Here is a 72089-nt window from a genome sequence, read left to right as displayed (position 1 = left end):
CCTCGTAGATCGATTTTGGTAAAAAACTTGGCACCATTAACTTGCTCTAAAAGACTTGATATAAGAGGAAGTGCATACCTATTCCAGATGGTGACCTTATTCAATCCGCGGTAATCAACGACGAGACGAAGACTTGAGCCATCTTTCTTCTTGACAAAGAAGATGGGTGCACTGGCGGGAGATTTCGAATGACGGATGAACCCGCTTGCCAAGTTCTCCTCGATGTAGGCTCGAAGGACTTCTAACTCGGTGGGTGACAAGTTGTAAATTGGTCCCCATGGTGGCTCGGTTCCTGGTTGTAAATCGGTGGGACAATCATAGGGACGGTGATGAGGAAGGGTACCGGCTTTTACCTTGTCAAATACATCGGCATAAGGATGATATTTTTCCGGAAGTTGTACTGAGGAGTCCTTCTTAATAGTAATGGAAGGATGTACTGATATTGCAAATAGGAACATTGCCTCCTTGTGTCCTTCTTCGCGTAATTGATGGAGTGAAATGGTCGAAACTCGGTGAGTAGATTCTTGGGGTGGTCGATATCGGACTTCTCTTGTTCTCCAATCTATGGTTGGATTATGTAATTCAAACCAAGGTAATCCTAGGACAATGGGATGCTCTGGACTACTAATTATATTAAATGATATTACACACACAAAACTACCTAGGACAACTTGAATGGGTTCTGATTCTTCTACAATATTCCCGGAAGCAATGGGACGACCATCAATGACTACTATAGATGCGGGACAAGGAAGTTTTCTTAGGGATATCTGAGAAGCTTGGGCAAAATTTCGATCCATGAAACAGGAATTAGCTCCGGAATCTAAGAGTGCTAGGACGGGTACTGGGGGAGTACTTTTAGTACTAACAATGACTTGGGCTAGGAACACATTGCTAACTTGCTTGGAAGGAATGGAACCACTAATGGGCTGTACAGATCTAGGGCTGTTGTCCAACCAAACGGCTCCTATTTTGGTTGGACTCAATCGTTTAACTCTTCATCTAATTGACTAAGGATTTCAAATTTGTTTGAGATACTTGGGCTATTAGTACTATGAATACTATCTGTCACTCTATTAGTACTATTAATACTATTCGACACTCCGAAGGGAAGAATTGACTCGGGTTTAGTACAAGCGACGATTTGATTTACCTGTCTTCTTGGCCTATGGGGAAAATTGATGGCGATATGCCCTGGTCCACCGCAATAAGGACATAATCGATTGGCACGTCGTCGTTGCTTTTCTTCTTCCGATAATGGGCCGCGTCAACGCATGGTGTCGATCTCCATCGGTGTCGGAATATTGGCTTGAGGTACATCGCGTGCAAACGGTTTAGCCATGACTGAGGCGTATGTGGGTTCCGGCCGAGAGCGTGGTATTTGTAACTGACGCTCCGAACGCCGTTCGAAAAGGCGGTTGTCGCATCGAACCACTCGACTGATTGCCTCCGTAAGAGACTTTGGTTCTTCGGGGAAGGTTAAAAGCAGATCTTTGACATCATTGCGCAAGCCATAGCGAAACTGACCCATGAGGGCCTGATCATCCCAGGGAATATCTGAGGCGAGTAGACGGAAATCCGCCGCGTAGGCATAGGCTGGACGATCGCCTTGACGCAATCTTTGGATCTTGTTGATAGTCGTCCTGATGCTGTCGGTATCTCCAAAGCAGGCTTAAAATCACCAATAAAATCTTCAAAGTTATTAAGCAAGGGTGATTGTTTTTCTAGAAGCGGAGCGAACCGTGCCAAGGCTGAGCCGCTAAGTAACGTGCCTATTAGGCCGACTCGAGATGCATCAGTGGGATATCGGGAAGGATGCATCTGGATGACTAAGCGTACCTGATTAAGGAATCCCCGGAATTGCGATCGCGTTCCATCAAATTTCACAGGAAGTCCAATCTTGGGCTCTTTATGAAATCCTTGGGGACTTGAACCTTGTTGTTGCAATGCTGCTTCGAGTTGTTGTACCCGTAATGCTAACTCCCCATGTTGTTGTTGCGTTTGTTGTTTTTCGAGAGAGATTTGTTGCAGATCCCCTATCAACCGTTGGTTTTCTTGTTCCAGAGCAACAAACTTTTCTTTTAGGCACTGTAACTCGGAGAAATATTCTTGGGCGCTAACAGTAGCCATAGTATAGGGAAAAGGGTAGGAGGAAAGGAAAAATTGGTTCAAACTGTCAGGAATAGTACTAAAGCAGAGATGGAATTAGTACTAAGAAGAGAAGTACTATTAGTACTAAGAGGACGGGACTGCGTAAGATTCCCGAGAGAGGAAGTGAGAAGAGGAGAGAGAGAAAAATGATGACAGCAACTAATATATTATGTGAAAAGATAAGTGCAAGCGGCTGAGAGGCTTAAGAGTGGTGTTGAACCTATTTGGTTCAACATAATGCCTAGTGCCTTCTTTTATAGTGTTGTCAGGAGTAATCTTGAAACTTCTAGAATGTTCCAGAGAAATCTGGAATATACATTATTTTCTTATAATAAAACATAAATGAAAATAATATCTTATGAATTACAATAGATGGTGTGATGGTTAAGAGCTCGACCCATATACCATAAGGTCATGGGTTCGAGTTTTGCCATATCATGTCAGCCGCCACCGTTAGTCTCTTGGTCTTACGTCGGACCCGATGCCGACCGCCGAAGTCTCTAGATCCACTGTGAAGGATTCTTCTTGGGCCTCTGATTTGTTGGGTCATCGACTCGGAGTCCATATCCGGTTCGTGGCCGAGTCGCCGACTTGATACCTCTTTCCACTCTTTCGGCCCTTGCTTTGTCTGATCTCGTTCACTTGCCACCACCATCCATCTCTCTAGGTCTCACGTCGGCTCTCAGGCCGACCACTGGAGTCTCCAGATCGGTGTCAGGATCTCCGTAGTATCGCCTATCCGCACTTCTACGCTGTATCTCGGGATCCCGTTCACCTGCCGCCACCGTCCATCTCTCTAGATCTTACGCCGACTCTCGGGCCAACCGTCGGAGTCTCCGAATCGGTGTGAGGATCGCCATAGGATCGCCTATCTGTTGCCTTTGCCCCCGTCCCCTCGCCGCCACCGTTAGTCTCTTGGTCTTATGTCGGCTCCACTACCGACTGCCAAAGTCTCTAGATCCGGTGTGAAGGATCCTCCTTTGCCCCCGTGATTTGTCTTCCCAACCCTGTCCCGAGTTTTCCTGCTCTTCGTGCCGAGAGGGTGGCTCACTCCACACCCCCTCCTGTGGTACCGATGTACTATGTTCTCAGCCTCCCCGTAGGCCTGCTTCTTTCTCCCTTCCGGGTCATTTATCCGGAAGTACGCTCCGCCCCGTTCTCGTCCGGGTCTGTCTGTCACTCCGCATTGTCAGGTCCCATTCTCCTGCCGCTACCGTCAGTATCTTGGTCGTACGTCGGATCAGATGCCGACCGCCGAAGTCTCTAGCCCGGTGTGATGTGACCCATAGGACCGGTCTTCCTTCTCTCTTCTTCCACAGCCCTCATTGCCTTCCGGCCAGGTCAGTTCCCGACTCTCCCCTTTTGTCCCAAGCCGCCGACCCTATTAGCATTGTCGGTGGAAAGCGTCCGCTCTATGATCGATCAAGCCCACCTGGGCTTGATTCTCCAATGTCCGGAGTTTCGGGTCTGATGCCGATCCCACCAGACTCGTTCTGAACCCTCGATCATCTTCTTCCCAATTCCCGACCTTCTTGTTGGGGACAAGGTCGTCAATGCGGAAGTGCAAGCAACATTTGTGATGAAGAAGAACCTGTGTATGCACATAAGCAAGATAGACACGCACACACACACACACACACAGAGATAGGCACAAAATATAGATGTTATTCCAATCGCAATTGTTACAAAGAATGACAACCAACCTTTACTAAAGGTTACAAAGTCACTTTATATAGTGACTGTCCTAGGGTAACTTCCTTTTATGCTATTTACAGAAATAGCCCGAACTTGGATTGTCCAAAGGGAGAGTGTGAATACGGCCATTATACACTCGTATTCGACACTCCCCCGTAATGGGCGTATAAATGGATTATCTAAAAAATTACAGGTATATACAAGGTTTATCTGATAGATCAGTTTTGTTAGAGTCGGCAAGATCCGAAGACAAAAGACTCAATTGGTCGGGTCGGAAGAGCTGAAGTCGATCATCAAAGAACCGATGTCGGTGGTCCGAAACCATCATGTGCTGTGTGTCCGACTTTAACCGGACCAATTTTTCGTTACGCCCATCTGATGCCGATGGGACCGGAAACGATCCGCCGAAAGACACTTGGTCATTCCATCTGCGACATTATCGGTTGTGGATATCTTCTCTAGATCGATTTTCCCTAAAATGACACAGCCCCGAACGAAGTGATATCAAACGTCGATATGCTTGGAGGTGTTGTGGTGAACCGGATTCTTTGACAAAGCAACAACACCCTGATTGTCACTATAGACAACTGGAGCCAAGTCGGAGTCGACCTGTCGAAACGTGTGCGTCAGCCGACCGAGCCATAAAGCTTCTTTTGCTGCATCGGACGCAACTATATATTCCGCTTCGGTCGTTGAGGTAGTTGTGCACTCCTGAAGTTTGGACTTCCACGAGATTGCTCCATTGCCAAATTTGAAACAGTAACTAGTTGTTGATTTCCAACTGTCCACGCAGTCGGCGAAGTCCGAGTCGGTGTAAACGACTACGCTTGAGGTTGAGTTTGGGCCAAAAAGAATGTCGTGGTCTTTTGTGCCAGATAGATATCTGAACACATGCTTGATTGCATCCTAGTGTGATCGGCCTGGGTTGTGCATGAATCTGTTGATGACTCCTACGGCGTGAGAAATATCAGGCTATGTCGCGACCATCGCGTTCATAAGGGAGCCGACTGCCGGTGCATACGGTACGGACTTCATATCTGCCCCCTCCAGACCGGATGTCGGGTAGTCTCGTTGAGACAACCGAAGGTTAATGGGGAGCGGGGTCGAAGAAAACTTGGCCAAGTGCATGTTGATGCGTTCCAAGACACGTCCGATGTAGTCGGTTTGAGACAAGAAAAGTTGTCGTTTATCGCGATGCCAACTAATCTTCATACCAAGTATGTGTCTTGCCGGACCGAGGTCCTTCATGGCAAACTTCAACCGCAATTTCGAACGAGTTCGGTGAGCTCTCCGGCATGCCGACCGAAGAGTAGCATGTCATCGATGTAGATGATGAGGAAGACGGGAGACCCGTCTTGAGCTATTTTGGTGAAGAGACAGTGGTCCTCATTGCTCTTTGAGAAGCCGACCAATTGGATGAAGTCGTCGAACTTCTTGTACAACTGTCGGGGTGCCTGTTTCAGACCGTAGAGACTCTTCCTGAGTCAGCAGACTAGAGGTTCTTGGCCAGATGCCACAAAGCCTTTCGGCTGCTCCATATAGATTTCCTCCTATAGGTCACCGTGGAGGAATGCCGTTTTTACATCTAGCTGAATTAGCTCCAAGTTGTCGATGGCCACGAAGCCGAGCATGAGACGAAGGGTCGTCAATTTCACCACTGGTGAAAAGATTTCGTCGAAGTCGATGCCATATTCTTATCGAAATCCCATGTCAACTTCGACGAAATGTTTTCACCAGTGGTGCAAATGACGACCCTTTGTTTCATGCTCAGCGTTGTGGCCGCCGACAACTTGGAGCTGATTCAGCTAGATGTAAAAACGACATTCCTCCACGGTGACCTACAGGAGGAAATCTATATGGAGCAGCCGAAAGGCTTTGTGGCATCCTGCCAGGAACATCTAGTCTACTCACTCAGGAAGAGTCTCTACGGCCTGAAACAGGCACCCCGACAGTGGTACAAGAACTTCGACGACTTCATCCAATTGGTCGGCTTCTCAAAGAGCAATGAGGAACACTCTCTCTTCACCAAAACAGCTCAAGACGGGTCTCCCGTCTTCCTCATCATCTACGTGGACGACATGCTACTCTCCGGTCTGCATGCCGGAGAGCTCACCGAACTCGTTCGGAAACTGCTGTTGAAGTTTGCCATGAAGGACCTCGGTCCGGCAAGACACATGCTTGGTATGAAGATTAGTCGGCATCGTGATAAATGACAACTTTTCTTGTCTCAAACTGACTACATTGGACGTGTCTTCGAACGCTTCAACATACACTCGGCCAAGTCTTCTTCGACCCCGCTCCCCATTAACCTTCGGCTGTCTCAACGAGACTACCCGACATCCGATCCGGAGGGGGCAGATATGAAGTCGGTACCGTATGCATCGGCAGTCGGCTCCCTTATGTACGTGATGGTCGCGACACAACCTGATATTTCTCACGCCGTAGGAATCGTCAGCAGATTCATGCACAACCCAGGCCAATCACATTGGAACGCAGTCAAGCATGTGTTCAGATATCTAGTTGGCACAAAAGACCACGACATTCTTTTCGGCTCGAACTCAACCTCAAGCGTAGTCGGTTACACCGACTCGGACTTCGCCGGCTGCACGGACAATCGGAAATCAACAACCGGTTACTGTTTCAAATTTGGCAATGGAGCAATCTCGTGGAAATCGAAACTTCAAGAGTGCACAGCCACCTCAACGACCAAAGCGGAATATGTAGTTGCGTCCGACGCGGCAAAAGAAGCTTTATGGCTCGATCGGCTGGCGCACACGTTTCGACAGGTCGACTCCGACTCAGCTCCAGTTGTCTACAACGACAGTCAGGGTGTTGTTGCTTTGTCAAAGAATCCGGTTCACCACAGCGCCTCCAAGCATATCGACGTTTGATATCACTTCGTTCGGGACTGTGTCATTTCAAGGAAAATCGGACTAGAGAAGATATCCACAACCGATAATGTCGCAGATGGAATGACCAAGTGTCTTTCGGCGGATCGTTTCTGGTCCCTTCGGCATCAGATGGGCGTAACGAAAAATCGGTCCGGTTAAAGTCGAACACACCGCACATGATGGTTTCGAACCACCGACATCGGTTCTTTGATGATCGACTTCAGCTCTTCCAACCTGACCGGTTCGGTCTTCTGTCTTCGGATCTTGCCGACTCTAACAAAACCAATATGTCCGATAAACCTTGTATATACCTGTAATTTTTTAGATAATCCATGTATACGCCCATTACGAGGGAGTGTCAAATACGAGTGTATAATGGCCGTATTCACACTGTCCCTTTGGACAACCCAAGTTCGGGCTATTTCTGTAAATAGCATAAAGGGTAGTTACCCTAGGATAGTCACTATATAAAGTGACTTTGTAACCTTTAGAAAAGGTTGGTGGTCATTCTTTGTAACGGTTGCTATTGGAATAACATCTATATTTTGTGCCTATCTCTGTGTGTGTGTGTGTGTGTGTGTGTGTGTCTATCTTGCTTATGCGCATACACATGTTCTTCTTCATCACGAATGTTGGTTGCACTTCTGCATTAACGGCCTTGTCCCCAACATCGGGGGTGGTTGTGTGGAATGGGTACTTCTATCCAAACTATTTTCCTTCTTTTACTTTACTTTGGTCTATTGATTAGTAATTGACTCTTAACACTTTTGTTTTGAATACATGTTTTTTCTTCATTGAAGTCATAAGTGCTAATGATTGTTTATGCTTTTTTGTTCACAAGGTTTATATGACAATTCAAGAGGTGATTATGAAGCACCTCAGTTGGTTAACATGGGAACAAGTGATTGAAGACTATCCGATTACGTCTTCATACACGCCGTTATTGGAATATTTTTTTGCTTTTAACGATTGACTTAGTATTACGTATTTGATATTTGTCGTTCTAGTTTATTAAATATTTGAAGAATAAGTATGAGTTACTTCTTTTGTTGTTTCACATAGAAACCATGTTGCCTAGAGAAGTAAAAGATATACATGATTTTCCAACTTCCTTTCTTGCCCATCTTGAAAGAGCATGGAAAGAAAAAGACTGATGCTTAGTGAAGGAGTTCGATGTGGATGATGACGAAACTTTAAAGAAGTTCAGCCACAAAAAGGATATCACCTGACAATTTTATTATAATGTGTATTACGGTAATGTGGCAGAGATGATCCAAAAGCTACAATAGGAGTACACGTTACTCATTGTAGATATTCCATACACATTTCGTATGACTACATCTTCTTATAATGGTGAACCATTTAGGTTCAAACAATTGGTGAAAATGGTGAAGGATTTCACCAAATTGACCACAACGAGCTTGTGGAGAATAGTGGTTTTTCATAGTATGGACCAAGGATATTCTACGGCTCAAGCATTGAGATCTCGTTGTCATGGTGTAGAGAACCTTGCTTGATAAGGCTTATACAACAACTAATTCAATTTTGGTTGCATTTCAATTATTGTCCCTTTATGTAACTAATAGTTGAGTCTGTGTCTTTTGGTTTCCTTTTGTCATTTATAGGCTCAAAACCAACATTAATAGAGGACCAACCTTTTGGTTTGTCAATGCTATTGAATACATAACTATTGGGTATTATGATGAAATAAAGAATCAAAGGATTATGGAACATTCAAATGAGGTTGGAAGTTCAAATCTGTTGGTGTACCCAACAGTTACGCAGAAATTGAGACATGTCACGGCGACTAAACATGGCCTAGTCAATCCTTACCAGAAGCCCCAATGACTCATGATGTGCCTTATCGAAATGTTCTCTAACGAAGGAGATTGGATTTTAGATTTGTTTTCTGGCACGGATATGTTCTAAGATTTTGCTCTACAAAAGTATATACTTATTGGTTGTCTAATTGAAGCTATGATCTTATTATTTTGGTGATAGGTACGACATCTGCATGCGCCTCGAAACTATTTCGGAATAAAATTGCATTGGAGAAGGACGAGGAGCGAGTATGTTCCATTAATATGTGGATTAAAAACTTATGGGAGTCCCTAGATCAAGCTACCTCTCGCAAGCCTATTCCTCCCTTGCCTAGTGAACCTTGGGAGCTTATAGAACTGGATGATGAGCTTTTGGAGGACCCCACGATAGCCAACCTAACTTGAGTGGATGCCGATGCGCAAAATTCTGAGGACAGTTCTCAAAAGGAAGACAAAGAGAATGATGAACTTATAGTAATGTAATGAATTTTGTATTTTATCAAAAACATAGTAATCAAAGTTTTATTCTCTGTAAAGTTAGTTTGAGTCCATGTTTATAATATTGTTTCTTTAAATATGTCTACCGATGTTTATATTGTTACATTTGTGTTTTTGCTATTGACGTTATAACATTACTAAGCTTTACTAAGCTACATGTTTTAATCTACATACTTGTTTTAATCGTTTTAATCTAAGCTTCACTTTTTATCATTGAATATGTTCTACAATTCAGACCCACCTTACTTTGGGTGTGTGACCATAATGCGTGTCTAAGTGTATCCATTATATGACGCGTGTGTATGGGTGTCTTCTTTCATGGGTGTGTATTAGGGGAACTCTAGATGATATTTAACATGGAATTTATGTCCATAGTGTCCATATGTTAGATTTGCTTCTTTCTTACTAAAATTAGGGTAATGTATTATATTGGGCAGCATTCACTAAGTATTAGACATCATTCCACATAATCACTAACTATAGCTATCACTTTCATTTCTTCTCCCTACACCATTGCATGATGATTAAACTTGGAGATCAATTGTTGTATAGACCATGTTCATAGTTTGTAATTTAACTACATTTTATGTCTGGAGATCATGATTTTCTCAGCATTTCAACCAACTTTGCAAATTGCATAATACAATTAGAAAGTCTAACTTTTGTCAATTGAATAAACAATTGTTATATGTGTTAAGATCTAGATTTGAGATATCTTCAAAAAATAAGTCTCATTGAACAGTGGGGGTAAGCCCCCTTTATATAAAATGAAGCATGTGAGCATGTTCGCCACATAGCTTCATGTATGCATGACATTCTATGCATTACATGCTAGTATGTTTATCGTATAATAATAAATGATACATATCATTATTATAAGTTCTATAATATATCAAGTAAAGGTACAAGGTTCAAATCCCAATGTGCCTAATATTATATTGTGCTTGATCCTCAACACTCCCTCTCAAGCACATTAAGATCATAAAGACCAAGTTTTCTTCTAAACTTGAAAAACTTCTCTTTTGGTAATGGCTTGGTGAAGATATCACCAACTTGATCCTCTGTTTTGATATGTCTCAAATCAATGAGGCCTTCGACAATCTTTTCACGAACGAAATGATAATGAACCTCAATATGTTTTGTACGAGCATGAAAAATAGGATTCTTTGCTAACAAGATTGCACTTATGTTATCACAATAGATAACTAATGGTCTTTGTATTTTGACTCCAAGATCCTTTAATAACATCTCTAACCATGTAACTTCACATGTAGCTTGGGTTGCAACCCTATACTCTGCTTCTGTGGTGCTCAATGCAACAGTTGGTTGTTTCTTTGACAACCATGACACAACTCCACTACTAGTGAACAACAATATCCACTTGTACTTCTTCTTGTTTCTTTATCTCCAGCCCAATCTGCATCACAAAAGAAACTATTAGACACCTTATCATTAGAATACAAAAGACCATATTCTAATGTTCCTTTTATGTATCTTAGAATTCTTTTTACTATCACCATGTGCACTTTCATAGGCTCTTGCATATATCTACTAACAATACCAACTGAAAATGCAATATTTGGTCTTGTTATTGTCAAGTAGATAAGCTTTCCAACTATTTGTTGATACATCTTGACATTTGTAAGAGCATCATTTTTAGTAGCATCTAACGTCATTCTTTCTTGCATTGGTGTTTGCATTGGCTTACAATCATACATACTAAATTCTTTTAGCATATCAACCATATACTTTTTCTGAGAAAGCATCCAACCATTAATTCATTTAATCACTTCAATGCCCAAGAAGTACTTAAGCTCTCCTAAATCCTTCATCTCAAACTCATTTGACATATTATGTTTTATTTTTTGTACAACTTCATCATTATCACCTGTTATAATTAGATCATCTACGTATAAAAAACTGATGCATCTACACAACTTTGCTTGAAGTTCATACTTTTCAAGTAGTTTCCCAACCTTTCAAACCATATTCTTGGTGATTGTTTTAGTCCGTATAAGAACCTCTTCAATTTGCACACATAATCAAGGTTAACATTATCCTTAAAACCATGTGGTTGTTCCATGAACACTTCTTGCTTCAAAATACCATTCAAAACAGCATTTTTTACATCCATCTGATATAAATTCCATTTTAGAGATGTTGCTAAAGAGATAACAACCCTAATAGAGGCCATTTTAGCTACTGGTGAAAATGTTTCCTCATAATCTAGACCATATGTTTGAGAATAACCTTTAGCCACTAATCTTGCTTTACATCTATTCAAAGTACCATCAGAATTGAACTGACTTATATACCCACTTACAACCAATTACCTTTTTATCATTTGATCTAGGCACTAGCACCCATGTATCATTCTTGTATAATGCATCAATTTCTTCCTGCATAGCACACTTCCATTCTCTATTCTTATATGCATCTTCAAAACAATTAGGCTCAATAAAATCATTAACTTTTGCCATAAATAGATAATGTTGTGCAATGCAACTATCATATATTAACCTCTGAACAGGTTTTCTTATTCTATTAGATCTTCTTAATTGTGAAGTTGTCCCACAATTTATGTCAGCTTCTTCAACATAACCATCTATTTTCTCATTCTCGGTATCAACATCATTTTTGTGATCCACGCTACCTAGCTTACTTGACAAAGGCATTTGCACATCACATTCTAATGTTTTCCTATTTTGCATTTCATCAAATTTTACACTCTTTGAGATGTAAAACTTCTCATCATCTATATCAAAACATCTATATCCATTTTTTATGACATCAATACCTAGGAAAATACACTTTATAGCCTTTTCATCAAGCTTCTTCCTTACTTGACTAGGAACATATACATAGCAAATACATCCAAAAACTTTTAATGTATCAACTCGAGGCTTTTTATTATAAAACAATTCATAAGGAGAATTGTTACCAATTATGGTTGTTGGCATTCTATTTATCAAAGTCACTGCATAGTGACAAGCATCAACCCAAAACCTTTTTGACAAATTTACTTCAAATAGCATAGCTTTAGCTGTCTCTAGTATGTCTATTATTCCTTTCTGCAACTCCATTCATTTGAGGAGTGTATCTAGGTGTGACTTGCCTTATAATACCATTTCTATTAAGAACTTATCAAATTCATTTGACATATACTCAGTTCCTCCATCACTTCGAAGCATTTTTATTTTTCTATTACATTGATTTTCAACCATTTGCTTGAATTCAATGAACTTTGTAAAAATGCCACTTTTCTTTTTTACAAAGTATATCCACACCATTCTAGAATAATAATCAATGAATGTTACAAAATACCTTGATCCTCCAATGCTTGCTACTTATGAAGGACCCCAAACACCCGTATGAACCAACTCCAATGGGTGCTTGAAAGTTGGATTCCTCATCGGCATTACCGTCCTTGTGAACTTTGCTTTACAACACGGCTCACAAAAAGGTAGAACACAATCTTTATTAAACTTTGGCAATCCATGAACCAAATCATTATTACTCATATTTAGCAATCTTTTTGCACTCACATGTCCCAATCTTTTATGCCATAACTCAAACTCACTTTTTTCATTTGTTATCATGCATTTCTTTTCTGTGTCATTCAATATGAACATTCTTCCTACGTTTCTTCCGGTTACAAGCACTTCTCCCGTGTTTGAACTTGTTATTGTACATCCATACTTATTAAACAATGCATCCATATCTTTCTCAACTAGTTGACCAATAGAAATTAAATTCTTTTTAACACCAGGTACTTACCACACATCTTTTAGCTTTTTGGACATGTCATTCGACAAATGCAATTGAACATCTCCACAACTTTTTACATCATAACATGTATCATCACCTATACAAATTTCAATTAGAGTGGACAAACCGTTTGTTGCGTCAAACAAACCACAATTTTCAGTCATGTTATTTGAACAACTAGAATCAAGATACCAAGCATTATTTGCATTCTTACCAATTGTAACTGCAAGTGCATTTTTATCACATGTATTCTCATCATGTTCATCTACTTGAGTAATACTACTGGATGCATAATTACTTTCACTATATTTTCCATTCTTTATATCACTTTGTCGAATCCAACAATCTTCCACATGATGCCCAATCTTATTACAATAAAAACACTTAATAGTTGGGGCTGAATAACCATGAAAATTACCTTGATTATTCTAAATTTTTCATCCTCTTTACCTTGATTGTAGTTCTCACCTTCTTGTTTATTTTCATTGTAAATTTGTTCATTTTGCCATCTTCCACGAGCTTGATTTCTTCCTCGTTGTTGCCACCTTCCGCCTCTTCCTCTTAGAGATTTTCCTCTATTAGCATAGAAAGATGGTTCTTCACTCCAATCCTTACCCCTCTTTGATAAACTTGTAATTTGTTCTTCTTGTAGCAGCTTAGGAATCAACTCATCAAATGATGGTATTCCAGCAACATAAATGGATGTTTTAAATACATTAAAGTTTGATGGCAATCCTTTCAAACATACATGCACAATATCATTTCTATCCATTTTAACATTTTGTAATTGCTCTTTTAGTTGCATTTTTCTAGCCGAAGATACATTCGGAAAAAAAAATTCTAATGTATTCCATATTTCCTTAGTAGTATTACAATGCTTTATATATGGAATCAAAGATGATGAAAGAGTGTTTGAAAGTATTACCATGGCTTGTGCATCCTTTTTATTCCAATCCTTTGCATCCTCAATAACACCAGATTCTTTTTCCTTTCCCTTTCTATCTTCTTCTTTTATTGTAGGACTAGGTTTATCATTAACAACTATATGCCACAATTCTTTTGCTTTTAAAAACAACATGACTTTATACTTCCATGATGCATAATTATCTTTAGTCAATTTTTCAAGTTTCGCTACTTGAACAGACATATTGAATGCAAGTACGTAAGGATCTTAATTAAAAGTGTTTACCAAAAAGTCGGTGTTGTTGAAGAGCTTGCGTGTTCGTGATAGCTTGATGCTTGACGGCCTTGCGATAATCGTAGAAGAAATCGCTTATTGTTGAGATGTTGATATTGATAGTTGAGATGAGGAAGAAAAGGTTGTACAAAAGTTGGCTATCGTGTTGAGATGTTGATATTGATGGTTGAGTTTGTGGAGAAGTAATAGAGAAATGATGGGAGAATCTTTGGCAAAGATAAACGGTTGATTATGGCTTTGATACCATGTTAAGATCTAGATATGAGATATCTTCAAAATATAAGTCTCATTGAATGGTGGGGGTAAGCCCCCTTTATATAAGATGAATTACATGCTAGTATGCATGGCTTCATGTATGCATGGCATTCTATGCATTACATGCTAGTATGTTTATCGTATAATAATAAATGATACATATCATTATTATAAGTTCTATAATATATACAGTAAAGGTACAAGGTTCAAATCCCAATGTGCCTATTATTATATTGTGCTTGATCCTCAACAATATGATATAATTTTTAATTAGTTTCGTATTTGGAGATCATCAAGTTTAACAATGTTCAAAAAAATACATGTATTTTACTTTGAAACTTGTTACATATTAATAATTTAGAAAATTCTATATGGGTTGACGAAAATTTGACACTGGTGTAACAAGTTTCTATATAGTGCATAAAATTGCACAATTATGAAAGGAATCTAAAAGTGGAATGCGCGATCCTTCCACTTCTAAACATGAACGTGTTAGTATCCTAACAAAACCTGAAGAGGGTATTTGCCGTCATCACCACAACACGTAAGTTGCAACTTAGACAGGAGCTCAATAATGTCTAACAAGGAGGTACGTCAGTAACTAACTACACCACAAAGATCAAGGAGATCTATGATGCACTTGGGTGGGTCCATTAGTGTTAGTATGGACGAAGACGAGATGGTGGAGATCTGCTTTGGTGGGTTGGCTCAGAAATATGGGTTGATTCGGATGGCTATCAGCACAAGAGAGAAGCATCCGTCATTTTTCAATGCTCCTTGTAGAGGAGAACCACACGGGTGTGTCGACGAGTACACACCCCAACAGCAAGGTGCTATACACAGAGACGGATCGGCCCTTTGGTCATGGTGGACGAGGCGGTCGGCACACAATGACTTACTATTAGCTTAACCCTTTTGGAGGAGAGCCACACGGGTGTGTCGACAAGTACGCACGGCCAACAGCATGGTGCTATACACAGAGACGGATCAGCCCTCTGGTCGTGGTGGACGAGGCGGGTCGGCACGCAATGACTTACTGTTAGCTTAACCCTTTTGGATATTTACATATGTAGCCATTAACACGCGTTCCAATTTTAATACTTCCAATTGTAAATTAGTAACACACCCTCATCTCCAACAAGACTCAAAGCTCCACCATAAAATATTGTGCTGCCAATCAAACCCCAAGCTCATCAAATAACAAAGTGTTCAAAACATAATAGTGCCCTGACCAAGAAGTTCATGTTTAGAAACCAAGCACATGCTCTAAAAGCACTTATATATGCGCCCATGCATGAAGAAAGAACTTCAAGAGTGAAATCATGCCATCATTAGACACTCATTCTAACAAACTAGTAGGCGTACATTCTAACAAAGAACTCATCAACATTATTAATGTGTAGCTACACAACATTCATCTACAATATTCATGAGAACAAAGTTTAAAATGGTCTAGAAGTCTCAATAATATAAGATTGATGGCATCATGTAACATAATTGCACCTCTTAGTCATGGATACATACGTAATGTCACGAGTATCCAAACATCAATTATTCTACGAGAAACCATAACATAATCAAAGATCAAGCATGCAAGATATAAAAATTCTAGAAGTTTCTTTGGCATATATACTTATGAGGGATCCTTTGACATGATTATTGTACAATTTACTACACCCCTTCAAAAACCTCTCAATTTTCAGGAACTTCCATGTTCATGACAAGAATCCTCAAATATTATTATTGACATTACCTTCCCCTCTAGCAATGAAGTACACGAATAGCTATATTACCATGCTTGGACATTTGTGAACTGCATTTTGAACCTTTTATGGGTTTTCTATGTACTCATTCATGTCACACCCTCTTTAATGAGTTTACCACTTAAAAATGGGAATCCATAATCTTGTTTCCAATTGGCAAGATCCTCAACTTTGCCACATCTGTTTCTTTCAATCCTTGATAGACAAATCAAATTTTAAATTAGAAGTTTTCATTGACCTTTCCTTTCTGACTTTCCTTACCCTCTATAACCCCATATACCACACTCGATTAATTTGTATGAGACTTTAAAATTTTGGGGTACTAAATTCTTCATACAGAAAAACTTATCATACACAATGGAAACTTGAAGAAACAAACATACAGTAATGTTAAGTGTATTATAATTGTTTCGTTGTTTTCCATTCAATTGTTTAATATTAGCATTGCACTTGCAACTAAATTAAGCTTTTAGAGTTCGCAACCACCTATTGCATCATTTATTTAAATAACACTGCGAGACTTCACATTAAAGGACATGGAACATAAGAAATGACACCCACACGTTCAAAAACAGCCAAATCTCTATACATTGCATTGAAGATTGATTGTGAATTATGTGTATCTTCACAAAGATGCAATGGCATCTTAAAAGGTTTGGATTTCTTCTCAGATTTGTATACAACAAAAATGTGTTTTACAAAAACTTAATTTACCTATACACTATTTTGTTTGTTATCTATAATCCTTGTATTCCCCAGTGGCTCTGCAATTTCATCAAATTAAGATAAACATAAGGATCACAGTCCTACAAAAAACTCCTGTATATATACCATAACTAAATACAAAACACAATATGACTATCAAAGATTTGTTACATTTAAATCTCTTAAATTAGTAAGATCCTGTTATAGAATCAATGAAGTTCTCTTCAATTAGTGCAGTATTAATATTTAAACATTAATCTCTAGTAAGGTCCGATAATCAAATCAATCAAGTTCCCTTAAATTAGTAAGGCTTTGAACACAGTTGGTTCTCTCTAAAATTCATCTCAAAATTTTGAACTACAGTCTTTATTTGACAGGCTATAATCGAAGGATGCAAGGAGATAATAGATTATTCATATACTATTTGACAGCCTCTAATCGAAGGATGCAAGTAGTATACCTGTCATAGTCCAGGATGGCATCACCAACTGTGCCTGCAGCCTTATTTCGTACTTTCCGAACAATGATCTGTAAAATATGCATGCATCTCCATATAAAGGTTATGTTTTCGTTAGGTCAGAAAAAATTGTTCATCTTAGATCTCAAGTACCACACAAACACCTGAACTTGATCAACTGGGCCTTTATCAGGATCTCTATTGCGATGCACCACAAGGCCGACATCACATTTGTTTACAAAATGTGCACTCCCGCTGATATCATAGAGGCTTGGAGCATCTCCCCTCCATGCTTGTAACTGGCCAACCATCATAGTTCAAGTAATGCCTGAAATAACTCTACAAAAACAAAAAGTCCACAAAATAGCAATCACTAATGTATATACCTGTTTTGGGTGTGCAACAAACCAAACATGACATTCATGATGCTGAGCAAAACGTTTGATCTTCGTAAGAATTTGGCTGACATATTCCGTCTCTGTCCTGAAAATTAGCTGTGCGAGTTGATAAAAAAGTCTATGCATGCCAAACAATGATAAAAACTGAATGCATGCTCAAAAACTCAACAATGTTCTCAGTAATACAAGAATCTGCTACATGTTTGCAGGCCGCTGATGATCGAGTTCATTGTATGGGTCAATTACAAGACCTCGTATTCCATATCTCATGACTGCAGATTTTGCAACATCCAATACCCACTGAATTGAAGGAAGTTCATCATCTTCACATCTGCATAAAACTATAACAAATCATATCCTTATGGTAGAGGTATAATGGATTTAATTTCAGCATAACATTCAAACCATGTTTGGGTTCCGTATCGAGCAAAGGGCTAAGAGAAAAAACTTTATTATATATAATTGAAGATGTAAATATTATGCATGATTCAAACGGATATAAAGAAAAGCCACACATAGTGCATTCTATGTAATGCATCATGACTTCTTAAGAAACAAATAACTAACACATTGCGACTAAGAAAACCTAGACGTTGAAATTGCCTCTTAGTGCTTGCACATTATTGCTCCAAATTCACTACTGATTATCGATCATCTACATGGCTTACAAGTACCCCCAAAGAATAAGGTTGTATTAGTCAAGCACACAACTATGATTCCTCCACTCCAAGGAATATCACATAAATGATGTGCTTACCCAATGGGAAGAGCTATATGACAAACTATATTTGAACTGAAATAGGTGGAGGGTATCTCTCTTGTCAACCTCACTTTTTTAAGGAAGTATACATACATTCTTTTCTCAGCCTTACAATGCTTTCACCTTTCACCTTGACCTGTTTCTACACCGGGATTGCAATTAACCATGTGCTGATTTAATTGCTACAAGGAGAAAATTCCTCGACTCCACACTATCAACATTATGCTGAATCTTGGTTGCATGAAACAGTAAAATGACAAAAACAGAAAGCATTTGTAAAACGCTAAAACGAGTAGCGATAGAAAAAATTGTAATATTATACTTTTCATTAATGTGGTTCTCAATATTAATATTTCTTTCTTTTGTTCTTTATGATTAGATACATTTTAGCATCCATAGAGAGGCCAATATTGACCTATGACACCTAAGTACACAAGTTTTCTTGATGTGTGTTTCCTCTATTCGGACATCAAAGCACAAAGTCTTGGTTTGTGAATAAGGCATAAATATATGAGCTCAACCTTGTAAGTGTTCTCTTTAGTGTGACAATCAAGTCATCACCCCTCTTAATATGTCATCATAGCTTTCATGAATTGCACCATATGGGGAGCATGTAAAAAGCAATTGATACTCATCCTCTACTAGCCATTCCTTGCATACCATACATGCATTTATATTTGACAATTTTGATGCCATAATGTAACTTCAATACCAAGTTGTGTCATTGAGTGCAAAGGAATGTCAGGAGTCTATGAGAGTTAATACCCATGTTAGTAATGAGATAAGGTTGAATACATCAATGGGCCTTCTTGCCTTATATTGAAATCAAAGTGATGTTTGCAATCTTCTAATTTGGTCTGTTTGCCATATTCACACTTCTCCCTTAGTGGTTTCATTAACCTTTCTTCCATAACTACATATTTCATAGCATCACTTAAAGATGTAATAGATATTCAACATCCAATCTTATGAACCATTTTTTATTGTTAACTACCTAACTGGATGACAGAATTTTTCTCTTGTAGTTTACATCAAACAATCCAAGAAACATGTGGTAATCTATGATTTGGCATATTCTTGACTTTTGTAATGCATCCATAGACTCTTTTCCCGCCAATGTCTCGATAAGTCAAACATTTCTTTCCAATAGCATAACCTAATACGAGGTAGTGGATTTAGCTCCCAATTGTCTCCTTAAAAACATCTTTTAAATCTTCAGAATCTCATTCCATGCATTAAGAGGATAGTGCCTCCCCACACTTCTACTCCATAAAGCAAAACTTGTGTTACTATGGCATTGAAAAAGATTAGTTTCACGTGCCATCCATGAGCATCACTCTAGTTACATTGAATTTCCAACATATACTAACTTTTCCATCTAGCTTGAAGTCCTGAGGCAACGCTTATAATTTCTATTATGGTTCAGAGAATGTCAAGGCTACTGTCCCTGTTTGGAGGAGAGAGGCATAGCTAGTGGTCAAGGAAGGGATTTTGAAGTGGCACAAAGCTTCCCACATCAATAAGAGGCAGGCCTGTCGAAGAATACGAAGTTTTGATCCTCATCGATTAGTCGCCAGTTCATTTTAATGGTAACATTTTGTACACATTTCTTGCCACCAATATAGCCACTTTGAGAACCGTTGCAAACCCAATTATGTAAAGGGGATTTTCTGTTACAAATAAAGATTCTTTTGGACTTAATCGCAAATATCGTCTTAATTTTATGTGCTTATCCCTCGTAAAGCCATTGTGTGAGCTGGAAAGGGAGGAGGGAAATCCCTCCTAAGGAAGAACATCTATAATATATGCAAAACTTTACGTATCTTGGTATCAATGTACCACCAGAATGGTCCAACTCCACTCTCCACCCACCAAAGCCTGAATCACTCTACAAGAAGAAGAAGAAGAACTTACCATCTCAAGTGAAATGAAGAATGCGAGGAAGAAGAAGACCTCAAATTTTTGAAGAAAGAAAGAAAGATATATTAACGTCTTTTAAGAGGCCAAAATGGCCTATAAGACCAAACAAGAGATTACATCTCAAGTGTTCTCATCTTTAAGAACAACAAATCAAAATAAAATCAATATTACTCAGCAAATATAATAGTAAATAAGATAACAAGAGCCAAGGGAATCTGATTTTGGCTACAAGTGAGATTCTCAAGTAAGATATATTGTAACTTTTGTATTCGAAAGATCTCTAGCATAGGTCGATTCAAAATGGAGAGGTCTCCGAAGCAAGGGAAGCACCTACGATGGCGGGAGATAATGGCCTTTATCTGTACATGATAAGGGTGCTGAGATCATGTCCTTGGGGCCGGGGCCTACGTGCACAACAAATTGTATTGCCCATTCTATTGTAACCTCTTTGTTATGTCCTGGTCAGGAGCCCATTTGTGTATCTTTTGATAGACTTGTAGCATTAGTAGGAGTGATGGGGCTAACGAAAGTTGTGACTTTTATTTGTGGATGAGCTTGTGTGTTGTATTATTGTCCTTCAACAACTTTTCCCTACGTCTCTTGAGTTCTCGCAAGAAAAGTCCTACGCATTGTTGGTCCTCATATTCCATTACCTTCCCTAGTGGGCCAAAGCCTTGTTTAAAGAGGCAATGGTATCTCCCTTTGATTTCATAAAAGAATGACAAACATAGCGTTCTTCAGATTCCACTCCTTGATGACACAATTGGCAAATTCTTTCTTCTAGAGCTATTCATGTATATCTGCCTACCTCAATCTGTAACTGAAGTAAAGAAGTTCGCAGCTGCCCTATCACATTGTGCAGCGCATAGGATAGATGTATGTTCATATAAGGTGGCCTAATGATGAATACATCCTCCAATGGGTATAAGACGGTGTGTCTTATAGTGGGCCATCTTCAAACCAAGTGATATTTTGGGGCTGACCTATGTTATCTTGTTTTCCAAGTTAATAATATCAATTCGGATCACTCTATTCTTTTCCACTTTGGTCATATTCAGATGGGAACAATTCAAGCTATATTGGAACGGGGGTAGTGCATTTATACTCATGCCATGTAACTTGAACCATTGCCGGATTTCAGCATACCAGCAATGAATGTCTCCATTTTCAGCAAGTGTCTTGATGATGTAAGTGCCAACCTTGGGTACATTCTTTTAGGGAGCTCCCATAGACATTGGAAACGTGTCATTGATCAGAACAATGCCTTGGTGATTATAGGTGTTGCTCCCATCTCTGCCCGGATTATATCATGAGGCACCAATGCTTTGCTCCTTATCATGCGGGCAATCATTGACACTAAAGGTCTCTAAATCTTTCCAATGATTTGTCTTGTTAAGACTCAGTCCTCATGTTTTACTCCATAGAGAAGAGTTGGTGTGACAAGTGTACCAAATAACAACAGCTTAGTTTGTGGCTCTTGGAACTGCAAATGTGCACATTATCTCTTGAGAGCACCAAGGGCTGCATATCCAGGCTGCCTATCCACGAGAAAGTTGGGTGCAAGCAACCTCCCATAAGGAGAACCTAGGCCTTGTAAATGTTACTCCTAGGTATGTATAGGAGCGTATGTATTCCACCATTTCCTTTCCCAAGAAGAATTCTGGTTCTGATCTTGTTACCCATGCTTGAGTGGTGTGAAACACTATCAATTTAGTTTTATCTATGTTTATTGATAAACCTTTGTCCGTACAAAATAGCTTTAAGGCATTTAGATATCTTTGTAGTCCCTCTGGAGAGTCAGAAATCAGCCCAATATCAACATATAGTAATATTTGTATAGCTATACTTGCTAGGCGTGCTCCCGAACCCCCGAAAACGCCAAAAAATGAAGAGCCCAAAAATGAGCCCTGTTACCCTCTTTTACAAAGAAAGGGGCACCTATTTTCAGCATTAAATGCTTACCTACCCTATAACACACCAACAGATATTCATTTTTTGCACCTTATATTTTACAAGCTCAATCGTTACGATTTGGCTTTAGTCAATTTGTTGTGATATTTATATTTCTATATGTTCATATTCAGGTTTCTGTAGCAATGCCTGGCCCCCTCTTTTACAATAAAAGGGAGAAATGGTAATTTACAATTTGCACTATATAGGAATGAGGAAAGTGGTAAAATGATTGTAGGAATTCAATTTTACAAAAGTTGAGTGTAGGGGACAAGGGGCAGCTCATGCTACAAGTAGATTGGCTCTTAAACCTATATAAGGAGAAGGAGAGTTCATTGCCAGGGATTGGCATTTTGAGTAAGGCGCACGGGCTTTGTTAGTCAAAGAATTGTGGCTGGATAGGAAAACATGAGGTGCTGTAGAAAACCTACAACACCTTGACACAATGTGGTCGTCATTTGTAGGATGCCTACATTGAAACACAAGGATCTCCTCCTCACACTCTACTGTCATCTTCAATCTCTTTTTATGTTATCCACTGAATCTCTATTAGAACCACCACGTAACGGATTTAAAGATTTTATCCTCCATCAGGATATTTTTGTGGAGTCATTTCTAAAACAAGGCCCTCATGGAGACTTACATGAAACGAGAAGGCCGCAATGTTGGTACAAGGGCTCCGATATTCACTGACCAGTAGTAGATTAAATTAGATTAGATATTTTTTAGCGTGCATAGAGAGGCCAATATTGACCCTTGGGACCTAAGTGCACAAATTTCCTTGATGTCTGTCTCCTTCCTAAAAAGGGATATTTATGCTTCAAAGCACAAGTCTCAATGTGTGAAGAAGGCAAACACATATGATATCAACCTTCCAAATGTTCTATTTAATGTGACACTCAAGTCATCTCCCCTCTTAATATGTCATCATAGTTTTCACGAATTGCACTATATGCAAAGCATGTAAAAAAGCAATTGATACTCATTCTCTACTAGCCCTTCCTTCTGTACCTTACATGCCTTAATACTTGGATGATTTAGATGCCATACTGCAACTTCATACCGAGGTTGTGCGATAGATTGTGGAGTGTTAGGTCTCTACGAGAGAAAAGGTTCAATAAGATCAATAGGCCTTGCCTTGTAAAACCTAACATTCAGGATTGATGTTTGCAATGTAATATTCTAATTTTGTTAGTCCCAGGTATGTATAGGATCATGGGTATGAAATGTTGTCCTATCTTGATAACAATTTGGGTTCTGATCTTGAAATCCATTCTTGAGAAAGAAAGAAAGATATATTAACGTCTTTTAAGAGGCCAAAATGGCCTATAAGACCAAACAAGAGATTACATCTTAAGTGTTGTCTCGTCTTTAAGAACAAATCAAAATAAAATAAATATTACACAGTAAATATAAACGTAAATAAGATGAAAAGAAAAGAAACGAGGGAATCTGGTTTTTGGCACACGTGAGATTCTCAAGCTAGGTATATTGTAGCTTTTGTCTTCGAAAGATCTCTCACATAGGTCGATCCTGAATGGAAATGCTTCCAAAGCGAGGGAACACCTACGATGGCAGGAGATAATGGCTTTTACTTGTCGATGACAAGGGTGTCAAGGTCGTGGTCCATGGGGCCGGGGCCTATGTGCACGGGAAATTGCCATTGCCCAATATATTGTAACCTCTTTGTTATGTCTTGATCAGGAGCCCATTTGTGTATCCTTTGATAGCCTTGTAGAATTAGTAGGAGTGATGGGGCTAAAGAAAGTTGTGATTGTTCTTTGTGGATGAGCTTGTGTGGTTGTATACTTCAACAACTTTTCCTGATGTCTCTTGAGCTCTAGTAAGAAAAGTCCTAGGCATCGTTGGTCCTCATATTCCATTACCTTGCGTAGTGGGCCAAAGCCTTGTTTAAAGAGGCAATGGTATCTCCCTCGGATTTCATAAAAGACACTACAATGATAAACATAGTGTTCTTCAGATTCCACTCCTTGATAACACAATTGGCAAATTCTCTCTTCTAGAGGTAGTCGTGTATATCTGCCTACCTCAATCTGTAGTTGATGTGATGAAGTTCGCAGCTGCCCTATCACACTACGCATCGCATTGGATAGTGATCCATGTTATCTTATTTTCCAAGTTAATAATATCAGTTCGGATCACTCTATTCTTTTCCACTTTGGTCATATTTAGATGGGGACAATCCAGTCTATATTGGAACGGGGGTAGTGCATTTATACTCGTGCCATGTGACTCAAACCATTGCTGCATTTCAGCATACCTACAATGAGTGTCTCCATTTTCAGCCAGTTGTCTTGATGACATAAGTGCCAACCTTGGGTACCTTCATTTAGGGAGCTCCCAAAGACGTTGGATAAATGTCACTGATCGGAACAATGAGAAAGAAAGAAAGAAAGATATATTAACATTGTTTTAGAGGCAAAAATGGCCTCTAAGACCAAACAAGAGATTATATCTTAAAATGTTGTCTCATCTTTCAGAACAGCATAAGATTAGTTTTATCAAGAAAGAAAATTTATATACATTAACATCTTTGAAGAGGTCAGAACGGCTTATAAGATTGAGTAAAAGATTACATATTAAAATGTTGTGTAGATTTTGTGAACAGAAAACCAAGAAAGAATGATTAAACATAGGTTACTAAAAAATATAAGTAACTAAGATTCTAAAGTTAGATAGCCTTCAGAATATCCAACGTGATTTGAGTCCAGTATAGAGAAACCTCCAAGGGAAGCACCTTTGATGCCGGGTGATAATGGCCATATTTGACAATGACAAGGGTAACATGATTGTGGTCTAGATGTTTGTGGCCTTCATACATGAGACATTTCTACTACCCAATCTACTGCAATCCCTTTCGAATATCTTGGTTGAGACCCCACCTATGCAGCCCTTCTTTGACTTGTAGCATGGGGAGTGATGGAGCTACAAAAAGTCATGATAGTTCTTTATTGATGATTTGTTGTGGTTGTAAGAACAATCCCAATCACCATTGGTCTTCATATAATATCACCTTGTATAATGGAGCAAAAAAGAGTTGTTTAATGAGGTAGTTGTATTTCCCTCTTATCTCATAAATAGCACAATGGTAGAAAAATGTTCCTTCCATCCCCGTTGCCCAATAGCACAATTTGCGTAATCATTCTTCAATAGATTATCTGCCTATCTCAAGGTCTACCCGATGAAGAGGTCTTGAGCAGCCATAGATGTGTATCCATACAAGACCTAATTATAAATCCATCTTGCAACATGTGTAAATTGAGTCCTTATAGTAGAACATCTTCATACCAAGATATAGTATGGGGTTAATCCATGTTCTTTCACGATCTTATTTAACGACATCAGTTCAAATCACTCTATTCTTTTCCACTTTGATCATCTTTAGGTATGGACAATCCAATCTATAGTGGAATGGAAGCAGTGGGTTTATACTTATGCCATGTGACTGAAACCAAATGATTAATCTCATGTTCAGCAAGCAAATTTTATGGCATAAGTACCAACTCCATTACCTTGGCTTAGGGAGCTCCCAGATACATTGGATACTAGTCACTGATTGGAATAATGCCTTGCTCAATATTGGGGTTTGGAGTAACTCTGGGTGGATATATGATGAAGCACTGATGCTTTGGTCCTTAATGACAAGACTAAAGGTCTCCCCAGATCTGCCAGTTACATGCCCTATAAAAGCCCAGTCCCCAAATCTCTGTTGCTTAGAGAAGAGTGCACATTATTTAGATTCAAGCATATTTATATGATTTCTTTCATGAATGACAGGTTCATATTACAGGAATGATATGTATACATGCACTTACAATTTTCGGTAGTTCCATATACAAGAGCTGGAACAGAAGGCCTCGTTACATTCATCTCTAAATATCAAGACCACTTCTTAAATAAGATAATAAGCTAGATATCCCTAGTGCATCAGGTTATGACCATTGACGATTGTTTACATGTATCTATTTACTTTCATCTATCAACATTGAAGATAATTTCTCTATTGAGAAGTTTAGGAATTAGGGAAGATAGAAGATAGATAGCAAAATAGAAGAGAAGATTTTCAAATTAAATTAATATAAGATGTGACCTTTGTTCAAAACACAAACAAAAAAATTACAGAATATAGAAGAGAGGTAAAGCAAAACGTTCAACAATATCACGCTGAGACATGCAAGTCAAACATGATTACCAAATGATAGTGTTTCATACCTTATCAAATAGAAAGTTTTATCCAACCAAGCTTTTCCAAGCTCATAATCTTTTGCGCTCATCCTTTTAATGCCATTTGAGTACCTGAGAGGCATTCCTTCAAGATGAAACACGTTATGACTATGAACATGATTCTAAGATATGGGGAAATAAATTCAGCCTTTTAGGCTGCAGTACCCACATAGCATTAAAGAATGGCTTCCTCAAATATTTCTCAAGAAGCTTCCTTCCATGCTCTTTCACCTTAGATTAGAAATATTGAAACAATATAACAATGAGTTTGATCAAATAAGCGTGGATTCACAGAACTTCAGCGAGAGAATTTACGAAGAACATAAATAAAATGAACTTCATGTGTTGTAAAAAGAATATACAGTGTTTGAAATACTGACTCTAGAATAAGCAATATGCCATATAAGTAATATTGTGCACTTGCTCTCTGCTGTCAGCTTGTAACTGACCAATTTCTTCTACTAAGTTTTGCATATTAAAATACCTGATTCTCCATTGAGCATAAAGCAAATGACCAATTCTTCTGCCTATTCAAATTGCATAAAAGTGCATCGATCCATTCGCTCTTCCCTGAACTAGGTACTCCCGTAATCAGTGTAAGTTCCCCTGGAACAACCTACAGCAATTGACATTTTATTCTCCCCCAATCTTAATATATGCTTAAATAAATGCAATTCTTGGTTGCAATAATCTGAATAAAGAGGATTGCACTGTGAGTAAAATTCTTGTGATTGAACTTGCTTTCAGATTTAAATATTGATTTACTTCTTTTGGAAATTCAAAAGCAATACTTATACATTACATAACACCTAACTGGAAATCCCTTGCTCAAGCAATTAAATGTGCTGTTTGACTAATTATACGGGAAACTAACTCCTTTTCTCTAAAGATGTAATCTTTTGTTTGGTCTTATAGGCCATTTTGGCCTCTTAAGAGACATTAATATATCTTTCCTTCTTTCTTTGTAAATAATATATGCTATTTAACCCAATTACATGGTAAATTTATTCCCTTTTTCTCTTTCTCAATTGAACAGACATATTCGGGGAAATGATGACAACTTAGAAGAATTGAGGGTATTCAGAGAAAATAATGCTGTGACAGAGTAAATATAGTTGGAACATTTTGAGATCTGATGAACCATTGAGTACTCGGAAATGCTTCGGCTCTTTAAAGAAATACTGAAACCCAAAGGCATTTTCAGACTAATCATCATCCATTATGTTAGTTAACCTGTGCTTCCAGAGAATAAGAGGACGGCTATTCGGGCTATAATATAATTACCTTATACAAAGAGTCCAATGACTTCCAACCAGTTGAGACACCTTGCTCATTCCCTGATCGTTCATGATAGTAATCATCTATTTCTTTATCAAAGTCGCAAAACTGGAAGAGGCCCCGGATTGGATATAGCTCAGAAGTCTCGATCATATCAGATAATGCTTTACGTCCCTTGAATTGTAGCACCTAGTATATCAGCCCAAAAACATGCACATGTAAGAATGTGGCACTATTCACCCTTTGGAATAAAATTTTTGATTATCTACAGAATGAAACCTCAAGAGGATCTTTGCATGGCACCCCAGCTTTATATAGTGGCCAATTTACACGCCAGCATCTAATTTTGAAACATTAACTAAAAAGTTTACTGACCACAAGAATAATAACTCAAGATCCTAGAAATTCAAAACAGAAATGTGTCTGCATATCCAATAGCAGAAAGTGATTCATTTGCACTACTAACCTCTCCCGGCCAATGCGTCGTGCAAGCTCCTCTGCAAGGCTTTTGAGATAATCGTCTGAACCAGTTGCCAGAATAATTCTACTAGCCTGTACCAAAAGATAGCACAATAGCATATGCACATAAATACATTTTTCATATACATGGTAATTATTAAAGGTAATAAACATACCTTCACCAAATATTCTTGACAGTTCCAGAGGTACTCAAAATCCTTATCCTATGATACAATACGGAAATAAGCCAATAAAAATCAGAACTGTGATATCATAGACACATATGTCATATGCTATAACTACTTAAGGAATTTCAAAAGGAAATATAAATGATAGATTACACACCTCAGATTTAGATTTCTTATCAATAGCTTTTGTTTGTGCACCATGTGGTACATGAGGTACACTCACACAGTTCAGAAATCCAGCTTCCTCTAGTGCTAGCTTATCAACTTCTCGTGCAACCTGGAACAAGATCTTCAAAAGACATAATCTGGTTTCTTAAAATGATTGGGATAGGACGCTTACAATAATGATCTCAATTCCATCCTTGATATCATCAAGTCCATAAAGAATTTTGCGAGTAGTTACTTCCTAGAAAGAAAAAAACATGTTAGTGTCTTTTAAGAAGCTAAAATGGACTACAAGCCCAAATAATATATTACATCTTAAAATGTAAATCATAAACCCTAAACCCTAACTAAAGAAATGGAAGTACAAGAATTATGTACATTTACATATATAAAATCATGGAAACAGCATATTCTAACGTTTTAATCATGGAGCTGAACACGGAAAGTATACTTTACGTATAGCTCATTTGCAAGCTGAGAGTAGCAAACAGAAGCATATCTATAAGACATTTTTCTCAGGAAAAACACATTTCACGACTGAATATAAAAACAAAATGAGGGAATTTTTTACTTTAGGCTTCGAGATATGGCTATGCATTATCCCCCTTTTTATACACTCCTAGTGTTCTTCTCTTTCATTGACACCATAATGATTCATTGTGTACATTATAGTAGAGTCCTGCAACTACCATTTCTGTCCATCTCCACATCAGAAACTGATTTTCTCTTCATATCCTTTTGTTTCCTTATTGTTACATTCTTGGCCAATTTCTGCCCCACATATTTACTCTTAATTGGCTATCTAACTTTTTTTTTGTTCTATGAAAAAATTGCTTTTGGGCCCCTTGTCATAAGCACTTGCCCTAGGACCTCCATTTATTTCATTGATCACTTAGCCCAATGTTGTTGTGAGCCTGAGCCCGAAAGCTATTGCTTAACCAAGCAGTTAATATGGTTTATCTAGGTGCCCATGGATGCAGGGATTATTGCATAGACGATGTAGCTTGCATCAGATGATACGTAGTATCGTGGCCAGAGATTGAGCATAATTCTCTAGGTGGTTCACTTGAAAAGCAGCTAACAGCTCCGTTTAATCCTCAACAGGCTGTGGTAGTAAAATGGCATGATCAGACCATTCTGGGAATGGCACGATGTATGCTCAGAGTAGAACAGCACAAATACATTTCAAGCACTCAAGGACTGGTCCATTCACATTCTACCTCTTAGATATGTATTTATTTAATTTGTATATCATATACTTCCACTACTTATACACACAATTCCTATATCAATGTACATTGATCATGGCCTAGTTAAATAGGAAAGCTACATAGTTTATAATCAATCTCATTTTTGCTTTATCTTACAAGAATTCTATATGATTCACATGGATGTAACTATTGGTCTAACATGTCACTTTGGTACAAAGATGTTAATATAACATTTCCATTCTCTGCCTCTCTCTGTACACAAAGTTATTAAGATACCAACCTCTTCGAAATTTAGGTGGCATGTATAGTTTCGGAAGCCAACAACTTCCCCAACTTCTCGATAAGGGAATACAAGCATGCTCTAGCAATTAAGAAACAGTAAAATTTATTAGAGTGCCCATTAATCAAATGAGACGAAAGGAAATATAGCACACTAAGCATGGTTGGAAAATTAAATGAGCTTCACTTACATTTTCACCTTTACGTTGTTGTTTTACTCCATTGCGATTCAAGGTCTCTATTGTTATCCCTCGGTTACGAAAATAAGTTTGTTGCTACAGCATTAATTCTAATATCAGCAAACTATTATTTTCAATACGTCCATATGAACAATTTTAAGTCTACATATCATTTTACGTTAGGAAATGGGGCAGAATATAAACTGTCCAAAACAATCAGATTGCCATGCAGCATAATTCTCATATCAATAATTTCTTCAGCCAGTGGTCAAGGAGCCTCCTTGTTCAAGTGATGGGAATTCTCCAAGAACCTCCATGTCCTTGGGGAATTGAATCAGCAATAACACTCTTTTGATTGTGGACTTCTGTTGCAAGAGATATAGCTTAGCTTTGATACCAATTGAAAAGAGGAGATCAAGACCAATTCATTTATGTAGTGGTGGTTTTGGAACAAGAATGACAGGAGAGAAAATGGCTGAGATACAGAGAAAATAGCGAAGAAGAGGGAGAAGATATGCATAGGTTTTTGAAACCCCCAAGTTAAAATGTTATAGGGTCAAAAGAATGTTGTTTTATTAGAATGTGACTTTAGGGAAATTGACCCAATTCATATTGGCCAAGTGACCCAAATATGTCCTAGAAGCTCTTAAGAGACTTATAGTGTTAAAGGGCTTCCATAAACATACAATGGAGTACTCCTGTGCCATTATACTCAACAATCTGCCTTTTTTCGTCTCGTCCTTGGTGATCCAACAGAAGCATCTCATTGACTCAGGGTACAAATGAGCTCATGCCCATACATTTACTAGAGTAGCTGTGGAAGCAATCTCACTACCTAGAATCTTCCAAATACAAGCAATTGTACAAGAAAATTATGTCTATAATTACAGCATCTCTCCTTTGAAAGCAAAATATCCAAGTTGTCTCGAGATCATCTGGTATTGGTAATCATGAAGATTGGGTCTAAAAGAACAGCCTCATAGAATAAATGCACAGTGGTTTATATTGTAACCATAGAACAACTGTCCAAGAGAGATATCCGATGTACAAGTCAGAACATGAAAGCAATGGATTAATAGCACATCACACTTTACAAGCATGTGAACAAAGATATAAGCAATGAGCTGGGATAAGAGTCACAACATTAATACATGAAACAACTAATGACTACCTAACAATCCTATGCAGGTACATAAGTCTTCCTTGCTCCCAAAACAGATACATCAGCACATGTCAACAAGTTAATATCATATTTTCCACAGCATACCGCTGGTGATAGATCTTGTAGATGGACGCCTTCTTCAATGGGCCCCTTTTTTACTTCTCCAAAAGATTTTCGTTCTTCATAACTTGCTCGCATACCCTTCCTTGTCTGTAAAGACACATAAGTAAGATGTTATGTCATACTACAATATTGACAAAGAAGAGTTTCTTCTTGTTTACCTCAGTATAGCCTTTCCAGCCACATTTTCCTCGAAAACAGTTCCATTTTGCAAAGTAGCTAAAACATGACATCCAGAATATGATCATTTAATAGATAGGTATTACAATGTTTAGAGTAAGCAAAGGAACAATACTCACCCATCATCAGATATATGGACAGAAAGGCTCCGCTCACCAGATTGTCCCCCTCCACACTAGAAACAATTCTCAGAAACTTAATTGGTAAAAGCATGAAATAACTGTCAAAAACAATGTAATGTCAGGGAGTAATTGCACAAACCATGGGACAAAGTGTTTTTCTTTGCCCGCCTGGCTCATATGAACTGAGATGTATCTTCATCTGTTTGAGTTTCTCCCGTATAGCAGCACACTGGAATGCTCCATTCACGTTATCTAAGAAAAGTAACACGAAAGTAAGAACCTTGTGTACAGCGTGCAATGATTAAGATGGAATGCATAACTGTGCTTTTGAATCACTTGAAGATAGTTTTCAACTTTAGAAACTCGATTTGAATTACTTTCTTATTTTTTAAAAACATTTTCTGTAGATCATTACATATAAATGCAAGAACAACAATATTGGAAGATTTGAATAAATACAAATCTTAATAGACTGAGTGTGAGTGTGTCTCATAAAGTACTATACTAAAATTGTTCTATACAAAATTGATGGACCTTGTCATATATAGCAACCTAGAAGTAAGGACTCGATACTAACATTGTCGAAACAGTGTGATGCATGCTTGTGAACAGGAGCAGGGCCTCTATTCACAGCTGGAAAGATTAAACGAACTAGAGTAATATCGAAACAAAAGGTATAGAAATGATATCATATAGAGAAGTTAAGATTTAAATCATGACGAAAATCATATAACAAAATAGAAGTCAATTGTTTTACAGAGAAGAGGTTCGAGGTTTGAATTCTACAAGAGACATAAACAAAACTCAGATAGAAGTTGAAAACGTTTAGTAAAATCAATTCTTTCAAATTCAATAGGAGTTACATCTGCCAAATGTCTCCCTATGACCCCTTCCCCTTAAGAAAATTGCTTCTAAAAGAAATGCATTATATAGGTGCCTAAGATACCACAGCTAGGAATGTGTAAGCACATGCTACCACGTGGCACGCATGCTTGATGTCCCATGTTAGTTTGTCTTTTCCTTTATCTAGGTGGTACTCAAAAGGAATATCTAATGCTTATAGCTATTATCTCATAGGTAGTTACAACGATTCATAATGTTGATGTACAAGGTTCGAAACATATTCCCTCAATTTATTTACAAATGCGTGATTTCTGCTGGTTTTCATATCATGGATCAAAAGAATCACAACAGTGCCACTTAACTAGTAGAGGATGGAAAGATGATCAATGAAACGTATTAGGATTTCCTATATCAATCTGTACATAGTTTACTACCATTTCAAAAATGGAGAAATTGTCGATGTGATTTTAGTTGGTTTTCATATCATAACACAAAAGCATCATGACATTGCTAATGAACTAACAGAGCATGGAAAGACAAATCATTGTAGAGTGTGGCGGATTTCCTACATCAATCTAAACTAAATTGCCCACCATTTCAGAAATGGAGAAACAGAAAGAAAGAGATATCAACATCTTTTAAGAGGCTAAAATGGCCTATAAGACCAAACAAGAGATTACATATTAAGTGTTGTCTCATCTTTGAGAACAACAAATCAAAATAAATCAATGTTACTTACTAAAAAAAGTAAATAAACTAAAAAGAGACTAAAGAATCTTGTTATAGGTCCATGTAAGATTCTCAAGTTAGATATATTATAACTTTTTTCTTTGATAGATCTCTAGCATAGGTCAATCCAGAATGGAGATCTCCGGAGCAAGGGAAGCACTTGTGATGGCGGGAGATAATGGCCTTTATGTGTCAATGACAAGGGTGGTAAGATCGTGGTACATGGGGCCCCAATGCATGACATTGTTATCGCCTTCTGTTATGTCCTGGTCGACAGCCCGTTGTGTAGCCCTTGATTGACTTGTAGCATGAGTAGTGATGAATCTAAAGAAAGTTGTGATCACTCTTTGTTGAGGAGCTTGTGTGGCTGCTTGTCCTTCCTTCAACAGCTTTTCTCTGTCTTTATCTTGAGTTCTAGAATCCTTGGTTCTCATTCCATTAACTTGCATAGTGGACCAAAGCCTTGTTTAAAGAGGCAATAGTATCTCCCTCTTATTTTATGAGAAACACAACAGTGATTGTTACCGTACGAGATGTACAGAGATTGATAAGCATTATGAGGGTGAAAGACTATAGTGGTATTGTGTGAATGTATAATGTGCACGAGAACAAGTGTGAGTGTGAGTGTGAGTATATGAGAATGTGAATACATGCACATGTGTGTGCATGTGGATAGATAGGAAAGGGTGTGAGTGAATGATATGTGTGGATGGCTTGAGGGGCATGCACCCATATGTATCTAACCCTTGTGAGAAAAACTCTGAATAGCAGCAACGGAGTAATTGTTAGAACAAATTAGACACAGCCAAGCTGTGAGAAGGCTGCTAGACGGTCACGAATGAACAATTGGAAGATAAAGAGATGGGGAAGTTGATGAGATAGAGAGATGGAGAAGTTGATGACAATGAGTAAGAATATCTATTCCATGACTGGTGTTGATTTCCTTGATGTTAACAAGGGAGATCAACCCTTTTTATACATGTAGTGATGCGTGATAAGCATGCTCATGCCATGTCTTACATACTCAATCCAGCATACTGAGTCTTACATACCACCCTTTATACAAAGGTTTATACTGAGTTTGTCTAGGAGAAATATATATATACAAGGACCTCATGCTAAAATTTGAGTCAATGTTCATGACATTATCCTCCCGTTACGCGCCGGCTTCAAGAAGGTCCGGGTTTGTGAGGATATCGGAGATAAAAATCACGAACCATGTTGAGAATCAAGCTCAATGTGCTTATGAAGAAAAGGACGATGTGTGAAAAAGTGTGTGAGCACACTTTATTGTAATCCATGTAGTTGTCGAGTGTGTGAGAGCACACTTTATTGTAATCCGTGTAGTTGTCGAGTGTGTGAGAGCACACTTTATTGTAATCCGTGTAGTTGTCGAGTGTGTGAGAGCACACTTTATTGTAATCCATGTAGTTGTCGAGTGTTAGTGTGGTCAAAGAATATTAGATATTCTTATGACAAAATCGTACGCAAGTGGATATCTTGGTTAGATTCCACCAACACATTTAATAGGGCAGTCCCTTGAGGACTTGTATATAAAACCCCCTTTAGCCATTTAGTTTAGTTGATGATCTTTAGATAATTAATATAGCTCTCTTAAGTGCATAAGTTGTCATCCCCCTACTGTGTGTGTTTTAATTTTTCTGGTTATTCTCTGTAATTCCGTCTCTTGCTTATACATTCACTCTCGCTCTCTCACACACACACTACGCTTCTGAATACTAAACTCTACTAGAGTTAGATTCTTTACATGGTATCAGAGCATGAGGGTTAGAGATCCTTCACTGAGCTCTACTATTGAAACTGTGTGAGCAGCTAGAGATGTTGTTTCAAACCAGCTATCATCGGTGTAGTGTTGCACGGCAAGAGGCTCACGTTAACAGGAGCACACGAATCAAGCTAAATCAGAGAGATGAATGCACAAATGGGTAGCGCACTTCCAACAGAGAAGTTGGACAAGCACAACTACGCATCTTGGGAATATAAGATGCAGCAATACTAAGTTGGGCAAGGGTATTGGAGTTATATCAAGGAAGCTCAAGAAACAGCCCCCAATATTACAAGTCCCAACTACACCATATGGCAACATGTGTAATGTATTATTTGGCAACATGTGTGCAAGATCACATGTTAAGCTATATTCGAGATGCAAAAGCCCCAACAAAAGCGTGGAAAAACTTGAAGAAGATTTTCGTTGCTTCAACCACAGCGAGAAAACTTCAACTCCGGCAGGAGTTGAACAATATTCGGCAGGGGGATATGTCCGTGACGGACTATACCCTCCGGATCAAAGACTTATGCGATTCACTTGGCTCCATCAATGTTGCCATTGATGATGACGAGATGGTGCATATCTGTCTTGGCGACCTTGCACAAAAATATGGCTCATTTCGAACTACCATAACAACAAGGGAGAACCCCCCAAGATTTTTCGACTTGCAATCCATGCTAATGGTTGAGGAGAACCATACACGGTCGAAAAGCACAGCATCTGATGGGCAGATGCTATATACACATGATGATCTCAGTCGAGGTCACGGTCGTGGTCGTGGAAATTGGGGGAGGAATGGCCGTTGAAGAGGTGTACGACATCCACAACAGTTTAATTCCAGGCAGCAAGAAGGTCGAAACAGCCGAGGGAATTCCGGCAAAAAGGGGAGCTTCCACCAGCCTGCATCAACCAGGCAGAACCAGCAAACTGAGTGTTGGTATTGTGGAAAGCCTGGCCACTTTGAAGCCGAGTGTCGGAAGAAGAAGAATGACTCAGCTGCCTCACCCCAGCAGCAAACAAACTATGCTGTGATGGCTGACCTAGAAAACAAAGCGCCGATGTTTGACACCAAGAGAATAGCATGATAACAAGTGTTTCCCAACCTGATGATGTATGGTTCGTGGACTCAGGTGCCTAAAATCACATGACAAGTCATCAAGAATGGTTCATGAATTTGAGGGAACCCGAGAGACCTGGCGTGGTGGAGACCGGTGATGACTCCACACACATGATTGAGCACATTGGAGATGTGGCCCTTAACAATCACGACAACAAGGGCTACATGAAGGATGTATTGCATGTCCCGACAATCACAAAGAATTTGGTCTCGGTTGGCCAAATTGTCGAACAAGGAATGCAAGTGCGATTCAACCAGGAAGGTTGCTTCATCAAGGATAAAGGCCAACTTATCGCTCATGCAAGGAGAGAAGGTCGCATGTTTATTCTTGATGCAACTGAGGTGAACACAGCAATGTATGCAAAGGGACACAAGGCGGAGTCTGATATTGAGTTGTGGCACAAAAGGATTGGCCATGTAAACCTCGGTAAACTCCGATCAATGCAAACAAAAGGGGTTGTGCACGGATTGCCACGATTTACTTCGAAACATCTTGATAATGTTATGTGAGGCGTGCCAACTAGGCAAGCAACATAGGCATCCATTCCTAAGCGAAAGAAATGTGAGTAAAGCCTTGCTAGACGTCATCCACTCAGATGTATGGGGCCCAGCTTAAACATCGACAATTGGTGGGTGTAGATACTTCGTTACCTTCATTGACGACTATCCGCGGCATACTTGGATATGCCCAATGAAGTCGAAAAGTGAGGTCTTCTCCCACTTTCTCAAGTTAAAGAATTGCGTGGAAAATGAGACGAATCGCAAGATTCGATGCTTACGGTCTGATGGTGGCCAAGAATACTTCTCAACTAAGTTCAAGGACTTTCTAGAAGAGAAGGGGATTCACCGGGAATTCTCTTGCCGGTACACACCACAGCAAAACGGTGTTGCTGAGCAGAAGAATCGCACAATTCTTGAGATGGCCCACACCATGTTGCATGAGAAGAACATGCCCAAGATCTATTGGGCAGAGGCAGCAGTTATGGCTGTGTATCTCATCAATAGGTGCACAACCGAGGGTGTCCATGACATCACCCCTCACGAGAAGTATTTTGGGACAAAGCCAGACCAAACCTTTCACACTTGAAGGTTTTTGGCAGCATTGCATTTGTGCATGTACCCGATGAGAAGCGGAGAAAGCTTGACCCAAAATCGGAGAAGATGATCTTTGTCGGTTACTCACTTGAGCAAAAGGGTTACAAGTGTTTTAACCCCATCACTCGACAGTCACGAGTAAGCCGAGATGTGGTATTTGATGAGGTGACATCATGGTATGGCCCAACATCAGCGACCCCCACCGTGCTCGAAACAAGCAGATCTGGAGCAGATTCTCAGAGTGAAGAAGCAGAGATGCTAATGACCATTATGGGTAGAGAACCAGCAGAGAGTCTGCCCACACTCCAGCTGACTGCACCTGAGGTGTCATCCAGCAATCAGAGTCTTGCACAGCATGAAGAAACCTTTGATGTGCTGTCACCTTGGTGCTACACCCGTAAAAAGAAAAAAAAGGGCAAGAGGCCAAGGACATGACATCTAGTGAAGACTCAGATCATTCACCCCGATCAGTCCACAGCAAGTATGAAATGAAGAAGACCCCGGAAATGACCAAAGGAAAACTCCGTCAATCGAACCGACAAAAGAGCCCGATAGTTAGGTTCAGGTACAATGAGTACATGGCCCACCACTATGCATTCATGATGAAGGTCGCAGTAGACCAAGAACCCGAGACTTACAAAGAAGTTGCCCAAGATCCCCGATGGATCGAGGCAATGAGGGAGGAGATGCGCGCATTGTTTGACAACGATACTTGGGATTTAGTCCTATCCTCTGAAATCAAGAAAAAGCCAATTGGTTGCCGCTAGGTGTTCAAGATAAAGCATAATACGGATGGCATGGTCTGTTGGAGGGTGGCAGCTCCAGACCTGCACTCTCTTTCAACTTTATTATCTCTGTACTACATTCTCTCTTCCCAGATTCTTCTCTCTCTAGAATCTACAACTCTTTAAATGCCTTCTCTCTCTAGAATCTGCAATGCTTTAAATGCCTTTTGTCTCTTCCACTTTTTCCAAGATATTCCCTTTTTATTCCTAGTTTATTGTACCTGTTTGGTAGCACAAGAGTCTCTTAACTACCAAACAACCATTCCCAATTTTGTATAAATAGGCTTATACCAGCCTCTTTTGTAATAAGATTATTTTCTGCTGCTACTTAGAAACAAGCACAACTCTTTGGCTGTGTCTCTACTCTTTGCAACCATTTTTTCTACTGTTGTCTAACAGCCTTCTCATAGCTTGGCTGTGTCTATTTTGTTCTAACTCTTCCACTACTGCTATTAACAGCTTTTCTCACACGGTCAATCGGTTCAAGGCTCGGCTAGTCGCCAAAGGGTATGCTCAAACCCATGGCATAAACTACGAGACATTTGCCCCGGTGGCAAAAATGACCACTGTAAGGACAGTAATTGCTCTCGCGGCAGTGAACGGATGGCACTTGCATCAAATGGATGTGAAGAACACATTCCTCCAAGGTGAGCTCGAGGAGGAAGTTTACATGATGCAACCACCTGGCTTCGAATCAAACAAACATCCAGATGCAGTTTGCCGATTGAAGAAGCCGCTCTATGGACTGAAGCAAGTTCCAAGAGCATGGCATTCAAAGATCACATCATATCTTCACGGCATTGGCTTCCGGATGTCAAAATTTGATAACTCATTGTATGTTCAAAACAATCCCAAAAGCCCCATCTTCTTAATCTTGTATGTCAATCACCTTTTCATCGGTGGAGAAAGCCTCCCCGAGACACAAAAGATTAAAAAGCTGCTTTTGCAGAAGTTTGAGATGAAGGATCTGAATGACTTACATTATTTTCTCAGCATCGAGGTCATTCAAACTCCAGAACAGTTCCTACTCTCACAACACTATGTGCTGAACTTGCTCTACAAGTTCGGAATGACTGAATGTAAGTCCATCTCGATACCCCTTGATCGAAATATGAAGCTAACAACATATTCTAGAAAATTCTGTGAGCCGACACAGTATCGCCAAATAATTGGGAGTCTTATCTACTTAACTATCACCCGACCAGACCTCAGCTATCCGGTCAGGGTTCTTAGCCAATTCATGGAAACCCCTTGCGACACTCACATGGATTGTGCTAAGCGAGTGTTACGTTATATTAGTGGAACACTTAATTATGGTATCTTCTATAAGCGTGGAGCACCACTTCGACTCGAAGGCTTCACGGATGCTGATTGGGCAGGCAATGCATCTGATAGGCGATCCACTTCGGGATTTATGTTTTCACTTGGTAGTGGCGCAGTCTCTTGGAGCAGCAAGAAACAACCAACAATCGCTCTATCGAGCACTGAGGCAGAGTATAGGGCCGCAGCTGTAACTGCTTGCGAAGCTGTATGGCTTAAAATACAGCTGAAAGACTTCAACGAATTGGTGAACAAGCCAATACTGATCCATTGCGATAATCTCAGCAGCATCCAACTCACAAAGAATCTGGTGTTTCATGCCCGGACTAAGCACATAGAGGTGCACTATCATTACATCCGTGAGCGTATATTGGCCAGCGACATTGACCTCCAATACATTGGCACCAACATGCAAGTGGCTGATATTTTCACTAAGGCGCTACGTCTCGACAAGCTACGGCAATTCTCAATGGATCTAGGCCTTAGACCACTCGATTTGCTAAGCTTGGGGGAGAGTAAAAGTACAAAGACGAAGGAAAACATGGAGAATCAACACGATACAAGAGGAAGAGTGAGACCCGCACCGGCAAAGTAAGGCCGGCACATCTAATCCGACTTGACCCGGCATGTTAGAGGAAGACTTTCCAAAGCCCGGAATTTTTGAAGCTCGAAATTTTGGATTGGCAAGATCGACATTGCTAGATCAAGATCGAGTACATAGGAACAATGGGAAAACCACGGTCTAGTAGTCCGACCAACTGCAATTGGGTCTTCAACTACACCAAGACAACCAAGCTTAAGAGGACACAATTGACCTTGAGGGGGCATGTTGAGAATCAAGCTCAACTTGTGAACATGTGCTTATGAAGAAAAGGACGATGTGTGAAAAAGTGTGTGAGCACACTTTATTGTAATCCATGTAGTTGTCGAGTGTTAGTGTGGTCAAAGAATATTAGATATTCTTATGACAAAATCGTACTCAAGTGGATATCTTGGTTAGATTCCACCAACACATTTATTAGGGCAGTCCCTTGAGGACTTGTATATAAAACCCCCTTTGGCCATTTAGTTTAGTTGATGATCTTTAGATAATTAATATAGCTCTCTTAAGTGCATAAGTTGTCATCCCCCTACTCTATGTTTTCTTATTTTTCTGGTTATTCTCTGTAATTCCTTCTCTTGCTTATACATTCACTCTCGCTCTCTCACACACACTACGCTTCTGAATACTAAACTCTACTAGAGTTAGATTCTCTACAAACCACTTCCGGGGCATTGAGTAAATTTATAGCGGGCTCCCATGTGGCCTCAGAGATGGGATATCCTTTCCACAAGACCAAATATTGGAGCTTCCGTCAGCTCTTGCGCGAGTCTAGAATGGTCTCGACTTCGTACTCATCCCCAGTCGCCAAAGCCACAAGGGGAGGGTGGCTCGATGCTTCTTCCTAGAATTGAGGATGGATGATAGAGCTCAAGAAGCGATGCATGGAAGACATTGTGAATTCGGTAGTGTGATGGAAGAGCAAGACGGAAAGCCACAGGGTTGACTTTGTCAATGATGCGGAACGGACCCAACTTTCTGTAATCAAGTTTGTTGCATGGGCAAGTTGTCGGAATATGCCAACGTAATAGCCAGACCATGTCACCAACTTTAAAACCAAGTGCAGCCCGCCGATGTCAATCAGCCTTCTCTTTTTGTCATTCTTGAGCAATGGAGAGTTCTAGGGATAGGTCATGATGCACTTCTTTCATCAGACGAGCTCGTTCTTCAGCAAATGGATTCACAGAACCAGCAGAGATAGCTATGCTAAAGCATGGGTGGAACCCATCATTTGCGAAGAAGGGTGTTACGCTAGTTGATGTGTGGAGAGTATTGTTGTAGGAGAACTCAGCCATTGGAAGAAATTTGATCCAATCATCTTGTTGATAACTTATCATACATCGGAGATATTGCTCTAAGATCTGATTTACTCGTTCCGTTGTCTGTCTGTCTCAGGATATGGAAGGCTGTCGAAAATTTTGTGGAAGTTCCAAGAGTCTGGAAGAGGCGTTTCCATAAATGAGACATAAATTGGGGACCGCGATCAAAGATAATGTCATCCAGTAAATTGTGAAGGCGCACAATATTCGTTAACAATAGATCTGTTGTTTCCATCGCTGAAATTGCTTTAGAACATGGAATAAAATGCGCCATCTTTGTGAACCTATCAACCACCATCAATACTGAATTGAATCCTTCAATGTCAAGAAGGTCGGTGATAAAATCCGTCAAGATGGAGGCCCATGGCCTATTTGGAATTGGCAGAGGTTGAAGTAGACCGTAGGGACGATGATGTACTGCTTTGGAGCGAGCACATGTATCACATGTTTTCACGAATTTTTTAACAAGTTTCAAGGTTGTGGCCACCAATAACTTCTAGAGATTAACTCCAAAGTTTTTGCAACGCCAAAATGTTCACCTAGGACATCATCATGGCATTCCTTCACGATACGAATACGACACAGACCATCTGGGACATACATTAAGCTGTTCTGGAAAAGAAAACCATCCCGAAACATAAATTGGTCATGAATATTTTGTACCTCCCTTATGGTGGAGTTGTTGACTCGATTCTCCTTAATCTCTTTTGCAAATTTGTCGTTGGCAATATCTGTCGCTATTGCATTGAGTAATGATTCATCCACGCCCATATAAGCTGCAAAGAGTTGCATCTGATGTGGTTGTAGGAGACAACATGATTGTTGATTGTAGATCCCATCTCCTGGCCGGATTTCAAATTCCGAACGCCGAGATAGGGCATCGGCTTTACCATGTTGGGCACCAAGACGAAAAACAATTTCAAAGTCGTAATCAACCAGGAAGGTCGACCATCGCGCTTGCCTTTGGTTTAAAATGCAAGTAGTGGTGAAGTAGACAAGGTTCTTGTGATAGGTCACCACCTGGACACAGTGTTGGGCGTCCACCAAGTAAGGACGCCATTCTTCAAAGGTGGCAATAATGGCAGAGAGTTCTTTGTCGTAAACTGGGTAGTTGATCACGAGGGGTTGTGAACTTCCGAGAATAAAAGGCAACAGGATGAAGGATCTTGTTGTTATCTGATTGAGAGAGAATGGCACCAATGGCAAAGTCAGAGGCATAAGTTTCAATCGTAAATGGTTTGGTCAGATCTGGGTGTAGAAGTACTGGCGCCGAGGTAAAAGCTTTCTTCAGTGTCTCGAATGCTAGTTGGGTTATAGGAGTCCAACAAAAAGGAGAATCCTTCCGAGTGAGTGCTATAAGGGGTTGCACCAATGTAGAGAATCCTTGAATGAAGAGCCAGATAGAAGAGCCAGCTAGAGATTTTGAGTGGCAAATGAATCCCTTTGTGAGATTCTCTTCAATGTATATTTTGAGGGCCTTGAGTTCAGGTTCAAATAACCCATAGATAGGGCCAAAAGGAGGACAAGCACCATCTCAAGTCAATTGGACAATCGTATGGGCGATGTTCAGGCAGGCGATCAGCATTTTTCTTCTCAAATACATCAGAGAAATCATTGTATTTTGATGGAAAAGAGCTAGTACATAGGGCAATGTCTAGAGCGGACATGACCGCCATGTCCTTAGAATTAGAAATGGATGCAATCAACACTGTATCACTTACCCGAGCAAGAGTGGAAACTGTTTCCGAGGCTGAAGCGGGAGTAACTATCGATGTTGTTTCTATTGGCGTAAATGAGACCGAAGAGTGGGTGATAATGGGCATCCTTGCTTCACTCCGATTGTGCTAGCCGCCACCTCTAACAAACCCTTGGACGACCGCACTTTTCTTGACACGGATTCATGGAGTGCATAGATTCCCCATTGCATATCTATAGGAACACCAAGGACGCCTACCCGTTGCATAAGCCAAGCACGTGGCACAACGTCATGTCAAAGGCTTTTCAGAAATCCACAAAGCAGCAATAAATCCTCTTATTATGGGCTCTGGCCTCCTCAATAAGGGCTTGGAGGGTCAATATGTGATCCAAAGTTGTGAACCCCTTCCAAAAGCCTGTCTGTCCAGCTGAACGGCAGCCATTCATCTCTGCCCATATACTCAATTCTGATTCTAGAATGGAGCCATATAGTTTAACCAAGTAATGGCCAATCATGATTGTCCCATAGTTGCTTGGCATCATGGGGTCAGGAAAAAAAGGTAGAGGGTTTGAGATAAATACAATAAAACTTCCATAGTCACAAGAAATGATTATTTCTGTTTCACGACTTTGTTTCAGGATAAAACGATGTTTCGTGAAACGATGGATATGAAAGTGTCTTGATGATGGATGACTCAGTCAAGGAACGTATATAGATACATTGTTGAAAATTAACTGATCATCATAGAAGGAATCATGATCTTCAATTGAAGAATTGGCGTGGAAGGTGAAGAGTGATGCATAAAATGTGAGCACGAGCAGATGGACTTTGATGCCGACAAAGAGGTTGGAGTAGGTGATGGAACTACGATAGATGCAGCAACAGATGACTGACAACTATGCGGCTGACATAAACAAAGCAACCCTAGTCTAAAACTGCTTCAGACTCATCTCCGGCTATGTAGAAAACATTTAATTTATCTCCCATCATTAAGTGAGGATTTTTCCTCTATGGACATTACATGTCATGTTAGAGGATGGCTGTTTCCCATTGTCCAGCGTGATCCAAGACAGAGACATTAGAAGATGTCACCTGACGTTAGAAAAAATTCAACTTTTATGGCCACTTCTAATCATATGGTATCTGTCTCTTTGAATATCCATTTACCTTATGGATTCCATGCTCCAATTTCCCCACACATGTAACAAAAAAATGAAGGAGGTATTGCAATAGGAAAGTTTCACAAAGATAAGGCATTTAAATTGTAGCCCAAGGATTATGGTCTGCGTTCCAACTTTTAAGTAAAAGTAAAATATCTCAGTTTTAGAAGTTGCCGTCAAGTCAAATTGATACACATAATTACTTGGTTACAGAAGACAGCATCTCCTGGTTAGGGCACAAGGACAGCCATTTGACATTGATTTGTTTTGCAAATATTAACACTGTGGTGTACGTTTGCATGATTGTCATGTGTATGCATACAACTTCCTGAATATGAATCCTTGATTGCTATACTAATCATTAAGATTGATTTTCTTGAGTTACAGAAAAAATGAGCAAACCTGGTGTCCCCACGAGAGTGAGAGCTGGAAGGGGGGTTGAAGTGGCGACCGGAAGGCTCGAAAGGAATCGATGACAGCAATGGTGGTGATGGTGAGGGTGAGGGTGAGGGTGGGTAAGCAAAAGAAGAAGGCGGCGTGGCGTTGGACGAAGGAATGTGGAATAGTGCAGGGATTGGGAGGGAACACGCAAGGCCATCATCATCATCATCCAAGTCTCATAGAGCCTGCCAAAACTCCAAAGAGAGAGAGAGAGAGAGAGAGAGAAAGAAAGAGGATTCTGTTCCTTCGCCAACCCCCCCCCCCCCCCTAAACCCTCACACACACATTTCTGTGTACAACACACCACATCTACCTTTCAATTGGTATGACCTCCTCTCTCTCTGTCTTTAATGGAATATATATGTATATATATCTTAAAATACATATGCATCATCACACTTCATTATTCATCATTACTTTCACACTAATGCTTTACCATGTGATGCCCTCTCTCGCTCCCTGTTTTTGTTCTTCGTTCTTAGCTGGCTTTTAGATACAAGCAGCCTATCCACTTTTTGTGTTTCTTGTTTGTCGTTATAAACCAAAGAGTCCACTTATGTAGTAATGATAAGGTAAGTCCACAGTTACAACAAAATGAACATAAGTCATGTTATTATACATAAGGGAAGGGGCCAACACAATGCGTACATGGAGCACTCTAGGAATGTCAAAAGGTTGTTGGAAAGAAGGTCACCCATGTAGCCTTAGACAAATGATTGCTCAAACAACATGAATTCGTTAAGATTGGGTTTGTTAAGGACTACACACAACTATGCAATATCCAAATAATCGTGTTATAGATGTTAACATGTAAATGCAAACATCAAAACTATTGAATGTGCATATATTTGTGGGAAGCTTAAATTGAATATTATCAATGAGGGTGTTACATATTAGAAACCACCTAAAGATGTCTCCTTGGCCAAGGTATAATGATGTTAACTTGCAAGAATACATGGGAAGCACAAGGCATGCAACAAAGTGCATGATGAAGGAAGAACATATACTTATTAGCAACGTTAAAATGTTAAATGGTATTGCAATCTGAAGGTTTGGTACTAGAGTGATCGTTGATGTTGATCCTAAGTGAGCAGAAAAGTGGACATAATTAATCAAATCATGAGAACTAGATAATCTCTTCTCTATAACCATCAACATAGTTATTTATATCTTAGTTAATTATTATTAAGCTATTATCGTATCAAGTAATTGTGTTCTATTAGTCTACACACTTATTAATTCTCCTTGTTAATACACAATCTTCTTGGGTACTTCATTTTATTTTTGTCTATCTTGTGTTTCTCTCTCTCTCTCTCTCTCTCTCTCTCTCTCTCTCTCTCTCTCACGCACACACACAACACACATCTCTAACCTATTCCATTGCACAAAATCATACCATCGATTCTTTACATGGTATCAGAGCGCATTAGTAGCTCGATCTAGTCCAACCACATGTGTTTTGTCTATGCCAATGATTCAAGAAGAATTGGCTCATCGTTATCGTAGTGCCACTACATAGCTCGTGTTCAAGATAGAAGGAAAAGAAGAAGAAAGAAATATTCATCAACATAATGAATACTCAAATGGGGAGCGCTCTCCCCGGCGAGAAGTTGGATAGAAATAACTTTGCATCTTGTCGGCCAAGGCTATTGGAGCTACATCAAAGGAGCACAAGAAAATCGACCCGATCCAACGACTCTTGAATACTCAACATGGGAGCAAGTCGCAAGCCGAGTGATGTATTGCTTGGCGACATGTGTCCATGACCACATGCTTGGCTACATTTAGGAAGCCAAGACCCCAAAAGAAGCTTGGGAGAATCTCAAGAAGATATTTGCCGCCAATACAAGGGCACAAAAGATTCAACTCCACCAAGAGTTGAATAACGTTCAACAAAAGGATATGTCCATCACAAGCTACACCTCGAAGATCAAGGAGCTTTGTGACTCTCTCGGCTCAATAAGTGTCAACGTGGAGGATGATGAGATGGTGCAAATATGCCTCGGCGGCCTCGCACCACTAGATTGAATCGTCATTCTAGCAAGGGAGAATCCTCCCTCTTTCTTCGATCTTCAATCAATGTTGTTGGTTGAAGAAAACCATGTTCGAATAAGGTGCACCGCCTCGGAAGGCCACATGCTCTACTCACACTCGGATGGAGGAAGAGGACGCGGTCGGACAAGAAGAGGCTGATTCGGCCAAGGACGAGGCGGACGAGGTCCGACTTATGAAAACAACTCCCGATTTCGGAAACAAGACGAAAGAAGGGGGAGCTTCCATTCTAGTTCGAGCTGACAAAACTCGGCCACCATGAAGAAGAGTGCCTGAAGAAGAAGCGTGAGTCAGCTTCCACAAGTCGACAACTCACCAATTACACCACCAACTCCGACTATTAGGATCACGGTGGAATGTTTGTGATGAGACATAGAGCAAATTCTATGTCGGCCTCTATTTCAACTAGTGCCTCCGATCCGAAAGATGTATGGTTCGTCGACTCCAGTGCCTCAAACCATATGATGTCTCATCAAGAATGGTTCCAAGACTTACGAGAGCCAGATCGACCCGGCTATGTCGAAACCGGAGACGACACTATTCATCCAATTTGACATATCGGTAATGTCCCATTTGGCAAAGAAGGTAACCAAATATACATTAATAATGTCTTGCATGTACCAACCATCACGAAGATTTTGGTCTCAATCAGCCAAATTGTTGAGCAAGGGATCCAAGTTCGATTCAACCAAGGTGGTTGCTTCATCAAAAAAGAGGGCCGACTCATCACTCACGGATGAAGAGAAGGTCGAATGTTCATTCTCGATTCGCTTGAGATGAAATCGGCCATGTTTGCAAAGGGCCACCAAAGCCAACACCGACATAGAACTATGGCACAAGTGGATTGGCTACATCAACCTCAATAAACTCAAGGCGATGCAATTGAAAGGAGTTGTCATCAGGCTCCCGACCTTCAAATAGAAAGAGATTAAAGGCGTATGTGCAGCCTGCCAATTTGGCAAGAAACATCGGCACCCTTCCCTGAAAGAGAGGAACGTGAGCAAAGGCCTACTCAATGTAATTCATTTTGATGTATGGGGAGCGGCTCAGACGGCAACATTCGAAGGATGATGATACTATGTCACATTTATCAATTATTTCTCCGGGCACACTTGGATCTACCCCATGCGGCAAAAGAGCGAAATGTTTAGACACTTCCAAAAATTCAAGAGTGGAGTCGAAAAGGAAATAGGTCGACATGTACGATGTCTTCAATCAAATGGAGGCAAGGAATACTTCTCTTGAACCCGACCTGACTCCTCCCAAACCATCTACGAACGACCTCGACAACACAGAAGATGATGATCAACTAAGGTCAATACCCAAGGAAAGTCTTATCTCAACTAGATTGAGCGAACCACAAGAGTCTTCAAGCGAGCAAAGCACATCTCAACCAAGTTCGAAGATGGACAAAGGCAAGGCCAAAATGCCGGAATATGAAGATGATGAATCCAACAACAACAAATCGACTCACTCATTCGACAGTGAGCTCGGTGGCTTTGATGTGCCTCTTATGAGGTCACATTGGTGAATGAGAAACTTCGTCGCTCCACCTGAGAGAAGAATCTGGTTAGCTGATTTGGCTACAACGACTATATGGCATACCACTATGCCGTTATGATGAAGGTGGCGACAGTTCAAGAATGGGAAATTTTTTCCGAAATAGCCAAGGATCCACGATGGTTTGAAGCAATGAATGAGGATATGCAAGCACTATGCAAGAAAGAGACATGGGATCTCGTTCTCCACTCACCATAAAAAAGCAATCAGTTGTAGATGGATTTACAAGGTGAAGTATAATGCTGAAGACTCTCTCAACTGCTACAAAGCTCGACTCATAACGAAAGGATACACATAAATACATGGAGTCAACTATGAAGAGACCTTTGCCTTGGTGGCAAAGATGACGGTTGTGCGGACCGTGATAGCACTTGCAGTGGCAAAAGGGTGGCACCTCCACCAGATGGACGTCAAGAACACCTTTCTTCAAGGCGAATTAGAAGAGTAGGTCTACATGGTACAACCACCTGGCTTCAAATCAAGCACCCATTCGAAAGCAGTCTGACGACTAAAGAAGCCACTCTATGGCCTCAAACAAGCACCTAGAGCTTGGCATTCCAAGATCACTGAGTATCTTCATCAAATCAGCTTCCGAATGTCGAAATCCGACAACTCCCTCTACATAAGAAGTGATTCTGGAAGCCTGATTGTCATCATCCTATATGTGGATGATTTGGTCATTGGAGGTGAAAATCTAGTCGACATCAACAAGGTCAAGTCCCTCCTCTCCAGCAAATTCGAGATGATGTACATGAAGGAGCTCCATTACTTCCTTGGCATCGAGGTAATTCAGACTCCAAACGACATTATGATCTCTCAAGGACACTACATCATTAATTTGTTATACATGTTCGGGATGACTCAGTGTAAATCTATGGCAACCCGTCTTGATCAAAACCTCAAACTGGATGTCGACTCTGGCACAAAAGAGTGTGAGCCGACTCAGTATCGAATCTCAACAACCGATTAGGAGCCTCATCTATCTCACGATCACTCGATCCGACCTCAGCTATCAGGTTGGCCTCCTTAGCCAATTCATGCAAAAACCACATGACATTCACTTGGATTGCGCTAAGCGAGTATTACGATATGTGAGCTGCACAATGGATTGTGGCATTCTCTACAAATGGGCCACACCAATTCGACTCGAGGGATACACAAATGCCGATTGGGCCAGCTATAGAGCCAACTGACGATCAACCTCCGGATTTGTTTTCTCCATCGGTAGTGGAGCAATATCCTAGAGTAGCAAGGAGTTGCCACCCGTCACTCTTTCAAGCATAGAGGCTGAATACAGGGGCACAATTGTGGCTGCATGTGAAGCCATTTGGTTGAAGCAAATCCTGAAGGATCTGGGTGTTCCCATCAAGGATCTGACTCCCCTTTACTGCAACAACATGAGCAGTATTTATCTGGCTTGGAACTCGGTGTTCCATGCACACACAAAGCATATTGAAGTGCACTATCACTTCATCTAAGAGCGCGTTCAGGCTAGAGATGTCTACCTTCAACACATCAACACGAATCTTTAGACAATTGACAACTTCACCAAAGATTTTCGCCACAAGTACCTCAACCCGGAAGCTACAGCTTCAGCAAGAACTGAATAATATCCGACAGAAGGATACGTCAATTTTAGACTACACTGCAAAAATAAAGGAGATTTGCGACTCATTAGGGTCCATTGACGTCACGATAGACGAGGATGAAATGGTGTAAATCTACCTCGGTGGTCTGGCTCAAAGGTACGGGCCCATCCAGACCGCTATCCTCACCCGGGAGAAGCCACCATCCTTTTTTGACTTGCAATCGATGCTCATGCGGACAATCGTCATCTTCGTGATCGGCGCAAAGGTCTCATCGTAGTCGATGTCGTGCTGCTGTGCGTAGCCCTTGGCCACTAACTGGGCCTTGTACCAGTTGATTGAGCCATCGACATTGTATTTCACCTTGTATACCCATCGGCAACCAATCGGATTCGCTCCTTTCGGTACGTCAACTAAATCCCATGTCTCGTTTTCCGTGAATGCGTGCATCTCTTCCTATGTGCGGCACACCAAATTGCATCCTTTGTCGTCTCTGCGTAGCTCTCCGGTCACACACTACCGCCACTTTCGTCATGTACGCATAGCGATGCGCCATATACTCATTATACTTGTACCTCTTCACGGGATTCTTCTGGTGGGTGGATCGGTGCAATTCCTAATTCGCCGATTTTGCGGCCTTCTTAGCTGACTTTGACCTTGTTCTCAGAGTTTCCTTTTCATTTGAGTTGGAGTCGGAATCAATCCAATCTGACTCAGCTCTGCCAATGTCATACTCAGGGGTCTTCTTCTTCCCCTTCTCTTTGCGCATGAACCGTCTCCTCAGTTCCTTGTGCAGGGAGAGCACGACCGAGTCTTTATTACTCGCCGACTCATCATCCGGTCGACCACTCCGACTCAACCAATCTGGTTTCGGTCCACTCATCCGGAGAGAAGTTGGACTATCCGACGGTCGGAGTCCACGATGCTTCTCTCTCTTCCGGATTCTACTGGATCATAAATACCAATCGGCTTGGGCTCAGGTGGAAAGAAGTACTAGGATGCTAATTCATTGAAAATGACATCTCGGCTAACTCGAACCGCTTTCGATCAAGAGTTATAACACTTATAACCCTTTTGTTCATCCGAGTAACCAACAATAATGCACTTTTCATCTTTCGCGTCTAAATTCCTCCATTTTTCCGTCAGTAGATGCACATATGCAATGCTACCGAACACCCGAAGGTGTGCCAAATTCGGCTTCTGCTCGAAGTACAGTTCGTGTTGCGACAACTTTGTCCCTGAGGTAGATATCCGATTCTGGATGTAGCGGTTGTCCGAATTGCTTCGGCCCAATAAAACTTTGGCATGCTTTTCTCTTCAAGCATCGCCCTTGCGGCTTCTACCGGCGTCTTATTCTTATGCTCGGCCATGCCATTCTGCTCTGGCATGTATCTACAAGAGAACTCCCGTCGGATTCCCTTCATCTACAGATAACTTGTGAAATGACCGGAAAAGTATTCTTTTCCGCCATTTGACTTCAAACACTTGATCTTTCTTCCGGTTTCTCGCTCAACAAGATTTTTCAGGTCCCAGAAGCATGAGAAGGTTTCCCTCTTCTTCCCGATTAAATAGATCCAAGTGTGTTGTTTGAAATCATCAATGATGGAGATGAAATACCAACTCCCGTCAATACTCACATTTTGTGCCGGTCCCCATACATCCAAATGGATGAGATCGAGCCGATTCCAGCTCTGATTCTTCTCATTGGGGAATGGAAGCCTATTCTGCTTCCCGAGCTGGCAAGCTTCACATATTTGGCCTTTCCGGCCACTGAATTTTGGTAGTCCAGAAACCACATGTTTTGACTGGAGCTCGTGAAGCTTCTAGAAGTTGATGTGGCCGATCCACTTGTGCCACAGGTTGATGTCCGACTCGACCTTCTGTCCTTTTGCAAACATAACGGTGCCAACATCATTCATTTCGAGGATAAACAACCTCCCATCTCAGTGCCCTTGGCGATGACTTTGCCGTCTTCTTCGATGAAACACCCGAGGTGTGTGAACCAAACCTACATCCCTTGATCAACAATCTATCCGACTGGCACAAGATTCTTTGTGATTATCGGGATGTGCGGGACGTTCATCAACCTTCTGCCCAACATGGTTGAGAGGGACCTCATCAATGTGCCCGATAGTATAAGGAGTGTCGTCTCAGGTTTTTCAGGAATGAAAACCATTCTTTGTGGCTCGTCATATGGTTCGACACCCCGGAGTCAACATACCACACTTCCTTTGAATCGGAAGTGGTCTTCTTCATCAAATTAGCCTTGTGTTTCAGCACAAAGACTGGGCCTGTTCCATTTCCGGAATCCGATCTCTCCGGTTCTTCGGCGTAGCGCGAGCTTTGTCGGGTTTTGTGTCCAGCCTTGCCGGATCCGGATTTATCTGAATCGGCACACTTCTTCTAACACTCGCTCTCTGTGTGGTCCTTCTGGCCACAATACCAATAGTCCATTGCGGTCTTCTCTTGTCAGCTCTCGGCACCGCCTTAACTCCCCCTACTTGTGGAGGGTCCGGAACTATTGTCGGCACCATCCTTGTGCCTTTGGTTCTGCTCTTGTCCGCCGCTTCCACCGTGTGCCGATCCGCCTCATCCGCCACGACCACAGGGCCTCTCTGCCTCCATTTACAACATCTTGTTGTCTGTTTGCGTACTCATTGAAGCACCCACGTGGTTCTCCTCAACTAGGAGCATCAATTGTAAGTCAAAAAACAAGGGCGTATTCTCCCTTGTACAGACCGCCATCCGGAATGTTGCGAATGCGACTCCAGGCCCCCAAGACAGACCTACACCATCTCATCTTCCTCAATAGTCACATTGATGGAGGCAAGTGGGTCGCATATCTCTTTGATCCATGCCATGTAGTTGGCCACCAACATGTCCTTCTGTAGGACATTGCTCAACTCCTGTCAGAGTTGCAGCTTCCGGGCTGTGGTGTTTGCGGCAAAAACCTTTTTTCAGGTTTCCCCAAGCTTCCTTCAGCGTCTTGGCATCCCGGATATGGCTCAATAACTGGTCGCCGACATTGGATGCAAAGCAGTACATGACTTTGCTTGCCACTTGTTCCCAAGCCGGGAAGTCCTCGTGTACCGCATTAGGTGCTGTATCATTGGTTGTGTTGACATAACTCCAGTAACCATGCCCGAGCAGGCATTGGTGCATCTTGTACGACCAAGATGAGTAGTTGGATTTGTCGAGCTTCTCCGACGGGAGTGAGCTAGCCATTCCTTGGTTCATATTCTTCTTCTGTATGTTCTTTACCGGATATTAGGGTTTGTCTTCGGAAAACGCTCGTTAGCTGTAGAGGTACTCAACCCTTGCGCTCTGCTACCATGTAAAAGAATATGATTGCGGAAGCTAAGACAAAACCGGCTCTACCGGATAACAACAGAGTATAAACACAGGTTTAATGGAAACCTTACACATAGAGTACACGGGAGAGATAGAGTTAGAGCAGAACATAGAAACGTGTATATTCAAAAAAACTAAAACACTCTCTACATACAATGTGCTCAACAACACTATTTATACAAGTCCTTTAAAGGATTGACAAGTACTTCAATGCTCGTACTGAGCCACTAACACTAACTACGAGAACAATAACTACCTAGTAGTCTAGAAGCGTAAGCCTCTAACGGCCTACTGGTTCACACGCGAATCCAACTCTTCGATCCGGATATGATCTAGCTTTGGCTTATTCAGTCGATCCGGATCTGGTTGAGCTTGTTCGCTCAACATAACCTAATTTCATTCAGCGTGAGAATGAAGATCTTCTTGAAAAGGACCAAAAGGAAGTGGTGTGAACTCGCCCACATTGTTTTGCTCCTATTTAGAGTAATCACATTATTAATGCCCTCTTAATAGAATCTCAGCAATGCAATAAAGGATTGTATGATAGGATTGTGCCATAATATATGATAAGATTCATGTTAATGTATAGAAGTGTAAACCATGGAATACAAATGTTGAAGCAATACTATGCACATGCTTGATAAAACATCATCACTCTTGATCAACAAACATAAAAATAAATATTGAGAAAATATGAAATAATTGAATCATTACATAAATAATGACAAGTACGTCAAGGTTATTACAATGAATCATTACATAAATAAAGCTATGACATGATGCTTATTTAGTTGGTGTTGTTGAAATTTAAAGAAGTGAAAGTATTTGACACAATTCTTTGCTTTATGGAAAATACAAACAAAGTAGAAGTTAGAGTCTTGCTTTCTATTGATAGATAGTGTATGTGATTGGTGCTCAATTTAACAATATTCACCTTATATATGCAAGGCAAAGATAGTGCAAAATTGGTAAAGTGTTCATTCAAAAGTAGAATACTGACAAGCTCTTTTTGTATGAATCATGATAAGATATGAATGTCGTCAAATATAACCTTTCATATGACTACTAGGTGAAAGGAATAAGGGAGAAAAGTTGAGCTAACTTTTAAAACGACACCCCTCAAACATTATTGTTGGTGAATACCCACCTCCACTCGATGTACCAACCAATCAAAGACATCAAAATAGTCCAAATATGTAGATGAATGGTTGCAACGTACACAGGAATGTTGATGTGTGACATGTGAAGCAACATTTGAAAAAGATGTTGCTCTTCATGAATGAAAATTACTTGGTTTACCGGAGCGCTTTATTCCACTCAAAGAATAATTGAGAGGCTTGAAATTCCAAACCAACCAACCATGGAAGGGGAAGGATTTGGGGCACAAAGTGTGTGTGGGTGTGGTTCTTTGGATTACCAATCTTCATCGCCAAATTATTACTAATACGATCAAATCATCCACACATATTAATAATTAGATAGACAGACACATCCATCGATAGATAGAGATACACAGAGATTCTCGCCCAATTACACTCTCGTATCATCACCATCCACACGCAGCACGCACACACACACGTACACACACATATGAGCAGAGAGCAACATGCGACGCCATGGCTGGCAGCTCCCTTACCATCCGCTACAGGTATCTCTCCATTTCTTCCCTTTTTTCTTTTGGGTTTACCTCTTCTTTCCTTTGGCAACAATGGACTTGAATAGCTAAAGCTTCAAGATGGCATTTAGTTTTTCTTCTCTCAAATTTGTGTAAGAAATCTGTCTGTTCACACTAGTAGATGCAAACAGACAAAACTAATTTGATTATTTAGCAATGAAGGAAATGATGATCCTTGTCTTACCACTTCCCACCAAAACGGCTGTGCAGATTGATTGATGGATTCTGAACCTATTTTCTAACCACTGTTTGCAGATTGTCGCAGTATCGGTCTTCCTGGCATTGGCGTTTTCCTTCTATGTCTTCTTCATCCCTTTCGTTGTATCCACGGTCGTGAAGATTGCAATTTTTGCCCTGTATTCTCCTACGGTATGTAAAATATTTAGTGCAAACTTTTGTCACAGAACAAAACCCTTTAGATTTTCTCTGAAAACACACTTCTCTATTAGGGCAGGCAGGTGTGCATATCTTCACCCATAATTCCAGCTATGCATATGCTTGGTATTGGCAATAATGTTTGGACACATGTGATGGATAGTTTCTTTCTTTTTATCAGGTTTCTCTAGTATTTGTGCTGTATGTCTGGTGTGTGGGAGTAAATCCAGCTGATGATGGATTGCTCAAAAGTGGTTGCGGCAACAGAAAATCACATTCATGTGGAAACCATCCTGAGCGTAGCCGTGTATTAGATAACTCCAGATCAGCCACATGTCTTGACATTGAAAACAGAAATGACGAAAGCATGCATAAATCAACCGAGTCACACCAGGAAATTTCGCAGTTTCCGTGTATGATGTTTGTTTTATTTCAAAGATGCTTATGCAAATCAAAGCCCAAATCTCCTGTCAGTGAAGATGACATGCTCTACTGCAGTTTATGCAAAGTAGAGGTAAAAGTTTACACATGAGGTTCGCTTATGTTTTCTGGTCTGGTTCTTTGCATCCTCAAAATGTTTTCTATATTTGTGTCAAGCAGATCTCCGCAGATAGCAAACACTGCAGAATCTGTGATAAGTGTGTCAGTGGTTTTGATCATCACTGCCGAGTGCGTTCTTCTTGATTTCCAAATGATGACGTTATTATTATTTTTCTCCTCAGGCAACAAAGTTGTGATTCATGAATTGCATTATGCAGTGGCTGAATAACTGCATTGGGAAAAAAAACTACAAGGAGTTTGTGGCATTAATGGTTTCAGCAATAGCAATGGTAATTCAGTATTTAGTCATTCACAAGTGTTTTCAGTATGTGTGCTAGAACGTAACACTAAATATTGATATAAAATGTTAAGAAAGTTGTACGACATCTTTATCTTGGATTCTTTTACAGCTAATTCTACAGTGGTCTGTTGGATTATGGGTAGTGGTGCATTACTTCCTAAGGCTGTCTTATTTCCAACATCTCATCCTATTAAAACTAGGTAGCAGTTTTTCATCTGTGGCGTACATTATAATACTGGTAAGCATTGCAAGGAAAGTTATTTTATGGGAGTCTCCTACTTTAAAAGTTTGAGTAGATGAACTGGGTTTTGTTGTAGGCATCCTGCACATTTCTTTCAATGGCAGCAACTTATCCACTTTGTCAACTCTTGTCCTTCCATAGCATACTTATGAGGAAGGTAAATCTGTGAATTTGCAATATTTGAAATCCTTAGCACAAACTTCCTCCATTCAAGGATGAATCTGTACGGTATCTCAATCATTATATGGCAGGGGATTACAACATATGATTACATTGTTGCAATGAGAGAGCAAGATCCTAAAGGAGTAGGTGACATTGTCCATAGTCCTGCTACTTCCCCAATGAGCTCTATTGGAACTATTACAAGTGGTGGGAGCTCAATTGGTGGTTTACATGGACGGGCCTGGTGCACACCCCCCCGACTTTTTGTTGATAATGAGGTGAGAGAGAGGGATTGAGAGAGAGAAGGAGAGATAAAGAAAGAAAGATATATTAACTTCTTTTGAGAGGCCAAAATGGCCTATAAGACCAAACGAAAGATTGCATCTTAAGTGTTGTCTAGTCGTTGAGAACAGCAAATCAAAATAAAATAAATGTTAGTAAGTAAACTTAAAAGTAAATAAGATATAAGAGACCAAATAATCTTATTATCTGTACATGTAAGATTTAAGTCAGATATACTGTGACTTTTGTCTTCGAAAGATCTCTAGCACAGGCTGATCCAGAATGGAGAGGTCTCCAAAGCGAGGGAAGTACCTCCGATGGTGGGAGATAATGGCCTTAATATGTCGATGACAAGGGTGGTGAGATCATGGTCCATGAGGCTGGGGCCTATGTGCACGACAAGTTGCTATTGCCTGATCTATTGTAACCCCGTTATTATATCTTGGTTGGAAGCCCCTTTGTGTAGCCCTTGATTGACTTGTAGTAGCATCAGTAGGAGTAATTGGGCTAAAGAAAGTTGTGATTGTTCTTTGTGGATAAGCTTGTGTAGCTGTACTATTGTCCTTCAACAACTTTTCCTTGTGTCTCTTGAGTTCTAGCAAGAAAAGTCCTATGCTCCGTTGGTCCTCATATTCCATTACCTTGCATAGCGGGCCAAAGCCTTGTTTAAAGAGGCAATGGTATCTGCCTCTTATTTCATAAAAGATAGTACAATGACAAACATAGTGTTCTTCGGATTCCACTCCTTGCAGACACGACTGCCCAATTCTTTCTTCTGGAGGTATTTGCGCATATCTGCCTACCTGAATCTCTAGCTGATGTAATAAAGTTCACAGCTGCCCTATCACACTGCACAAAAATAAGCTATTGTATACTCTAAAACTATGCTCATCAATTCTCCTGGATAATTGGTATTGAGCTAGAGCGCTCTTATTCGTAGCATATACATCCTTTGTGCATCCATCCTTCACCTCAAAAGCATAGATGTGTGTGTGTGTGAGAGAGAGAGATGGATGTAGCTTAGTTGGTAAGGTTGCCCAATGGAGACCAGGTGGTCATGGGTTCAATCCCTACATTCCACAATGGCATCCAGTGAATTAAGTAAGAGATATATATGAAGTATATAATAGAGAGGCGAGAAAATTGGGTTTCGAACCCAAGATGCAGTGCGTGTACTGTTAACAAACTACGATAAAAGAGAGAGAGAGAGAGAGAGTGAGTGAGTGAGTGAGTGAGTGAGTGAGTTTGTTTTCCCAGGAAGATGCTGCATCAGAAAGTCATCTATCAATGAAAGAATGGAACTCAAGGGATAGTAAGAAAAAACCCGTGAAACTAAACCCATGGAATTTGGCTGCTTTAAATAAAGACGAGGTTTTACGTCTTTCAAGCATTGCCAAGAAAAATTCATCTATACTGAGACCAGTTTCTTCCAATCCAAAAGTGGTTTTGGAGGGTGTAAACATGAGTAGGCAGCCATATTCAAATAGGAGTAAAGGATCCTCGGAGGGAGTTGTCAACCATGATGATTTTGCAGTGAATGAGCGTGGTAATCTGCCTGGAGACTCTTCCAATACATCAATTACACATCCAACTACTGGGATTATAAGGAATCTGCCTTCCCAGGTTGAAACCTTGAGCATGACCGCATTACCAAAGCAGCAGCCATAGTTCCATGCCTTCTCCACCACCACTGCCTCAGTATTTGCATCTCCTCCATCCAATATATAACTCTACAAAATATGCACTCTTTGGATGTTATGGATGGGTAGTGCATATCGAGAAACCCAAAACTAAATGTATAGGGTTAGGATGAAGTGAGCAGCAGCAACAGCAGTAGCTGAAGGTATGAGCAGTAAGTGTCCTTCACAAAATGATGGATGGAGTCTTCAGGCTTATGATCAAAAAGAGATTGATGTACGCTACTATACACTGCCTCTTGTATGTATATATGTGCATGGAAAAAATAACATGGCCTTCATGTTGGTGGAACTAACATTTCTTGCATCATGCCTAAATTTTATCCAAAACACATTTGAGAAAGAAATGAGATTGATGTACGCTACTATACACTGCCCCTTGTATGTATATATGTACATGGAAAAAATAACATGGCGTTCTTGTTGGTGGAACTAACATTTGTTGCATTCATGTCTAAATTTTATCCAAAACACATTTGAGAAAGAAATCTCTGGTGTATCCTCTCAAAATTAAACTAAGAGTACAACAAACTAACATGAAGATCATGTTTCATACAAATTGTGGAGATATTGAGAATTCAAAATACATAGGAGAAGCCTGCAATGTGAAATTATGCTGTAAATTGAAAATAACTTTGTTTTTGAGGTGTTGTGTTCAAAATCTTTAGAAGTGGTGATCCACTACTCGTATACAATTAGGGGAGACGCCTTGATAGAGAGTTTTAATAAGGTGTTGCTTACCATTATCGTTATGTGATATGCCATTCCATACAACTTCAAATGCAAATGACATGAGAAAAAGAAAGGTGACGGGGTGTTAGTTTATGGTAGTAGCCTTGATAATTAGCACAACTCTTTGTTGAACCTCTTAAAGATGTGGTTTAGTTTGTATATAGTACTTCAAAGTCTAGAAACCTCAAGATTCTAGTTGAAGAGACCACTAAAGTTGGAGTATATACATTTACTATATCATGGATGGAGATCTCTAATCTCGGTGTTGCGAGATTTTCATGTTTGTTCTAAGGCAAATAAATCAACATCTATTCACACTATTATGGATTGACTAGAGGCTCAAGAGTAGGGAAATTTGAGGCAAAGTTATGTCGAGGGATGTATGCAAATGGATTAAGGAAGATGAATATAGTCATACATTTCAATTGGTAGGTTACTTGGAATAGATTGGATCGAATGTATATCATGCATACTGAAGGGTTTTTATTGTTGAACTAAAAGTCCTAGTCCATCCATTTGTCTCTTTAGTGTCAACACTCCTCTTTGGAGTTAGGGTTTACTTACCCTATGCATAAATAAGAGGAACTCAGTCTTGTAACGATGTTTGGTTGGATTTGAATAAAATTGTCTCTCTTGCAGAAATTTTGTAACTATCTTTCACTCTCATTCTCTGTACATCTTGCTTTGACAATACATCTTGCTTGTTCCTACCAACAAGATCCATAAACTTATTCCACATAAGTCGACCAAGGCACAATACACAAGTGGTATTAGAGTGATCTTGGAACCTACCTAAGCAACATCAATACAAGAAGAATCTTGAAGGAAACGACCATGCTAGCAAACACCGCCAAAAGGAACTATGGCTTCAACATCCAACACAGGATGTGAAATTAGAAAGTTCAATGGCAAAAAGTTTGCCCTTTGGAAGGAAATGACATAGGACGTGTTGATCATCACACAAGCTAGCATCAATGGGAGCAGAGATATGGCGATCACTCGATGAAATACTGAGGTTGACCATCCGAATGCACTTGGTCGAAAATGTTTACTCCAACATGACTAAAGAGACGACAACCTTCACCCTATGGGAGAAATTACAATTGGTCTATGAAAAGAAGTCGAGCTTGTCAAAACACATCTTTTTTTTCCTTGAAAGACTTTCGTCAATAGTATTAGAAAATGTTTGAAGACTACAAATTGAAGTTATTTGCCCAGAGGCTTACAATGTAGAATAAAAGACAATGTATGTACACCAAAACCTGTACATTCAAAAACAACTTATAAAGGGGTGTTGAACCTTGATACAATACATTGCCATGATGTACTAATATAGTGAGTGGTAGAGAGGCCTCTGTTTTGCGCGGGGGATCTCTGTGTGTGTGTGCATGGAGAGCTCGAGCTCTTTTGTCGGCCGAGTCCGGTTGTATTTCCACTATCCCAAGTTAGTCGATCATTGGCTTTTATCCAGATCTCTTGTGTCATTGAGCATTTTCTCTGTTTATTTATGCTTATGTCTCTGTCCCCTCCGCTTGCGGGGTTAACTAGAGTCTTTGAGCCCGCACGCCCATCTTTCGGTGTACGGGAGCGGGTTAATACAGTCCACGTGTTAGAGGCCATGAGCTCCCCATCCGGCCTCTAGCGAGTGATTCGGATTGCATACATGTCTGGATACTTGTCCGTGCAGCGCTTTGGCGAAGTCATCTGGAAGCAATCTGGATAGCCATCTCTCCCCTTCTCGTTTCTTACTGGCTCCTTGGTTCAAGACCCCGATGGTCCCATCCCGAATCCTACACATACATGTGAATTTCCGTGACATCTTTGGTGAACCCGACATGAAGAGGGGCGGGGAAGGAGTTCGAAGATGTGGTGAAGTGAACCAGTAGAGGTGATGGCGGTGCCTGTCGACTGCCTGGTGAACGCTCAAGAGGGCCATTGAGTCGATAGTCGGCACAATTGGATGATTCAATGGAAAAGACGCAACGAGCAACTTGGATGCCTACAGGTCCGAAATGATAATGATGGATATCTTGGAGGACAGACGACTAGCCAGATTCCCTCGGGTTATTACGCCGAGCATCCACGCTGAGGTGCTCGAGGTGCAAGTGAACTGTCGTAATTGGTCGGATTTCGAGGAACAACTCCTCGAGAGATACGACTTTGACGAGTCGCACTGGTTGTCGAAGAAAGAGTTTATAGATTGGGCTGAGAGCCCTAACAAAGCACAGAATACATCGGTGCTTCTCTTGGAGTTTGAGAAGCGATTCTCGCGACTCTCGACATTGGATTGGACCATGCTCGATATGAGCAAGGTCCTACTATTAGTCAAGTCAGTTAACTTGCTCGATCGAGAGAAGGTAGGTCTCCTACTAGAGATGGATGAAGGGCTCATGGCTGATTGGATCGAGGTTAAAAGAGTATGCAGCCATTTCATCAAACGGCGCGATTGGAACGACGCAGGAATGTCGTCAACTATCTCGAGTGCGGGGATGAGAGCCGAAGAGATTTCGACTCGGTTAGAACAAACAAGAAGATAGCTTGAGTTGGGGCTGGTTCTGTCCAACGTGGTAGAAGGTCCAATCGGGAGTGAAGCTTTGGAAGAGCTGACCAAGATAGCGTGCGATCTCCAAATTGCGCAAGCTCGAAGACATGGTGGGGATTAGTCGTGTGACCGATGGCCTCCGAACGACCAAAACTATATTTCAACCAACCTGAAACTAGGTTACAAGGTTAGTTTATATACTGACTTAGGGCAACTGCCCTTCTCACTATTTACATAAATAGCTCGAACCTAATGTGTACAAAGGGAGATAGTGTGAATATGTCCATTAGAGATCCGCATTCAACACTCCCCCGTAATGGGCGTTTACATCAAAAATCTGTAAATTGAAATGAATGTACACGGCTTGTAGCTTCTCCCAAAGTGAGAAAGTTGTCGTCTCTTTTGCCATGTTGAAGTAGACGTTTTCGGCCAGATGCATTCGGATGGTGGAGCGTGCGATTTCGTCTGTAGATCTCCACTCTTCGGCTGTCATCGAGGTAGGTTTTTCACTGTGTCAAATGGCTTCGACTTGTCTTCTAATGATCAACACATCCTGCATCATCTCCTTCCACAGGGCAAAGTTTTTGCCATCGGATTTTTTGATTTCAACTCTTGTTCCAGATGTTGAAGCCATGTTCTTCTTTGAAAGTGAGATTTTACTGACCTGGTCTTTTTCCTTTAAGCTTTTTCTGCAGTTTGTTGCCGCCGAGCTGTGGATCGCTCTGATACTAATTGAAGGGCAGATATGTGCGGAAACGTATGTGTGAGGATCTGTTGTAGTGTTCAGAAAACAACACAAAAGGAAGACAAGAGAATAGACAAAAGATAATACGTGATTTAAGCTTTAATGGAAGCTTTGTTATTACGTTCTCTCTCTCTCTCTCAGAGACACTGTACAAGAATGATCAAGAGGTCTCTCTTTACAATGTTAGGTTATCGCATATATATTGCGCCCTAACTCTTTGGACGAGTTCACACTCAGATACAAAGTGGAAGGAGTCGACCTTTTATGCCAACATTCAGATTGTATGCTATTGTAAGGGAGAGCTTGATGGTCGAACATCTCCTTGGCCTCTTGTGTGTCCAGTTCTACCTGGTCGGTCACGATCTCTCTCCTACGCACTTGTACTGACAAATTACATCCTGAATCAAGAACCAACATATCGTTGTAGTCGTCTTACTCAGTAGGGCTTGGCCTTCTACCTAATTCATCAGATTCTCTCATGCTAGCACCAGATACCGCATTTGTTCGACCCCCATCAACATTGTCACCAAGTCAACCATCCATTTGCAGTGAATGGTCGACGGGTAGGTCGGGTGGAGTTTGTTGCAGTGTAAGACCACCAAATGCATCTGCCAGGTCTCACACGTTGACACAAGTCGATGGACGTCCTTGTACATATCAACCACCAATACTTCTCCTTCAATTTCTCGAACGTAGCCCATGTCCCCCAATGTCTGAACCGTAGATTGACACATGCGTCATATTCGCCATATTCGCCATTCTCCATATTCTCCATATTCGAGAATAGAAAATGGCCCTAAGAATATTAGAAAACCATTCGTTTTTTAAAATAAATTTACATAATAAAAATGAATTAATTCACTAAAAAAACAACAATCACTCATTAATAGAAATACAAAAGGCATTTAAAATCACATGGGCATAAGAAAAGTTAACTAAAGAGTTTATAAACTAAAGATTCTAATTTCTAAATTCTAAGTTCTAAATTCTAATTAACACTTTTAAATTTAAGAGCCTATGCATTATAGTCTATCATATTCATCATCCATATCTTCAAGCTCATCAATAATTTCCTCATGGACTTCATTGTTTCCATCAATAGCTTGGTTTTGCATTCTCAAAAGCCTCTACGCACTATCATATTCATCATCCATATCTTCAAGCTCATCAATAATATCCTCATCGACTTCGTCATTTTCATTAATAGCTTGGTTTTGCATTCTCAAAAGCCTCTCATCATCATCTTCTTTGTTGATCATATCCAATGTTACTTCATTGAGGCATAATCCCGTTTCCCTTATTCTTCTAATGAGATTATGATTTGTATGTATATAAACCAATTTCTGAACATGAGCATGAGTCAATCTATTTCTTTTTTTTGTATGTATCGATGAGAATGTGCTCTAATTTCTTTCACAAGAAGATGCACATGAACCTTGAGAAAGCACACGAATTGCAAGCCTTTTTAAGTTTGGAGTACATGCTCCAAATGTTTCCCACCACTTAATTGCATTATGCATCATAGTTGGATCATTTGCCATAGGAATTTGAAATGTACTTTTTTCTTGAGTTCTATAAGCAAAGAATTCATTCAATAAAACACTACATAGATTTATATCACCATTGGTATAACGCATAATAGTTTCCATCCAACTTGTATTGACCTTATCATCAATATCTTGAATTTTTTCTCTCCAAATTGGATGCAAAATAAAGCCGGTTGCATGCAATGGTGATTGTAACATTGTCCATCTTTGCATACATATTTCTTTAATTTCATCAAGCATTATATGATCTACATCTTCAATGTGGTTTATTTCTTCTATCATATGTTGAGTACATTCATAAATTAAACCCATGGTTGCTCCTTCTCTATCCGCCAATCTAAGAACTTTTAGGATTGGCTTGCATATCTTTACTATCTTCTTCATATTTGCCCAAAAGGAAGCATCAAGTACAATTGAAACTATTTCTTCTCCTTGTTGTGTTTTCGATCCTTTCCATTGACACCATTGTTCACTAACCACCATTCTTCTTAATCCCCCTTTGACTCTATCATCCAATAAGTTTGAAAGCATGATAAAACTATAGGCAAACCTAGTAGTGGAAGGCTTTAACAATTCTTTCTCACTAAACTTACGAAACATTGCCAAAGAATGTTGTTTTCGTGTTATAAACACGATTAGCTTTGTAGCTAATTTCATAACATCATGAACCCAAGCACATTTTCCAATATCTTCAAACAACAAATCAAGGCAGTGACATATGCATCTAGTAAAAAAGATCATGGGCCATTCTTTTTCTATCATCCTCCCAGCTGCCACACAATTTGTTGCATTGTCCATACAAACTTGCACAACATTTGATGGGCCAATATCAAGAATAACCTCTTTCAAAATCTTAAAAATATACTCTCCTGATTTACATTCTCCACTGGTGTCAATTGATTTCAGAAACACAGTGCCGTATGCCGAAGTAGCCATGACATTAATTATAGGTCTATTCTTTGTATCTGGCCAACCATCACTTACAATCATACATCCAACAATTTTCCATTTTTCTCTAATTCGGATAATCTCATTTTTAACATAATTCACCTCTTCATTCAAGTGCCTTCTACGTAATTGATTAGGAGATGGTGGCTTATAAGAAGGCCCAACAAGTGCTACAGCTTTTATTAGGTCATGAAAATATGCACTTCCCGCTTTTACATTTGGTACATCCTCTACAAAAAAAAACCTCCTAATAGCTTCATCAGCATTTTTATCAAGTTGTTTTTGCCATGACACTTTCAAGGGTTCACCATTGTCTACTTTCATCTTTTTATTTGTTGATGCATTGATAGAAGATGATGAAAGCATTTCATTGATAGATGTTGACTCCACAACATCAACATTTGCACTAGTTTTTTCAGCATTGCATTTCATTGATGATCCCCCATCGACATCAACATTTGCATAACTAGTATTAGATATCATTTTTTGTACTTCAGCTTTTTGATAGCATCAATTCGACGGCATTTGTCAACACTGAAACCTTTCGTGCCCAATAGGTGAGCTCTAATTCGGAAGGGGCCACCAACAAATACATGTTGGCAATGTTTGCATTGAACAACGGGCATACCCTTATCAGGTTTTCGCACAATGGTCACATGATCCCATTCAAAGGCCTTTTGCTTCACCATTTTAGTAAATTAACCTCTGGAAGTGTCAATAATCAACAGAAATTTCACCTTGTTAATAAGCTAATTACCTTCCACTGATTTTGGGAGAGATTAATCTGATGTAACATAAAAAAAATTCAACATGAGATACAAGGGAAACGTAATCTCAATCATCAACCATAATTTCTGAACAAAAGCTTGAATAAAGAAGAAATAGATGAGAATCGAGAAGAGAGACTTACTGATTTCAAAGTGACATCAACATCAATTTCAGCCAAACCCTAATTTTTAGGGAACAAGATGCAAGAGGAGGTGAGAATTAGGCATCACATAGAAGAGACAAGGACATAGCCGAACCCTAATTTTCTGCCTTCAAGGTACCTATCACGATTCACTACTCGTTGTAGGCTGTTCGTCGTTCACTGTTCGCTGTTTTAGCTATTCTCTGCTCCCTGTAGACCGTTCTTTGTTCATACTCTTTGAATACACTTTTTCTCAAAAAAAAAAAAAAACACGAATACTTGACTTCCCATTCTTATTCGTACTCGTTTGCATTCGAATGGGAATGCCCACGAATGCGAATATGTCAATCTATGGTCTGAACCAAGGGCTTTCGTGAAACCCCAACATCAACACTATTTGGTCTCCTTCCCACATCACCACCCGGAGTGGTATGCCAATCTATTTCTTCAGATGATGCCATATAATATGTTTTCTTTTGAACCTAACACGTCTCTTCTTTTGTCCACAGTGCGTCCGCTATCATTGCGTTTAGGAACCGATAGATTCAAAGCCACTCCCCGTCGTACTTGTCGTCATCGAACATGTGCAAGGTCGGAGTGCTTCGCCCATTAGCCAACATCCGAGCCAACTCGAAGAAGTCTATTCCGACTTCTTCTCCTTTCGACACCATGCTATCTTCATTGTTGTACCGTGCCCCCGATAACATATCGGCCATGGCGTTGTCCTCTTCGGAGATGGGCCATAACTCTATGTACGCAATCCACCAGAGCATAGCCAGGTTCGGAGTCGTATATCTGTATACCATCTTGAGAATCCGGAGGCAATTGTCTCGATTATTACTTTAGTCTTGATCAGATAGTCCTTGTCGGCCTTAACTGCCGAAACGATACCCCATATAGTTCACGCTTAACTTGGGCATATACTCTTTGTCGCTCACTTAACACTTTTAAACCAAACCAGATGACAAACAACTTCTGGGCTTCATCCTCCTGGTTGATCACCCACCCAATTCCGGTCGGACTCATGTCAACTGTTACGAAAATCGGCGATTCCTTTTTGTAAATAGCTTTTCGGAGCGTTGGTCTTACCGACAACATCCTCTTTAGTCTCCACATGGTATTCAAATGCTCCTATCGTAACTTGTGAGTAGGAGAGAGAGAGATAAGACAAGAAATGGAAATGAGATTATATTATGAAAAAGCAAGGTTACAAAGAGTATGTTAAGGGTATGTCTATTCTAGTTGGCGGTGTTGCGACTATTGAAGTGTATGTCTGTGTTAGTCGACGACCGGAATATGAAAGACAAGTGGGGGATGGGTCAGACATAGAACTTAAATTATTAGTATTAATTAAGAATTAAAATAGGGACGGACGGATCCAGAAGAGTTGCACCGATCCAGATCCGGACCGATTCGTAACCGGTTGCTGAGATTGCAGCGTTTTGTAAACAGTACCAAATGCCTATAAAAGGATCCGAAGAACGATGTATTAAGGGACGAAATTAATACATATAAGTAAAGTTGGTTTTAAGATTATTGTATATCTACTTATTTTCCGTTCTGTGCTTACTGTCATATCTTACGCGTGTAATCAATCTGTGTGGGTTGTTAAACCGGAACCGATTCGAAACCTATCAGATAAAGTGATATTTGTGTCGGAAGCATTAACCCCGTAACCACCCCTTTGGTGAAGTGATATGGAAGGACACCCTGTGTTAGTAGCTAGTCCTGCCCAGGATTAACACAGTATTGGCGACCACGATTCTTGCAGAGCGCAGCGAACATTGGGGAATGGATGACTAGACTGACAAATGACCTAGTCGTTTAACGAGCGAGAAGACTAGCCGAGAGACTGCGGAGGTGGGAGGCCTACTAGCAGGCAGTTGAGGAGATCCGTCAGGACTAGTCTTTTCCCAGAATGATTCAGAGGGTTGCGGAGGAGTCACTCCGGTTGCAGAACTAACAATAGACCGACGAAGGCAATAGCCTGACCAGTTTACAGCAGGCAGAATCCATATTGCAAGCCCTCACCACAAGTGCCGGTGAATCAGAGTCCTTTTCCGCCTTCGAGTCGGAATCAGACGGCAAGCGCATTGTGCAGTCAAACTATTGAAGCAGTCACGACACCTCCGACAAACCGGAGGAAGACGGTTCGAAGCACGAACCAACACCAGATTCAGAAACAACATTACCTACACCGCTGGCCCACAAGACAAAGTAAGACCAACAATCGGAGAGAAGGGTAGAGCACGGAACAACACCACCACCAGACCGCCAAGCCGAGGAAAAGGACGATAAGATACCGACACCACTCCCTAGTGCAACCTTCTGAAGAAGACATCATATCGTACCCATACTCAAAGTACCGAGATGACCCCGACGCGGAAGCCCACGTGTATGCCTTCTTGCAAACATGGGAAGCTAATCATGTTTTGCAGCGGTTGACGGACGTGGAAGCCGAACATTCCAAGATTGCGGAGTTCGGCATGACACTGGAAAGATCGATAGCACGGTGGCATGCAAAGCACCTACTTAGTAGCTTTGCCACATTCTCTTTCTGTGCTTATTGTCTTATCTTACGCGTGTAATCAATCCATGTATGTTGTTAATCCGGAACCAATCCGGAATGTTGGGATTACGGTCCCTTCGGATGGGATGGTCGGATCCGGTTTCGGTTTCGGATCCGGATGACGAAGACCCCGGTTTCGGCACCGGATGACGAATGTACCCGGAGAGCGATCCGGATGCAGGGACATATCCGTGAATATGTTCGCTATGGGCCCCTGAGGCTACAGTTGTAAATAGCCCAAAGTCATATAAGTATAAATATGACTTAGGGCAAACAGTTTTATAGTTGCTGATCTTTTTCTGTTTTTCCACTTTTTTAGAGGAGTGAAGAGAGAAAGCAGCCGTGAGAGAGAGAGAGAGAGAGAGATAGAGCACGAGAGAGGAAGAGGTAGACGCCTCTGTGTATTTCCGCCGCCTGTGGCGAGGACAGCGAGCTCAAGGTCGTCGCCTTGCAGCTCGCCATTGTATACTTCTCTGTATAGTGTTGGTTTGGAGTCTCGTACTCCCGTGGTTTTTCCCATCTAGGGTTTTCCACGTTAATCCCTGTGTAAACGCGTCTCGTGTATTTCTTCTTTTGGTTCCTATTTTCTGCTCCATTGATCCGCGATTACTCGGTTGTGGCCGAGCGACGAAGGTGAATCCAAGCGGTGATTCCCAACAATCTGGTATCAGAGCGACTGTTGCAGAAAATGGAAGGCGGCGGCAGCGGGCAGCCGGGGATGATGGTGCTGAACGCGCAGAATTACGCCGATTGGAAGATCAAGATGGAGGACCTTCTGATCGTTCGGGACCTGTATGAACCGATTGACAGGTCGGAAATACCGAAAGGGGTACTTGAGTCGGAGTGGAAGCTCCTGAACCGGAAAGCCGTAGCGACGATCCGACAATATGTCGATGTAAGCGTCCTACAACATGTGGCGAACGACACCAACGCATATGAGATGTGGAAGAAGCTGTCGGGCCTCTACGAGAGGAAGAATGCGCTGAACCGGACCTCCCTGATGAGGAAGATAGTAAATCTCAAGTACCGGGACGGCGAGAGTATGGTGGAACACGTAAGCACGTTCATGGGATTCGTGAATCAGCTTGCGGCGATCAAGTTCCCGTTGGAGGATGCAATGCAAGCCATCATCCTGATGTGTACATTGCCGGATAGCTGGGAGAACTTGGTGGTGACTCTCAGCACCTCCTGCACCGAAGACAACCTGTCCTTACAAACGGTAAAGACAAGTATTTTGAACGAAGAAGCGCGTCGGAGAGATAAAGAACCGGCCTCCGACTCGAAGGCGCTGCTTACCGAATCGGATCGGGGAAGACAATGGAACCGGAGTCCGCAAAGACGAGAGAAGTCGGGGACCCGGTCGCGGTCAAGAGGAAGGCCCACATGCTTCCACTGTGGGAAGCCGGGGCACTTCCGAAAGAATTGTCGGCATTACCGAAAAGACAACGGAGCCGACGACACCGATTCGAAGAAGTCACCGGAGAGAAACGGTGCATACCGGGGAGCCACGGACCGGAGAGGTTCGGATCGGCGAGGGCAGGACCGGAAAGGAACAACGGCACTCGCGGCAAGTGAGGAAGAAATCATGCTCATCACCGAAGAAGGTGAACTAAACATTGCCGGCGATGAGACGACCTGGGTGGTCGATTCCGGAGCATCGTTCCACCTGACCCCGGAGAGAAGATACTTCTCATCCTACACAGCCGGTGAGCATGGCTGTGTTCGGATGGGAAACGAAGGTACGTGCCGAATTGCCGGCATAGGAGATGTGTGGTTGACAACCCCGACCGGATGTAAAATGCTGCTGAAGAATGTCCGACACGTTCCGGAGGTCCGACTGAACCTGATTTCGGCCGGGAGGCTAGATGATGAAGGCTACACGGGTAGCATCCAGAACGGCGTAATGAAGTTCAGCAAGGGGAGCCTGATAGTGGCTCGGGCCCGGAAAGACAACACACTGTACCTGATGAATGCCCGGTTATGTCCGGAAGAGCTGAATGTGGCAGCCGACACTGCCGGTGAGCTGTGGCACAAAAGACTGTGCCACATGAGTGAGAAGGGGATGAAGAGGCTTGCAGAAGACAACCTTATTCCAGTGAAGCATGTGCACCTGGAGAAGTGCACCGATTCCCTGGCCGGTAAGCAGAACCGAACCTCCTTCCACTCAAGGCCACCGACGAGACGTAGCGCACCATTGGAGTTGGTGCACACCGATGTGTGTCAGGTAGAAACGAAGTCACATGGCGGAGCCCAGTACTTCGTAACTTTCATAGATGATCATAGCCGAAGACTGTGGACGGCACCGATGAAGACAAAGGACCAAGTGTTGTCCGTCTTCAAAGAACTCCACGCGAGAGTGGAAAGGGAATCCGGCAAGAAGCTGAAAGCGATACGAGCGGATAACGGAGGGGAATACCGGGGGCAGTTCCAGGAGTACTGTCGCTCGAAGGGAATCCGACTCGAGTTTACTGTGCCGAAGACGCCGGAACTGAACGGGCTGGCCGAGAGGATGAACCGGACCATAATGGAGAGGGTCCGGAGTATGCTGGCACATGCGAAATTACCCAAGGGATTTTGGGCTGAGGCAATGTCGACGGCGACATATGTGATAAACAGATCACCCTCAGTACCTTTGGACGGAGACACGCCGCAGAGAGTGTGGACTGGAAGGGAAGTATCCTACCGGCATCTGAAGGTGTTCGGGTGTCTCGCATACGTGCATGTGGCAAAGGACCGGAGAGGAAAGCTAGATCCAAAGACCCGGCCATGCATATTCCTCGGTTACGGCGACGACGAGTTCGGCTACCGAGTATGGGACCCGGTTGACAAGAAGATATTCCGGAGTCGTGATATCATCTTCATGGAGAACAAGACACTCGCCGACTGGGAGTCGGAGAAGAAGATGAAGAGCTCCAAGTCGACCGGTGAGGATCAACTCTACGGGGAGCAGTCCCGACCGGCAAGGGACCGGTTAGCACTCGAGGATCCGGCCGAAGACGGTGAAGAAACAGAACCGGCCGAAGAAGATGAAAATGATACCGGAACCGGCCCCGATCCCGAAATGGATTCGGATGAAGAAGAAGAATCGGAAGAACCGGTTACCGAAGCTCCGGAACGGAGATATCCTCTAAGAGAGAGAAGGGCCCCCCGGAGATTTCCGGAACCAGAGCATGTGCTGCTAACCGACGAGGGGGAGCCGGAGAGCTTTGAAGAAGCAAAGCATGACACCCAGAGCCGCAGGTGGTTGAGTGCCATGCAGGACGAGATGGATTCCCTGCATGAGAACCACACATATGAACTTGTGGAGTTGCCGAAAGGAAAACGGGCACTCCGTAACAAGTGGGTGTTCAAGCTGAAACCGGGAGATGCCGGAAACCCCCCGAGATACAAAGCCAGGATCGTGGTGAAGGGGTTTCAGCAGAAGAAGGGCGTCGACTTCGACGAGATATTTGCCCCGGTAGTGAAGATGACCTCCATCCGGACGGTGCTGAGCATAGCGGCAAGCATGGACCTCGAGGTAGAACAGATGGACGTGAAGACGGCATTCCTTCACGGTGACCTC

General features: G+C 41.0%; 2 protein-coding genes and 1 pseudogene across 2 annotated transcripts; 1 reads left to right on the top strand and 2 right to left on the bottom strand.

The window, feature by feature from the left end:
* Positions 1-16603: 16603 nt before the first annotated feature.
* Positions 16604-44884, bottom strand: LOC147857713 (primase-helicase Twinkle, chloroplastic/mitochondrial-like). The gene is made up of 21 exons (XM_087327688.1): positions 44674-44884; positions 31957-32069; positions 31815-31870; positions 31677-31734; positions 31501-31605; positions 30246-30329; positions 30056-30136; positions 28740-28805; positions 28557-28676; positions 28388-28435; positions 28219-28304; positions 28032-28092; positions 27759-27941; positions 26959-27090; positions 26644-26705; positions 26463-26546; positions 17799-17930; positions 17588-17684; positions 17366-17500; positions 17205-17272; positions 16604-16803 (listed from the first exon to the last, which is right to left on the bottom strand). The coding sequence occupies exons 1-21, from the start codon at positions 44879-44881 to the stop codon at positions 16773-16775; spliced, it is 2010 nt and encodes a 669-aa protein (XP_087183814.1). The 5' UTR covers positions 44882-44884; the 3' UTR covers positions 16604-16772.
* A 9921-nt stretch (positions 44885-54805) lies between these two features.
* On the top strand, positions 54806-58790 carry LOC147857712 (putative protein S-acyltransferase 22). Its single transcript, XM_087327913.1, has 9 exons — positions 54806-54909; positions 55192-55305; positions 55493-55825; positions 55912-55980; positions 56070-56141; positions 56262-56390; positions 56470-56550; positions 56645-56833; positions 58095-58790. The coding sequence occupies exons 1-9, from the start codon at positions 54868-54870 to the stop codon at positions 58503-58505; spliced, it is 1440 nt and encodes a 479-aa protein (XP_087184039.1). The 5' UTR covers positions 54806-54867; the 3' UTR covers positions 58506-58790.
* A 4819-nt stretch (positions 58791-63609) lies between these two features.
* On the bottom strand, positions 63610-65292 carry LOC147857711 (uncharacterized; annotated as a pseudogene).
* Positions 65293-72089: the final 6797 nt, after the last annotated feature.

Source organism: Azolla caroliniana, unplaced genomic scaffold (assembly GCF_043228905.1).
Source record: "Azolla caroliniana isolate FFs.n. ecotype wild unplaced genomic scaffold, voAzoCaro1.0.p SCAF_11, whole genome shotgun sequence".
NCBI lineage: Eukaryota > Viridiplantae > Streptophyta > Polypodiopsida > Salviniales > Salviniaceae > Azolla > Azolla caroliniana.
Note: the sequence above shows the minus strand (reverse complement) of the source record. Positions and strands in the feature narration are given on the sequence as shown.

What these genes read in the sequence shown, in the direction of transcription:
- LOC147857712 (XM_087327913.1), top strand. Translation starts at nt 54,868, where the DNA reads ATGCGACGCCATGGCTGGCAGCTCCCTTACCATCCGCTACAG. An exon ending in GCAGTTTATGCAAAGTAGAG is followed by an intron (nt 55,826 to 55,911) that starts GTAAAAGTTTAC and finishes TGTGTCAAGCAG; the next exon opens with ATCTCCGCAGATAGCAAACA. An exon ending in ATAGCATACTTATGAGGAAG is followed by an intron (nt 56,551 to 56,644) that starts GTAAATCTGTGA and finishes ATTATATGGCAG; the next exon opens with GGGATTACAACATATGATTA.
- LOC147857713 (XM_087327688.1), bottom strand. Translation starts at nt 44,881, where the DNA reads ATGATGATGATGATGGCCTTGCGTGTTCCCTCCCAATCCCTGCACTAT. An exon ending in CACTCTCGTGGGGACACCAG is followed by an intron (nt 32,070 to 44,673) that starts GTTTGCTCATTT and finishes TACTTTTCTTAG; the next exon opens with ATAACGTGAATGGAGCATTC. An exon ending in TACAAGATCTATCACCAGCG is followed by an intron (nt 30,330 to 31,500) that starts GTATGCTGTGGA and finishes TTAATGCTGTAG; the next exon opens with CAACAAACTTATTTTCGTAA.